Genomic DNA, 72,089 nt, shown 5'->3' on the forward strand with positions numbered 1-72,089 from the left:
GGATGCGCTGCATCCGAGGGTGCTAAAGGAGTTGGCGGATGAGATTGCAGAGCCATTAGCCATTATTTTTGAAAACTCATGGCGATCGGGGGAGGTCCCGGATGACTGGAAAAAGGCTAATGTAGTGCCCATCTTTAAAAAAGGGAAGGAGGAGGATCCGGGGAACTACAGGCCAGTCAGCCTCACCTCAGTCCCTGGAAAAATCATGGAGCAGGTCCTCAAGGAATCAATTATGAAACACTTAGAGGAGAGGAAAGTGATCAGGAACAGTCAGCATGGATTCACCAAGGGGAAGTCGTGCCTGACTAACCTGATTGCCTTCTATGGTGAGATAACTGGCTCTGTGGATGAGGGGAAAGCAGTGGATGTGTTATTCCTTGACTTTAGCAAAGCTTTTGATACGGTCTCCCACAGTATTCTTGCTGCCAAGTTAAAGAAGTATGGGCTGGATGAATGGACTGTAAGGTGGATAGAAAGCTGGTTAGATCGTCGGGCTCAACGGGTAGTGATCAATGGCTCCACATCTAGTTGGCAGCCAGTTTCAAGCGGAGTGCCCCAAGGTTCGGTCCTGGGGCCGGTTTTGTTTAATATCTTTATTAATGATCTGGAGGATGGTGTGGACTGCACTCTCAGCAAGTTTGCCGATGACACTAAACTAGGAGGAGTGGTAGATACACTAGAGGGTAGGGATCGGATACAGAGGGACCTAGACAAATTAGAGGATTGGGCCAAAAGAAACCTGATGAGGTTCAACAAGGAGAAGTGCAGAGTCCTGCACCTAGGACGGAAGAATCCCATGCACAGCTACAGACTAGGGACCGAATGGCTAGGTAGCAGTTCTGCAGAAAAGGACCTAGGGGTCACAGTGGACGAGAAGCTGGATATGAGTCAACAGTGTGCTCTTGTTGCCAAGAAGGCTAACGGCATTTTGGGCTGTTTAAGTAGGGGCATTGCCAGCAGATCGAGGGACGTGATCATTCCCCTTTATTCGACATTGGTGAGGCCTCATCTGGAGTACTGTGTCCAGTTTTGGGCCCCACACTACAAGAAGGATGTGGAAAAATTGGAAAGAGTCCAGCGGAGGGCAACAAAAATGATTAGGGGGCTGGAGTGCATGACTTATGAGGAGAGGCTGAGGGAACTGGGATTGTTTAGTCTCCAGAGGAGAAGAATGAGGGGGGATTTGATAGCAGCCTTCAACTACCTGAAGGGGGGTTACAAAGAGGATGGAACTCGGCTGTTCTCAATGGTGGCTGATGACAGAACAAGAAGCAATGGTCTCAAGTTGCAGTGGGGGAGGTCTAGGTTAGATATTAGGAAACACTATTTCACTAGGAGGGTGGTGAAGCACTGGAATGCGTTACCTAGGGAGGTGGTGGAGTCTCCTTCCTTGGAGGTTTTTAAGGCCCGGCTTGACAAAGCCCTGGCTGGGATGATTTAGTTGGGAATTGGTCCTGGTTTGAGCAGGGGGTTGGACTAGATGACCTCCTGAGGTCCCTTCCAACCCTGATATTCTATGATTCTATGATTCTAAGTGGTAAGCAGGGGCTTTCTCATAGCTGGCAGCCCCCTTTGTCCTGCTCCACCCCCTTTTACAGCTTTGGCACAAGGTGGGAGTCTTTTGTCTCTCTGGGTCCCCACCCCTCCTTCTAAATGGAAAAGTACCAGATTTAAAGTTGATTTCATTATCAGGTGACATGGTCACATGTCACTGTAAAACCCCTAATCTCTATTCCCCATGGGCTGGCCCACAAGTACACAGGAAGGTTTGCAGGTAAATAAACCATTTACAACCAATTGTCCTAGTCAATGGGAGCCATCAAGATTCTAAACCACCATTAATGGCCCACGCTTTGCATAATTACAATAGGACCTCAGAGTTATACTTCATATTTCTAGCTTCAGATACAAGAATGATACATGCATACAAATGGGAGGAATATATTCAGTAGGTTATAACCTTTGTTATGATACCTTACAAGAGACATTTTGCATAAAGCATGTTCCAGTTACATCATATTTCCACTCATAAGCATATTTCCATAAAACATATGGAGTGCAATGTCACAGGAACCCATAGGCAATGGAGAGTCTAAGGAATGAAGGAACCTTGCCAATAGAAGGATGTTGATAAATTGGAGAGGGTTACAGAAGAACCAAGAGAATGATTAAACGGTTAGAAAGCATGCCTTATAGTGACAGAGTCAAACAGCTCAATCAGAAATGGTAAGGGGAGACTTGACCACAGTTTATTAGTACCTTCATGGGGGAAAATATTTGATAGTAGGTTCTTCAGTCAAGCCAAGAAAGGTATAACATGATCCAATGGCTGGAAGTTGAAGCTAGATAGATTCAGACTGGAAATAAGGTGAACATTTTAAGCAGTGAAAGGAATTAACCATTGAATCAACTTACCAAAGGTTATGGTGGATTCTCAGTCATTGGCAATTTTAAAATAAAGACTGTTATTTTTTGTATAAAAAAAAGGTTTGCTTTAGGACAGGAGTGGGTAAACTACGGCCCGGGGGCCACATCCGGCCCTTCAGACATTTTAATCCGGCCCTAAAGCTCCCACTATGGAGCGGGGTCCGGGGCTAGCCCTGCTCCGTGCGTGCCGTGACTCTGCATGGCTCCCGGAAGCAGCGGCATGTCCCCCCTCCGGCTCCTATGCGTAGGGGCAACCAGGAGGCTCCACATGCTGTCCCTGCCCCAAGCCCCACCCCTGCAGCTCCCATAGGCCAGGAACCGTGGCCAATGGGAGCTGCAGAGGCAGCATCTGCGGAAGGGGCAGTGCGCAGAGCCACCTGGCCGTGCCTCCGCGTAGGAGCTGAAGGCGGAACATGCCACTGCTTCTGGGAGCTGCTTGAGGTAAGCACTGCCCAAAGCCTGCACCCCTGACCCCCTCCCACGCCCGAACCCTCTTCCCCAGCCCTGATCCCCCCCCCCCCCCCCCCGCCCTCCAAACCCCTCAGTCCCAATCCGGAGCACCCTCCTGCACCTCTAACCCCTCATCCCCAGCCCCACCCCAGAGCCCACATCCCCAGCCAGAGCCCACCCCCCACACACACACCCCAACCCCCTGCCCCAGTCCACAGCCCCGTCCCGCACCCTGAACTCCTCATTTCTGGCCCCACCCCAGAGCCCACAGCCAGAGCCCTCACCCCCTCCCACACCCCAATTTTGTGAGCATTCATGGCCCGCCATACAATTTCCATACATTGATGTGGCCCTTGGGCCAAAAAGTTTGCCCACCCTTGCTCTAGGAACTACCTGGGGAAGTTCTGTGGCCTATGTTCTACTGGAGTTCAGACAATGGTCTTGGAATCTATGAATCTTTAACGTCTTAAATTAGCTCGAGTCCCATTTTCTCAGAGACTTCTTCTCTCCTTTTACTCTGTGCTTAACTGGGACACTTAGGCTTGGTCTACACTTACCCCCCAATTCGAACTAAGGTACGCAACTTCAGCTACGTGAATAACGTAGCTGAAGTTCGAAGTACCTTAGTTCGAACTTACCTCGGTCCACACGCGGCAGGCAGGCTCCCCCGTCGACGCCGCGGTTCCCCCGTCGACGCCGCGGTACTCCTCTCGTCTAGCTGGAGTACCGCAGTCGACGGCGATCACTTCCTGGTTCGACTTATCGCGTCCAGACAAGACGCGATAAGTCGAACCCAGAACTTCGATTCCCAGCCGCCGAACTAGCGGCTGGGTGTAGACATACCCTTAGAATGTGGACACCTGAAGCACAAAGTGCAAAGCTAGGGCAAGGATGTGGCCCTGTATTTGTCAGGCTGACTTCACCCAGTTACAGCTCCTGCTTTAGAATAGACATGAATGGGAAAGAACACCCCTAAGAAAAGAGATGTCAAGCTTAGCATTTTCCTTCAGCGTCATTGGCAACTCAAGTTACCCATTAGGGTTAGGTGTCAAAGAACCTGAATAGAATAGAACATACCCAAATTAACACCTGATCATTGTTTTGTCTCTCTTTCCTAATGGGCAGAGAAAGATACAACAAGATTAAGTAGCTGGAAGTTAAACTAGATAAAGGCAGAGTGGATATAAGATGCAAAGGTTTAACAGTGATGGTAATTAACCATTGGAACAACCTACCAAGGGTTGTGGTAGATTCTCCAACACTGGCAATTTTTAAAATCGAGATTGGATGTTTTTCTAAAAGACCTGCTCTAGTTCAAATTAGTTCAGGGAAGTGCTCTGCTCTGTGTTATGCAGGAGGTCAAATTAGATGGGGCTGGATTCACAAAGAAACTCAGGCATGGCAAAAGAAATTTGGTCCGACTGTGAATAAAGAGTCATTAGAAAAAGAGAGAGGCTTTGTAGCCTGGTGCTTAGCGCATTCAACTAGGCAATGGGAGACCCAGTATCCACTCCCTCTGCTTCAAGGACTTTTTAAATGACTTATACCCAGTGGGATAGCTTCAACAGGGGAGACTGGGGAGGCCAGCATCAGAATATTCTATAGCCTGATGGTTAGAGCACTCGTGTGAGTGGTGGTAGAGCCCTGTTCAAATCCTTCTCCCCCTCAGGCAGAGCTGGGGACTGGGAGGGGTGAGTACTTTAGCCACTGGGCTAAAAGATGTGAGGGAGGTCCTTCTCCTTGTAAGCTTGCCTATAGGGGCCCAATCCAGTAGGTGAGCTCTGAGCACACTTACTGGATTGGGCCCCGCAGGCAATTAGGCAAAGGAACATCTATCTTTCCACTATTCTTGCATCGGTCTGATCCAGGCATCCAGACACCTGGCATGGTGTTGCAATAATGTGCACAGGCAGAAGTATAGCTGCTGAGGAAACTAACTGCAAAAATGTAGGTGCCAAGTGAGCTCAGTTGCCTATAGCATTCAGCAGCAGCTAAGTCTAGTGGGGGAGGCTGTGAATCCCAGCAGGGCCTGATTCAGGGATATGGGCACCTAGGCCCTTTTGTGAATCTAGCCCATGATATCAATGGTCTCTTCTGGCCTTATAATCTAGGACTCAATGGGGTCAGAAAATATTAGAACATGTCAAACCTGGGTTCATTTGAATCTATATAGAACTTCAGGCCCTGGATATGATCTGGACAAACTGGAGAAATGGCCTGAACTAGATAGGATGAAATTTAATGAGGACAAACGCAAAGTACTCCACTTAGGAAGGAACAATCAATTGCACACATACAAAATGGGAAATGACCGCCCAGGAAGGAGTTCTGCGGAAAGGGATCTGAGGGCCATAGTGGATCACAAGCGAGTCAACAGTGTAACATTTACAAAAAAACAAACTTCATTCTGGGATGTATTAGCAGGAGTGTTGTAAGCAAGACATAAGAAGTAATTCTTCCGTTCTACTCTGCGCTGATTAGGCCTCAGAGGGAGTATTCTGGGCACCACATTTCAGGAAAGATGTGGACAAAATTAGAGAAAGTCCAGAGAAAAGCAACAAAAATGATTAAAGGTCTAGAAAACATGACCTATGAGGGAAGATTGGAAAAAAATGGATTTGTTTAGTCAGGAGAAGAGAAGACTGAAAGGGGACATAACAATTTTCAAGTACCTAAAAGGTTGTTACAACGAAGAAGGAGAAAAAAATGTTGTCCTTATCCTCGGAGGATAGGACAAGAAGCAATTGATTTAAATTGCAGCAAGGGCAGTTTAGGTTGGACATTAGGAAAAATGTCCTGCCAGGGTGGTTAAGCACTGGAATAAATTGCTCAGGGAGGTTGTGGAATCTCCACCATTGGAGATGTTTAAGAGCAGGTTAGACAAACACTTATCAGGGATGGGTTAGATAATACTTAGTCCAGCCATGAGTCAGGGAACTGGACTAGACCTCTTGAGGCTTCTTCCAGTCCTACGATTCTATGATTCTACATTAGTTCCACAGAAAAAATGAATTAGCCTGTTTTGAGAAGGTCTTGGGCATGCTCACACAGCTCTATTCGCAGTACCCTTGTTACAGAGTGGCAAGATGAGACACAGGAAGGTTAAATAACGTGTCCAAGGTCACACACTGGGTCAGTGACAGACACGATGTCCCCAGATTTAATTTCCCTTCTCTAACTATTAGGTAACTCTGCCTCCAAGTGGGCTATTTTTGTATACCTGCAAACTCACGGGAACCTTCATTAACATAAATTTGTAAGGACTAAACTGAGAAAGAATTAACTAATTACACTGATAATGCTGCAACGTGGGATTGCTGCTGTTGTTATAATACAGGAACATTATGTCCTGGAGAGCCTCCAGGATATGATGCAGGTTGGGTAAAGCATCGAGGTTACAAGCGAGATGTGAATTTTCATTCTTTTCATCCCCTCCTCCATTTATTCCCACATTTTCATAATTTCTTTTTCCTCCCTTTTTTGTTTCTATCACCCATTAAGCTGAAATCATACTGCTCTCCCCTGCAGCGCTGAATGGGGACTTCATAATCAGCACTTTAGACATATGCTCAGTATAAAATTCCAGTGGATTTTAAAAACTGATATCAGTAATTCCAAAAAGTGCTTTTAATCAGTTTGACAATTATCTGGAATATAATTGAACCATAATCTTAAAGTCTTCTCTAGAAGAAGTGTCATATATGATCATTTCCCTGGGGTAGATAAACCTAATGCTCACAATCAGCATGCTTATACAATATTCTGAGCACTTGCTATCAACACAACGCCCCATATTCAGGAGTGATGGATAAGGTGATGTATAAACTAGACTCCCTTACCCTTGAGGAGGTGGAAGAGACTATTATAATTTATGTTATAGTAACAAATAACAGCCCCAACCAAGATCAGGACCCCCTGTGCTAGACACTGTACAAACACCTGGTAAGATAGAGTCTCTGCCCCCAAAGATCTTACATTCTAAAGAGCTAAGACAAAGAAAGAATGGGAGGAGAGAGAGGCACAAAGGTGAAGTGATTTGCCCAAGGTCCCAGAGCAAGCCAATAGCAGGGCCAGGATTAGAACCAAGGTATCCTGACTTCCAGTCCAGTGTCCTGTCCACTAGTTCACAAGAAGCACGTCCACTCCCTAGGGAGTCTCACAGAGGTGACATTAGTTGCCCTCTTGTTTTCAGACTTTGATGCTTAAAAGTCACCATACAACACTACAGCAATAGAGTTAGAGAAGCAAAGAGACATTTGGCATCTGGACAGCTCCTGAGCAGGGGCACAAGTAGGAGGGGAAGCACCTGAACACTGATCTGCAGTGCCCCCAACGTGTCAAGTGTTATACTATTCACTATGAAGAGAACTAGAATCTAACCATAGCTGGGCATAATTTTAAAAGCAGAGGGGCTTGGAAGAAAGTGGAGGTTGTCCCAATTTAGACATGGCTCTGAATTTGGCCCTGTCTATATTGATTATATTAACCACTCACTAGTTTCATTTGTGATTGTGCAATTTCCCTCCTCTATTTTGGGAGATGTCATCCCACCTAGCGTATATAATACACATGATATCTATATTCCGGTTTAACAAAAGGGTTTAATCGAGCCATTTTCGAGGCTACGCTGTTCAGGGGGGACTGTGTTGTACAGCATCTATCACCGTGCAAGCACCAACAGCAACAAATAATACAAGTAACAATGATGATAACATTAGCTGATGTTTGCCTTGAGTTTTTGGATAGAGCCGTGAGAAACTCAATTTCCATTCCATGGAAATTCTGACATTTTGAAAACGTTTTCATTCTGACTTGAAGTGAAAAGCAGAAATGTTGAAGTTTCCTGTGGAAAGGAAAATCCAAAATAATTTTCAAAAAAAAAGTTAAAAATTTCCTTCTCTTTAACTAATTATTAGACTGACAACACTTTATCAAGGTAGAATGATCAATATATTTAATATGTGACCCTTTTTCCAGGTATTGGAAGCTGCAACCAGAACCAGGCTCAAATGTCTAGGGGTTACTCTTGAAATTAACAAACACCATCAGCTCAAGCCCCCACTCAGAAACGAAATACCTTCCCTGGGTACATTTAACAGGCAATATTTCCCCGCTCACAAGCACTGAGGCCGCATATAAAACAAGGAAAGACTTTATTAGGGGGCAACTTGGGAAAACATAGCAACAATATATATAAATGAATAATGCGTAAAACACCCACTACAACAGTGACTTTAACTGTAGTCCTTTACCTCAGTTCCCCACCCATCGGTGTGAACATCCAATAGCCAAATGTCCTTTTAATATTTTACTTCCCTCCATATCTCTACTACCGCCCACTCCTGGTTTGGTTTCATGGGCAATGGATGCCCAGAATCAAGGAGTGCCCTTGGACAGGCCTGTATACAGCACCTAGGGGAAATGCTGCCTTGCCTGCTCCTGCGACTTCTCCACCTAAACCACTGTAATGATTTCAGCTGTATTGGTGCTGGACAGAGGGAGCCCTGACCAGAATTCACTCAGCTCAGTTGCTGCCTTCTGTAGCTTCACTGAAGCTCCGCCCCTTCCCCCCAAAGCTGCCTCTGCACCCCTCACCTCTTGCTAAAGAATGACCTCTGCATTGCCTCTTCGCAAAGACTCCAGTGTAGGGGAAATCAATGGCATATAAAATCCTTGATCACACTCCTTGCCACAAAATAGGAGCCCCTTTCCCACTGCCTTTCCTTTCTGCTCAGTCCCACTGCTCCACCAATATCCAGCGTATGTACAGTTCTGGTGAGTCTCAAGTGTGTCACTTGGAGGATTTCTGGGTAGAAAGCTTATGAAAATGAACTCCTTCTGTAGCTGTACTTTCCCCTGTTCACCAACGTATAGTAGTAGCAAGCTGCCTAGTAGCTAGAGCTTCAGACCACACTGCTTACAAATGGATGTGACGGACGATGTAGCTTGCACCGAAGGCACGTGGCAGGCTAGGTCTGTTGAGGTAGAATCTAAAAATTAGAGAAATGTAAATGTGTAGGCTAGAGTTTGGGTGTTGCTTTCACTAAGGCTGATAACCTGTGCACTTTGCAGTGAGGATCAGGCTAAATCACTCTAGGGCTGATAAGTATCAGAGGAGTAGCTGTGTTAGTCTGTATCCACAAAAACAACGAGGAGTCCGGTGGCACCTTAAAGACTAACAGATTTATTTGGGCATAAGCTTTCATGGGTAAAAAACCACTTCAGATGCAGAAGAAGTGTTTTTTTGCCCACGAAAGCTTATGCCCAAATAAATCGGTTAGTCTTTAAGGTGCCACCAGACTCCTTGTTGTTCTAGTGCTGATAGTCCTCCAATACCTTCCCACAATCCTCCCTACCCCCATGTGCCTAGAATCACAGACAAGTTCTCTCACAATTCACTGGGAATCAAACAGCAGCTCAGCTTACTGCAACACAAAGAACCACGGGATCTGAGGCCCAAAAGGCCTAGCGGGACATATGGGGGAGTGCAGGACCAGTGAGGACATAGTAAGTCAGATAGGGCTTTGCAGTGCAGTTGCCCGACCTTGGCTAGGCTAACCCAGATGCTTATCACCCAGATTAACTGCAGAGAAGACATCTAAGTGGGCAGCTGGGGATTCCCCACATTTAGGTATCTGATTTTCAAAAGGTACTGACCCCCCACAGAGGGTCCTGTGGCACCTTTAAGACTAACAGAAGTATTGGGAGCATAAGCTTTCATGGGTCAGAACCTCACTTCTTCTTGCATCTGAAGAAGTGAGGTTCTGACCCACGAAAGCTTATGCTCCCAATACTTCTGTTAGTCTTAAAGGTGCCACAGGACCCTCTGTTGCTTTTTACAGATTCAGACTAACACGGCTACCCCTCTGATACTTGACCCCCCACAGTTGCTACGGAAGTTAATGAGAGCTGAGTATGCTCCAGTACCTTTTGAAAACATCAAGTCAATTTTATTTCAATATCTAAATGTAACCCTTCTGCCAGGTAGAGTCAGCAGTAATAAGGACTGGGTTCAATATCTAGGGGTTCATCTTAACAATACAAAACAGAACCGGCTCAAGCCCCCTGGGAAAACTAACCACCACCCCTATCACAAGCACCTGAGTTGGCACCTATTGCAAGCACTGAGTTGGTGTATAGCAAAGAAAACTTTTAATAAAGGGAAAGGAATCGGGCGTTAATTTGGGAAAGTGCCACAAGCATGATTTGCAAGCAAATGACCATGAGCAAAACACCCACCCGAGAGTACATTGGGCAGTGTCCTTTGCCTCAAGTTCTCACTTTGCGGTGTCTGAAAAACAAATGTTCCTTTAATATGCCCATCCCCGCTCCCTCCACCCCACCCCACTCAGTTGTCCTTGATCAGTGAAGACCCAGAATTCAGAGGTGTGTTTGCGTGAGTTCACCTCCCACCCCAGCGTGGGAGAGGAGGGGAAGGCATCGAGCAATGCCTTGGCAGCTGTTGCTACACCATTCACTCTTTCTCTGCCTGCTGATGCCACCGCACCTTCATCCATGCAGGCGCAGTTGAGGAAATTAGAGCTATGCTGATTTGCAATAGCTCAGGATCCAACCCATTTTTAAAAAAATTAGCTTAGACACCAAAGTACAACTCCTAGAAGGTGGACTCTGGAACAATTGTGCAGGGCCCTGACTCTGAATTATTCTAGTAATATCTGGACGCTGCTGAATGAAAGCTTTATACAGGAATAAATCATAAGGTATATCCATTTTAAAAAAAATATTGCTACCATTCAATGTCAAAGTGCCCAACTACTTTTTCTTTAGTTCTGTAAGTCCTGTTACTTTCTCCTGTATGCCATGTATTTGGTCACTGTGGTCCCAGTCCTGTTACCACTGCAATCAGCAGGGCAGATTCTCCCCACCTAATCATAAATATGGTCCCATCCAAGCCAAACTGCAGAATTTGTTTATTTTGTCTCTGAACAGTTTATTTCCCTTTAGAAATACTCAGTGTCTGAATTTCCTGTGGGTTAAATATGTTTGAAACTAGACTCTTCCTTGACCTAACGCGGATATCAGCTGTGGTCTGTTTATGCTATGTTAAATATTCTATTCAAAAGCAATACATTATCTGAATTCAGATCCCACTTTTTGTGTAATAAAATTATCTTCAAAATTAGACATGGTACTAACCTAATTTGATTTAGCTAATCTAATTTGTATTTGTAATTTAGCACAGCATCTGCTGATGAATTTATATTATAGTGACCAAAGAATGCCTCATGTCTATTTGTTTATAAAGATATTAATAATCATTTTTTTCTCCTTTGCATTTCTTTTTACAGATGTATACTTTCAGATTCCCTGACTGAGGAAAGCATTCCTTATCTAGGAGAGTATGTAAGCACATGTGTAACTTTAGCTGTTGAAGTCATACGGACTCAACACATGCTTAAAGTTGAGCATGTATCTGCGTGCCATTCTGAATAGGGATAGATGTAAATAAGGGCTTATGTGTTTTCCTGAATCAGGGCCTATGTTTCTATACAGTAGCTCAGCAGGAGTACATCTAAATACAAGTCACAAATACCCATACAAATATTCATTCTGAACAGCTTGTGAACAATTCAGACCCTGTGCAGAAGATGCATAGAATAATCATGACTAGTAAATACATAAGTCAAAATCAAGACTTGTTTGCAGATCAACCACTAACTGAAAAACTTAGAGTGAAATGATGGTTATTCATTGCAAATTGTTTGCCCAGCTACAGCTGCATGCCCTAATCTAAACCACAGTCTAAACCCATTTAACAATTACTCCTTAATTGTTTCTGACCTCGAAAATAAAAGACAAGTGTCCTTAGGATCTATTCTGTACCTCATAAGGGACAGATTCGAGGACAGGACTGTGATTTCTAAGACAAAGAAATTTTGTACACAATATTTTTGTTTCCTTAGTGGGGACAACAGTTGCTAAGAGCTTAAAGGTTTGAGACAGAGTCAATATAAGCTTTTAGCATTTTATTGTATCTGTGTCTATTGTTTGATCTGCAATTATCTTTTGAAGCTGGCTAGCACAGTACCTAAGGGACTGTATCCTGCACAACAGAATTAAGTAAGGCCACAGAATATTTATGTCTACCATGAAGAATCCAGCATCACCAGTTACAGTTTAATTCAAAGTATGTATTGCTGGGGGATAAACATGACATTGAAATCTTTCCTTCACTGTTCTTCCAATATCTGCTGCAGTCAGATAAAATATAGTAGGAGGGGAAAACTTTCATTTTTAGTTTCTAAAGCATGTGAATGCTTTTCTTTGCCTTTATTTTATCTGCTTTTAATTGTCTGCTGGGGAATTATTATGATTCTTCAGTATTAAATCCTAAAGGATGTAAAATTGCCTCAGGGGGAGCTCTTCCTCATCTGTCATTTTAGAAAAGAGAAAGATTGGGAAGTGTGTGGGGGGAAAACACAGTATCCTTCTACTTTTAAACTATTATGAATATTTGTAAGGAATTGAAGCTATTTAAGTTTAAAATCCTTTCATCTAACATTTGGGTGAACTATTTATACTGAATCAATTCCATATTCCACGAGTTGAGCCTTTTTTTCCTGTTTGCAAATTACTCAAAATGGTTTGCAAACACTTCATGCAAATATATTTCAGCCTGTGGGCCATTCATGAATTATTGTCTTGGACCATTTGCTACTTAGTACTCATATTTGGTTGGTCACTTAAGTCACATGGCATTGTTTCTGCTTTCTGATTGGATAGTTTAAACGGTTATAAAGAAGATGAGGGAAATAGGATTTCAAGATGGCTGTGCAGACATTTCCAGTGCAAATGTTCATGGAAGTGCACTCATTGACTGCTCACCATATTCATGCTTTTGAAGGACATTTCTGGAAAAAAAAATCATCAGTGGCACTAACATTCTTGTGTTACTAATTCAGATTTGATCTTAGGCAATAGTTAAAGAGACCTCAAGCTCGATTGGTATTTATTAACTAATTTTTAGTACAGCACAGAACAGAAAAGCACACACATTACCAAGTCTGAGGAACTGAAGCTTGCAGTTGATGACAGGTACTACAGACTGATTTCAGTGCTGTCTGATTTGATTCATTGCCTACCATTGGACTTTATTATAGGTACCTTGTTTACAGTTTTGCTTTAGGATGGTTCTTCTTTTCATATACAAACTTATTCATATTTTTAGCACACTTCCAAACTTCCCGACATATTTCATTAACTTCCACCTGTAAGATCAGTGTCTGGTGCTTATTCATTGTTTGTGCCATTTATAAATAGATATAAACTTCCAATAAATATATTAAATTTTTCAGCTTAACATCGGTTAGTCTTCTGGTTAGTACATTCCTCGCAAAATCATTTACTAAGCCAGGGCACTATATTAAAGGTCATTTTATATCTTTTGCAAATTGGCGTTTTCCACATCACACAACAGCTTAACAGGATTCTCAAAGCATCTTGGGAGTTTGGTTCATCTAGTTGGCCTAGTATAATTTTGGCCCACCAGTCAACACTTGGAAAACAAAAGGTCAGCAACTCAAAGTGGACTCATGCACTGAGGTTTTATTATGTGAATTTGGAAAACACAAATTGGAGGAAGGGAAGGACACAAGGACAGCTCTAATTATATCATGGAACTTCAAGGAAGTTGAATGTCCCCAAAGATGTCCATGGAATAGAACTGGCAAATACTTTAGTACACTGGATTTTCTATCAGTAGTAGAGCAAAGTTTCCATCTTTTTTTCTAACTCAACAACAAGTTATTGGGATCAATGGGGTCCACTGATGTAGTGGGGAAGAATAATTCCCTACATTTCACTGGGTGTAATTCTGTAGCCTATATTATACCGGAGGTCAGACCAGGTGATCATAATGGTCCCTTATGAACTTAAAAAAAAAATCTATGAATCTATCACACTGTGTTGCTATAGTTCTGAAATTAGGCAAATTTGTCAGCAATTCCCAAGATAACATCAGCAAGAATACCTGCCCAAAGATCAATGAAGAGATCAACAGAGAACACCTTAAACTTCATAATCAGCCAGACAAACATCTCGTGGGTAAATCAGATATTCTAAAATGTACTATAATCCAACAGACACCTTATCAGCTACCTGCAAAAATGGTTAGTGAGACTGATCAAATGAAAGTCATTTAGCCCTTGAAGAACAAACTGTCAAGTGTTTATTGCTTCTAAGGCAAACGGCAGTCTCTGATTATTTATGTTCTAGCAGCCATCGTTTGTTTATTTGATGGTTCAAACACAGATCTACTAAGGTTTGCCAAAGTTTATCCATGCTGAAGCAGTAAAGAAATGTGCTGCAACTACAAAACTAAGTTGTATTGAACATTAATCTTCTATCTGTTTTCAGCTACATGGGCTGTCTGCTACATTTCAGCTACTAATGGGCATTTGGTACAATAGGCAAAAGGTAGAGTAACTTTGCTGCTGTCTATCCAGCTGACATAGTAGACAGTGAAGCCGCTTGGGAGTGGGGAGGTTGTCTTTTCATAAAACTGAAAGAAAGCCAGAGTCTGACAATGTTATTTCTCTATGTGAAAGACTTTTAAAACACATTTCTAGCTGGTTCAAGTTTGTTACTTGTTTCATCTACAGCACAAACTTTCCTGGACCATTTTTTCTTCCTGATACCATTAAAATACTTAATGTTTTACTGACTTCAACACAGAATCACAGAAATGTAGGGCTTGAAGGGATCTCTAGAGGTCACCTAGTCTATCCCCCCATGCTAAGGAAGTATTAAGTATACCTAGACCATCCCTGATACATTTTATTAAAACTACTTGGAGCCTGAGTCAGATTTGTATTTCATGTAACCCCATTAGCTTCAGTATGATTCAATGAATTCAACCGCAGGGATGAATTTGGATCATTGGTTTAGAATCTCTCTCCTGAAAACAAAATAATAATTGTTATTGAACATGTTCTGCCTTGATGTTCTTGACATCTGTGGGTGTGTCTTCTGTAGGAACAAGGGCATATTCTTAGCTAACACAAGGTAAAACCCTAGTGAAGGCAAGAGAGTCTGTAGTTTTCATACATGTTACATCGAGGTAAAGACTATGGGGGAGACCTAGAGGTTACCTTGACGTGATAACTCACGTTTAAACTACAACTGCCCTGTCTTCACCGTGGCTAGTTTGTGTTAGTTATCTCACATTAGCTAACATGAGGTTAGAAAACACATTTTTCCTAGTGAAGACAAAGCCTGTGCAATCACAGTGACTTCAGTAGAGGAGCGTAGAGTATAAGTCATAGCAGAATTTCGCCCTGTACCTCTAAATCTTAGTAGAGGCAAAATGAACGGTGCCTAGTACTCTCTGGGCCTGATGGAGTAATTAGTGGAAAACTGCATAAGACTGAAGAAACACCATCGTGAATCAGCCTTGTTACCTTCCACCTTGCTTCACAACAGAATTTCTGCTGATTTAATGATGGGAGGGAATCTAATTTTTTGTGTTCTCTTTTCTAAGAGTGAGACATTTTGATGGTAACTTGTGACAGCGAGGGCTGTTACGCTGAGTCGACTGAATATATTAACGTGAGAGAGGCAAGGTGAGTCAGGTTATCTCTTTTTTGGGGCCAGTTTCTGTTGGTAAAAGAGACAAGCTTTCAAGCTCCACAGAGCTGTTCTTCAGGTCACCTGAAGCTTTCTGCATTCATCAACAGAAACTGGTCCAATAAAAGATACCACTTCACCCACCTTGTGTCTCTAATATCCTGGGACCAACATGGCTACAACAACACTGCAAACATATTGACATGCTCAGGCTTAGAGGCAATAGAGTTTCAGATCTTAAGACATGAGAAGGTTTACTCTCCCAGTTTTTCTTACAATTGTTTGTTTAAATAGTTTTTTATAGCAATAAAGGAGTCATAATATCCAACTTTAGATAGTATTTGTTATATTCGCCTGTTGGCTCTCAACTTAGACTATAAGTTCCTTGGGGCCGGAACTTTTTGCTGTGTGTTATGCAGCACCAAGCACAATGGGCTCTGATCCCTGACTGGGGTAGCTAGCACAACCATAACATTGTGACCCTTGTTGACCAAAGCAGCCAGTCAAAGTTCGGAGCCTTTCAGGCATGCCAAGTAGGAGTAGAAATTGATGTGGAGTCTAGTATTTTCTTTGATGCAATCTTATTTATTTACAAGGAAGGCACAACAAGAGCCAGTTGTTTTGTTCAGTGTTTCCAACCAACACTCAACTTAAACAGGTTTTTCTCTTAGCTTTATCTCAGGGGCACATTACTGTGCTTCCAGGCTGTGTCTGCTTGACTTTCTCTTTCTGCTTTTGTCATGCTTCTTTCGCTCTGTCCCTGTGTCTCTCTGCTTGTTTACTCTCTGGGCTTGTCTACACTGCCCCAGAGTTCAGACTACAGGGGGGTGAATAGCACACCTGGGGGAGTTACAGCCCAGCACTTCGATGCATGCTGTGATTCACATCCCTGTAGTCTGAGCCGCCGGGCAGTGTAGACATAGCCTGACTCCCACCCTCACAGACCTACACAAAGACGATACATGGTGGAGCCCTCTGCCCACAAAGTCCAAATTACTGGGCAGGCTCACATACCCCATTTGACATAAGTGGGGCCATTTAGCCATCTCTCACAGCTATCATAAATGGGAGGTGGAGTCCGCAGAAGTTCACATGATGTTTAACCCAACAAACGTAATGTAACTCTCTAATGTAGATATTTATACTTAGATCATGCTCATCCCCATTGTACCTAAGTAATGTATAGAGAGTACACATTAATAGCAGATGTTGAGCACACAGTAAATCTGTGTCAGAATCAGGAAGATTGAAGATCTCCCAGTTACAGTTCACTAGATACAGAACTACACCAGGCAAGACGAATTTTTCAGAATCTGTAAAATGAGGCTAACAGCACATACTTGTGTCTGCAGGCATCTTAAATCTGTACATTTCCAGATTTTTGTATCAACCTTTCTGATTTGCAAATGAAGCCAGTCTCAACTGCTCTCCTCTCCCACAGTGATCTCCATGAAGCCCTTTATGCTTCAAATACTTTTTCTGAACTAATCCATCAAGCCACTACCCTCTAGTTCAAATCCCTCCTCAAGAGGTATTTTACCATAACTCCTACAAGTGTTAAGACAGCCAGGTAGAGGGGCAGCTGGGCATAGTTGATCATATATAAATATATATATATAACTTTTCTGCCTGGTGGTGTCAGCAACAACACAGGTCATGTTCAACTAACTTGGGATTCCTCTTAAAAGTAACAAATACCACCAGCTCGAGCCCCCTCCCAGAATTCCTGGGATCACTAAATACCTTCCCTGGGTACCCTTAATAGGAAATACTTCCCCAGTCACAAGTACCGAGTCTGTGTGTAAAACAAGAAAAACAACTATTAAGGGGAATGGGAACACTGCATCAGTATATCTAAATGAATTATAAACAAAACACTCCTTCATATTAACTTTGACAGTAATCAATTAACACTATTTGCCATCCACCAGTGTGAATATCCATTAAGCAAGAGTCTCTTTACCATATCACTTTGCCCAACCACTAAACCCCATTCACTGTTTGATGTCAGTGGTTATCATAGTCTCAAAGTAAGGTGCCCCTTTCCCTCCTTTTTTTCCCTTCCTCCCTCTCTCCATTAATTTCCACTACGCAACCGATTCAGAGTTTGTTTACCATTTTGGTGACTTACAAAGTGTCACCGTTGGCAGGGGTATGCACAAGGAGGGGCAGGCAGGGGCCCACTCCCCAATAATTGGTGGGGACATGTAACTCCTCCAGTCCTGGAGCCACGTCGGGACACAGAATGCCCCCTCACCCCCAAAGCAGTGAAATTTAAATTCCTGAGCATGCCCCTGACTTTAGGAATTCTGGGTAGAAAGTGAATGCAAATGAAGCTCTATGTAGCCATTCTTCCCCTATTCACCAGTAGATGGTGGCAGAGAGACCCTTCCACTCTGGAGCTTCTGTCCCACTGGATTTCTGGCTAAATAGCGTAGGCAGATGAAGCAGCTCTGAGGTCATTGTGCCCCCTGTTCAATAACAGATGGGAGCAGAGAGCTTCTTACCCTTTAGAGCAGGGATCGGCAACCTTTGGCACACAGCCCATCAGGGAAATCCACTGGCGGGCTGGGACGGTTTGTTTACCTACAGCGTCCGCAGGTTCAGCCAATTGCAGCTCCCACTGGCCACGGTTCGCCGCTCCAGGCCAATGGGGGCTGCAGAAAGCGGTGTGGGCCGAGGGATGTGCTGGCTGCTGCTTCCCGCAGACCCATTGGCCTGGAACGTCGAACCGTGGCCAGTGGGAGCTGCGATCGGCCAAACCTGTGGACGCTGCAGGTAAACAAACCATCCCGGCCCGGCAGTGGATTTCCCTGACAGGCCGCATGCCAAAGATTGCCGATCCCTGCTTTAGAGCTTCAGGATACAAGGTTTACACATATGCAAAATATATATTAGTTAAATGCCTCTCCCCTCTCTCTTCATTTGACACTTGCATCTCCAGATGACAAGCTCGTCAAGCAATATTGGTGTCATCTTGTGTGCACTGACAGTACCTAGCACGCCGTGGATACTACCAGAATATCTATTATCACACAGGAATAATACATGCAATTACCTCCATTGTAGGATGGGAAAGCTGAGACAAATAATAATAATACCTATCCCAGACATAGCACTTTTCTTCCATAAACCTCAAGGCCCTTTACAAAGGAGGCAAGTATCATTATCCCCATTTTACAGATAGGCAAAGTGACTTGTTCAAAGTCATCAAGTAGTCCAGCGGCAGAGCTATGAATATAACCCAGGTCTCCTAAGCCCAGTACAGTGCTCTACCCACCAGGCCAGAGGCACAATCCAACTCTCATTAGAATCAAGAGTTGCTAGATCGGGCCCCAAATTATTTGTCATGGGACTCTTTAAGAAAGAGAACCACAACACTGTGGATAAACGGACATGTCCCTTTCATTTTCTCCTCTGCACACTGCACAGTATTTTCTAGACCAAAATAAAACCAAAACCTATTTCAATCATTTGCCCCTAGGTCCAGTCTATTCACTGGCATTTGTTATTGTGAGCCTAATATGCTTTGAAAATAAAGCAATAATGTGAAGTTTCATTTCTTAAATGTCAATCACAAGAGAAGCAGATTCCAGATAAGCCAGTTTGAGCCTGTCCATTCCTGTGAGCAGGTTACATAAGATCATAAGAACATAAAAGACAGGGAACAAAGGGTAGGAATTAATGGTAAATTCTCAGAATGGAGAGGGGGTAACTAGTGGTGTTCCCCAAAGGTCAGTCCTCTGACCAATCCTATTCAACTTATTCATAAATGATCTGGAGAAAGGGGTAAACAGTGAGGTGGCAAAGTTTGCAGATGATACTAAACTGCTCAAGATAGTTAAGACCAAAACAGACTGTGAAGAACTTCAAAAAGATCTCACAAAACTAAGTGATTGGGCAACAAAATGGCAAATGAAATTTAATGTGGATAAATGTAAAGTAATGCACATTGGAAAAAATAACCCCAACTATACATACAATATGATGGGGGCTAATTTAGCTACAAGAAGTCAGGAAAAAGATCTTGGAGTCATCGTGGATAGTTCTCTGAAGATGTCCACGCAGTGTGCAGAGGCGGTCAAAAAAGCAAACAGTATGTTAGGAATCATTAAAAAGGGGATAGAGAATAAGACTGAGAATATATTATTGCCCTTATATAAATCGATGGTACGCCCACATCCGAATACTGCGTACAGATGTGGTCTCCTCATCTCAAAAAAGATATACTGGCACTAGAAAAGGTTCAGAAAAGGGCAACTAAAATGATTAAGGGTTTGGAACGGGTCCCATATGAGGAGAGATTAAAGAGGCTAGGACTCTTCAGCTTGGAAAAGAGAAGACTAAGGGGGGGTCTGATAGAGGTATATAACATCATGAGTGATGTGGAGAAAGTGGATAAGGAAAAGTTATTTACTTATTCCCATAATACAAGAACTAGGGGTCATCAAATGAAATTAATAGGCAGCAGGTTTAAAACAAATAAAAGGAAGTTCTTCTTCATGCAGCGCACAGTCAACTTGTGGAACTCCTTACCTGAGGAGGTTGTGAAGGCTAGGACTATAACAGAGTTTAAAAGAGAACTGGATAAATTCATGGTGGTTAAGTCCATTAATGGCTATTAGCCAGGACGGGTAAGGAATGGTGTCCCTAGCTTCTGTCTCTCAGAGGGTGGAGATGGATGGCAGGAGAGAGATCACTTGATCATTGCCTGTTAGGTTCACTCCCTCTGGGGCACCTGGCATTGGCCACTGTTGGTAGACAGGATACTGGGCTAGATGGACCTTTGGTCTGACCCGGTATGGCCTTTCTTATGTTCTTATGTTCTTATGAGGTGTCAAGTGTTCCCAGCTCTCAGGAGTTTACCACAAGTCTCACCATATTTGGTGTTTTAATGAAAGTGCCAGCTCCTGGAGACCTGCAATTATACAAGAATCTCAGCATTTCTTTTTTAAATGTAAGTTTCTAGTCCTCAGGTTGGTGAAGAAAAGCTTGAAAATGAACTCAACAGCCAGAAGGCAAAAAACAAAACAAAATTTTAATATGGTTTTGTGGGGCCTGATTCATGATTTTTGTATGCTTGGGATTGGCACCACTGTAGACAGTCTTCAAATATTTTAATAATAGCACATGATAACTAATCATAATGAATTGCAGCTATGCAAACTGTTGGGTTTTGGTTCCTGCAATTCTCGTGGGAAGCGACCCAGAAACTTTTGGTCCACAGAGATCATAAAGCATTTATAAGAGGCTTGTAACAAAAATAAAGGTTAAAATATAGAGCCAGATCTACTTTCATTTACACTAGTGTCAATCCCTTGCAACTCCATTAATGTCAATGGAGTTATTCCAATTTTACCCTTATGTAAGTGGAAACAGAATTTTACCCACACTCCAGTCTAATGAGGGGGGAACAAATACTGCCTTAAAATAACAGACAGACAAACACAGCAAGTGCCTTCGCAGCTCAATTGCTACTTCTTTCTCTGTGGAAGCTAATCGTCAGACTACCCAAAGTTAACACTATAGGCCAAACTGGAGCTGTTTACTCACACAGGTAGTCACTTGGCAGTCAATGGGGCTGCTGGCATGAATGAGGCATTCACAGTTTGGCATCTATGTTTTCAGAACTTCCTGCTTGTCGCACTGTTCCCACTTAGTACACAGCCTGGCAGGGGTTATACCTGCTACCTCCACATACCCCCAAATCAAGTGGAGAGGGAGCATGGTGCTATGGTTAGGGCATTAGCTGGAGGGATTTCAATTCCCTGTTCTGCTACAGAGATCCTGTGTAGCCTTGTGCAAGTCACTTAGCCTCCGTGTGCCTCATTTCCCATAACATGAGATTATAACAGTACCTCACAAGGCTATTGTGAGGATAAATATATTAAAGATTGTGGGGTGCTCAGATGCTATGGTAATGGGAGCCATAAAAATGCATTAAATAGGTAGAACTCTCAGTGTTTTTGTTCTGACTGCTTCGCATCTGCTACATTGTAGAACTGAATGACTGCAAAGACAAATGCCACATTTCTGGTTGCAAAACATTTTGAAATATAGTGTGTAAAGTGTTTTTTTTCCCCCTCACATGCACACACTTGCTTTAAAAAGAAAGGAAGACACAGTGGGGAACCCCACAATCCAGAAACTGACTGAAACAAAGCACAGGGGAATGGGGATTTAGGTTTTACAGTCTGTTCTATTGGTAATGCCAATCCTGCTAAATAGTCTGACTAGCTCTTCACCTACCTTTTTGACAGGAGCATTCCTTAAAGGGCTAGCCTCTGAATATCAGATCACGCACTCATCCCCATAGACCACGTTTCTAGTAGAGCCACAATACGTATGTCCATCCTTTTGAAAGGGGTGCACACTAAAATAATGGGCATCTGTTTGCACCTCACACTCTTACAGAAGGACAGTCTATTGATCGTGGACAAGTCTTAATTATCCTCATCACCGTATTGATGCCAGAGTATTCTCTCTTCCCAGGCAGTCTGTAAGGGGGATCTGATAGGCTAGGCTGTAGATGTGTGTCTGCTACAGCCAGCCGCTACAGAAATTAATCCTTAACTCAAGCTGTAGCTCTAAAGGTCTTGGGTTTGATCTCTGTGATGACCAAGATCACTACATTTGTATATATGCAGCGTGAGTTCATGCCAGCTTCCCTTTATAAAAAGCATTTAGCTGGCCAGTTATGCTCGGTGGCCTCTATGGATTAAGGACATGGCATATGAAATGGGAAGTTGTTCTAAGCATAGGCTGCAGTATGGGAGAAAAATAGAGGGAGTATTAAGATCAAAGGACTCAGAGGAGAGGGGGTTTCAGCCTGTAACATGAAAGCTCTAAATTCCTGCTCTAAAAGGACCCATAACTTAGTTGGAGATTCATAACAGTATTGCTCACCTTCACTGGCGCATGAGCAACAGTTCTTCTAAGTGTCCGCTCTCTTTTCAAGGTGTTTAAGAGCCCTTTTGAAAAGTGTCTTGGAAGGCAGCCACTACGCACAGGATACGCAGCAGCATACAAATGGGGTTTGCTGTAGAATACCTGGAGATTTTTTCTATGCTACTAATGCACAGTGAGAAGAGAAGAAAACTCAGGACTCAGCTTTGAGAAATTCATTTCAATGGAGCAGACGTTATGGAACAGGAGACTTTGACAAGCTAATACGAGCTACCTTCCTTCTGAAGCCAGGGTGGCAGGGTGTAGATGTCCTGCCCGGGTTCTAGTGGACTGGATGCTAACTCCCCGCTAAGGACTTTTATGGACCACACCCACATGGGTTAGAAAAGTGAGGTGTTAAGGTAGGAATCCTATGTGTGTATTCAACCCCCCATTGCCTACATTTTACGTTATGCTTATGGGAGACCAGGGCTGCTACCAAGATGGTCCCCCTGGGGGGCAGAGAGGGGAGTAGGTGTAATCATGAATCTGACTTAAATGCAGTTTTAGCATTTCCCTATACAATAGGGATCTCTGGGAGGCAACTGAGGACAGTGCTTTACAGGCCCAATCTAGCCGTTTGACCCTTCCATGCCTCAGCTCAACCATCCAAAAAAGCGAGTAGGATAATATTTCCCTGAAGGGTGCTGTAATCCTTGTGAAGCTGTCTGGGCTGCACAGATGAAGCGTGCTATGCAGTGCAGTGCTCAGTATTGTTGTTTTTGTTAGGGCTCAAACAGGTAGAATGTCGCTGAGAAGTTTGTATGAGGACAGCTATTGGATCACATAATTTGTTTCCATTAGTGTCCTCCAGTACTCCCATCACTAGTACAGTATATATATATCCTCACCCCTGATTTGTTGACAGTCCCAGTTGCATTTACGCCACAGTCACTGACAGACTTGATACAATATTATTGATCGAGTCTGGTGCGCTCTCTCGCTTACCTGCAATTATTGATGAGTCAGCAATCGCTGCTCTGTATTTTTATGTCAGTTGGGTATTTGGACATCGATATATCTTCCACTTTGATGCATATGTTCCTTTTAAATCAATAGCTAACCACCTCGACTAATGTTACCTTTGTCAATTTTTTCCTATAATAATCTCAGCGATTGTGTAACATGAATCATAATATTTGTCATGAACAAAAAAAGAATGAGTAGATTACACGCAGAGCCCTGGGAGAGTGTCCTTTGGCTGGATGCTCATCCAGCTGCTGTGTTTGGGACCCCCTGTGCTTTAAGTCTCCTGAGTCTGAACAGACTCCAGGCATTATCCCAGGCTCAGGTTTCTAGGAACACTCAGAGTGAAGATCCTCTCTCTAACGCCCCCTCCTGACAACTGGGAACCCATAATTCCACTATCTAGCCCCTGGGACTAACCCCTCAGACTCCCTCGTAACATAAGCACAGCCTCTCCCAGAGCTCCAGTCACATGGTCGTTCTGTCTCTATAGCCCACCTCTTCAAGGGGACATGACAGTGAAAGCCAGACACACGGACAGACATTGCACAGGATTCCAAACAAAACTACTCTTGACTTAGATAGCACAAGAGATACACAACTCTAGACAAAATAATAAAAACACCTGTATGTATTTTCCTGCCTCAGTTTCCTCACCACTTTGGAGACTTCTCTGAGCTTAGAGCAGAGCCCACTGAGGGGTCCAGGATCCCCCTCCTGCACATGGCTTCTTTTCAGAACCATGAAGTGTCTCTCTGGCTCTTATTTCTGCAGCCAGTGCCTTTCTGCTCTCTTCTCAAAATAGCTGCTGCAATGCTCTCTTTTATAACCTCCCATCCCCTTTGGCAGGTGACCCTCTGTTAGGGTCATCAAGTGATCCAAGTCCTTCACCAGGTGATCATTGATTTGTTACCAGCCCACCTGGGCAGACTGGTTCTTCTGAGCATCAGCTAACTCTTTGTCCAAGGGGGCTTCTATCTGAATAGAGGACCATCAAGGTTTAACAAACATCCCTTGTTAACTTTATGCCATCACTCCTTGGAATTTCAGTCCAGATGGGAGGTAAAAGGACAACAGAGAAGGCAGCAAGCCCACATTCAAAATGGAGTCTTCAGTCTGCCACAGGTACCCTTGAAGATCCCCCAATATCAAACAGATTTCATAAGCTGTGCATAGACCGATGTGAACAAATGACCAGGAAGGAGTATAAAAATATTGCTCAGGCATGCAGGAGTGAAATCAGGAAGGCCAAATCACACTTGGAATTGCAGCTAGCAAGAGATGTTAAAAGTAACAAGAAGAGTTTCTTCAGGTATGTTAGCAACAAGAAGAAAGTCAAGGAAAGTGTGGGCCCCTTACTGAATGAGGGAGGCAACCTAGTGACAGAGGATGTGGAAAAAGCTAATGTACTCAATGCTTTTTTTGCCTCTGTTTTCACGAACAAGGTCAGCTCCCAGACTACTGCACTGGGCAGCACAGCATGGGGAGGAGGTGACCAGCCCTCTGTGGATAAAGAAGTGGTTCAGGACTGTTGAGAAAAGCTGGACGAGCACAAGTCCCTGGGGCTGGATGCACTACATCCGAGGGTGCTAAAGGAGTTAGCGGATGTGATTGCACAGCCATTGGCCATTATCTTTGAAAACTCATGGTGATCGGGGGAGGTCCCGGATGACTGGAAAAAGGCTAATGTAGTGCCCATCTTTAAAAAAGGGAAGAAGGAGGATCCGGGGAACTACAGACCAGTCAGCCTTACCTCAGTCCCTGGAAAAATCATGGAGCAGGTCCTCAAGGAATCAATTCTGAAGCACTTAGAGGAGAGGAAAGTAATCAGGAACAGTCAGCATGGATTCACCAAGGGCAAGTCATGCCTGACTAACCTAATTGCCTTCTATGACGAGATAACTGGCTCTGTGGATGAGGGGAAAGCAGTGGACATTCCTTGACTTTAGCAAAGCTTTTGACACAGTCTCCCACAGTATTCTTGCCAGCAAGTTAAAGTAGTATGGGCTGGATGAATGGACTATAAGGTGGATAGAAAACTGGCTAGATCGTCGGGCTCAACGGGTAGTGATCAATGGCTCCATATCTAGTTGGCAGCCAGTATCAAGCGAGTGTCCCAAGGGTCGGTCCTGGGGCTGGTTTTGTTCAATATCTTCATTAATGATCTGGAGGATGCGTGGACTGCACCCTCAGCAAGTTTGCATATGACACTAAACTGGGAGGAGTGGTGGATACGCTGGAGGGTAAGGATAGGATACAGAGGGATCTAGACAAATTAGAGGATTGGGCCAAAATAAATCTGATGAGGTTCAGCAAGGACAAGTGCAGAGTCCTGCACTTAGGACGGAAGAATCCCATGCACTGCTACAGACTAGGGACCGACTGGCTAAGCAGCAGTTCTGCAGAATAGAAACGGGGGATTACAGTGGATGAGAAGCTGGATATGAGTCAGTAGTGTGCCCTTGTTGCCAAGAAGGCTAATGGCATATTGGGCTGCATTAGTAGGAGCATTGCCAGCAGATCAAGGGAAGTGATTATTCCCCTCTATTCGGCACTGGTGAGACCACATATGGAGTATTTCGTCCAGTTTTGGGGCCCCCACTACAGAAAGGATTTGCACAAATTGGAGAGAGTCCAGTGGAGGGCAACAAAAATGATCAGGGGGCTGGAGCACATGACTTACGAGGAGAGGCTGAGGGAACTGGGATTGTTTAGTCTGCAGAAGAGAAGAATGAGGGGGGATTTGATAGTTGCTTTCAACTACCTGAAAGGGGGTTCCAAAGAGGATGGATCTAGGCTGTTCTCAGTGGTACCAGATGACAGACCAAGGAGTAATGGTCTCAAGTTGCAGTGGGGGAGATTTAGGTTGGATATTAGGAAAAACTTTTTCACTAGGAGGGTGGTGAAGCACTAGAATGGGTTACCTAGGGAGGTGGTGGAATCTCCTTCCTTAGAGGTTTTTAAGGCCCGGCTTGACAAAGGCTTGGCTGGGATGATTTAGTTGGGGATTGCTCCTGCTTTGAGCAGAGGGTTGTACTAGATGACCTCCTGAGGTCCTTCCAACCCTGATATTCTATGATTCTATGTCAGATCCCCAAATTGTCACACACATGAATTGTATTTTTACGAAGAATTAGTAGTTGTGTTAGTGCCCTATCAGTCAGCTCAAAAGATAAAAGCAAGTGAAACATGGGCTGAGAAATAGAAGCGAAGAACTGATGCTCCAGTAATGGTTTGTCAGAAACATTGATCACTGATGAATGTATGAGACACATGCTGAGTAGCATGAAGTATAACAGAACAAATAGCATTAGGGGTCTGATCCACGTCCCATTGAAGTCAGTAGAAAGACTCCCATTGACTTCTGTTGGACTGGGTCACAAGGGATGGAAAAACTACAGTTAACGAAGCATATAGTTAATATTAGATGGGGCTTCCTTTTTTGGTAAGAACTGGTTTTAATGAAAGGGTAAAATACAACAAACAGATATCACTGGTCTACAATTTTTGAGAAGTCGTCTGCTTCAGAGATAAAATGTGCTATTTATTATGTATTTTGATGTGCTGAATTCAAATATGACAATTAAAACAACTGATTGGCTACTGTTTCTAAGATATTTAAGTTTTTACATTTTATGTATATTGTGTAGATAGTAGAGTTTTAATCATAAATTGTAAACCTAGGTCTTTTCATGTGTTTATGGTTGCTTTACATGATAATATTTCACCTGTCCTGTTTATGTAACACTTTAAAAATCAGCAAAAGGGTTATATAAATAAAATTTATTATAAAACAAAAGGCAAAAAACTATTCTGTACATAGTTTAGTCCTATTCAGTGTCTACTCGGCGCTTCTTGGCTTGTCTCTTGTATTCATTAAATGGAGCATCTCTTGTCACTGTCCAGCAATAGTCTGCAAGCATTGATGGGCTCCATTTGCCCTGATAGCGTTTCTCCATTGTTGCAATGTCCTGGTGAAATCGCTCGCCGTGCTCGTCGCTCACTGCTCCGCAGTTCGGTGGAAAAAAATCTAGATGAGAGAGCAAAAAATGTATCTTTAGTGACATGTTGCAACCAAGGCTTTTGTATGCTTTGAGGAGGTTTTCCACCAACAACCTGTAGTTGTCTGCCTTGTTGTTTCCGAGAAAATTTATTGCCACTAACTGGAAGGCTTTCCGTGCCGTCTTTTCCTTGCCACGCAGTGCATGGTCAAATGCATCATCTCGAAGAAGTTCACGAATCTGAGGACCAACAAAGACACCTTCCTTTATTTTAGCTTCACTTAACCTTGGAAATTTTCCACGGAGGTACTTGAAAGCTGCTTGTGTTTTGTCAATGGCCTTGACAAAGTTCTTCATCAGACCCAGCTTGATGTGTAAGGGTGGTAACAAAATCTTCCTTGATTCAACAAGTGGTGGATGCTGAACACTTCCTCCCAGGTTCCAATGACTGTCGGAGTGGCCAATCTTTCTTGATGCAGTGGGAATCTCTTGCACGACTATCCCATTCACAGAGAAAACAGCAGTACTTTGTGTATCCAGTCTGCAGACCAAGCAAGAGAGCAACAACCTTCAAATCGCCACAAAGCTGCCACTGATGTTGGTCATAGTTTATGCACCTCAAAAGTTGTTTCATGTTGTCATAGGTTTCCTTCCTATGGACTGCATGACCAACTGGAATTGATGGCAAAACATTGCCATTATGCAGTAAAACAGCTTTAAGACTCGTCTTCGATGAATCAATGAACAGTCTCCACTCATCTGGATCGTGAACGATGTTGAGGGCTGCCATCACACCATCGATGTTGTTGCAGGCTACAAGATCACCTTCCATGAAGAAGAATGGGACAAGATCCTTTTGACGGTCACGGAACATGGAAACCCTAACATCACCTGCCAGGAGATTCCTCTGCTGTAGTCTGGAGCCCAACAGCTCTGCCTTACTCTTGGGTAGTTCCAAATCCCTGACAAGTTCACCTTGTGTTATGAGGTGTGGTTCAGAGGAGGAGGATGGGAGAAAATGTGGGTCCTGTGACATTGATGGTTCAGGACCAGAAGTTTCATCCTCTTCCTCTTCCTCGTCTGACTCAAGTGAGAATGATTCTGGTGCATCAGGAACCGGCAGTCCTTCTCCGTGGGGTACTGGGCGTATAGCTGATGGAATGTTTGGATAATGCACAGTCCACTTTTTCTTCTTTGACACACCTTTCCCAACTGGAGGTACCATGCAGAAGTAACAATTGCTGGTATGATCTGTTGGCTCTCTCCAAATCATTGGCACTGCAAAAGGCATAGATTTCCTTTTCCTGTTCAACCACTGGTGAAGATTTGTTGCACAAGTGTTGCAGCATATGTGTGGGGCCCACCTCTTGTCCTGATCTCCAATTTTGCAGCCAAAATAAAAGTGATAGGCTTTCTTAATCATAGTGGTTATACTGCGCTTTTGTGATGCAAAAGTCACTTCACCACAAACATAGCAGAAGTTATCTGCACCGTTCACAGAAGTACGAGGCATCTCTGCTCACTTTGGCTAAACAGAAATGTGTCCCTTTGCAAAATCAAACACTGACAAATAAGAGAGCACGACACTGTATGATTTCTAGAGCTGATATAGGGCAATTTGTTCAGCAGAGTGATGTAAGCTTCGTTATGATTGCATCATCCATGACTTCTAGGAATAACATGATGCAATTCATATCATGTATGACGCAATACCAGCTTCAGATTGCATCATTCATTGTTTTGCCTAAAAAGCAAGTACTGTCCAAACCCAGTCATAGATTTATTCATAGATCCAGTCAAAGATGTATTTTAGTCATTTCTGGTTTAAATTGAGATCCCTTCCCTTTATAACTCACTTATCCTCCGCCATTCCCAAGTCAAGGGTCGTATATACTGACCCAATAGCATATCTTGAAAACTAGAGCCAATCAACAATTTGAAGCATCATTTTCGTTCTCAGTGACCCAGAATTAGTAAAGTTTGACTACATTTATTTCAGAAGCATTTTGGCTGTAGAGCAGTGTATTTAGTGAAGAAATCCAGGGGGAAATTGTGACATTAATATAATGGATGATTATTATTAATATCACTACAATTGTGTAAAGAAACCTTGCTCAAGATTGAGGCCACATGGTGCTAAACACTTCATAAAAATATGTGAAGGTGTGTTCCTGGCCCTAAAAATCTCCCAATCTATATAAAATATTTAAGGGGGGCTGGGGAGAGGAGAAAGGAAGGATGGTCCAGTGGCTGGGGCCTTATCCTTGACTGTAGAAGACCAAGGTGCAATTCTCTGCTTGGCAACAGATTTCCTGTGTGACCTTGGGTAAGTCACAGAGGCTATTAGGAATGTAGCCTTTTATTTAAAGTGAATTTTATAATGTGGTGGTACACCCCCATGGGTTCGGCTCTGCTGGCTACAGTTTCAAGCTTAATAGAGTGAAAGTCACCTCTGCTACTTGCTTCAGATTTAGAATCTCTTGGAACACATAAAGACCAAGGAGAGTGACCACACAGACATTTACAAGTATAAGGTCTGGTCTCCTTTTTACAAGTTTTATTAAAGTTACAATTAAGGTTATGATTACCCAAGCATATAGAAATCCTATAAAGACCTATGCATAAGTTACAAATGTAGTCATACTCACATCCTTAATGATATTCTTAGGGTCTGATGGATGCCTTGCCAATTAATCATTGGTAGAGGGATGGTTCCTGATGGAGTTTTCCTGTAGGGAACTCATTTTATCCAATCTAGGAGTCCTCTTTTTTCTTGTGATTCTGACTACACCTACACACTGCGCATGTACGTGAAGCTGTCCACCCTCTTTTTCCTTATTTGTATTGTGTCCCCCAAGAATATTGGGGTACCCTGTTTTTCAAAGGTTGGTTATAGTTCCTTTTGTTAGCATTTACGTAAGATGTATACCCTGTGGTTAGGGCACATGTTAGAACAATGTGACTACTGGGTATCTTGTAGTCAAAATTACTCTTATGGTTAATTTTTCTCAATACCACCCATTGGCACATCTTTTCCTGTAATTTTATGGCATTGGGTAAATCTTTGTCACTTACCTATGGCCTAATAGGGCTAAACTAAAATCTTTCAGGCCTCAGCCTGCAGGCCTTGCATTTCAGCCCTACTTACTTAGATACCTAATACATACTTTTCACTTCTCAGTATTTATCAATCTTGTACTTCTCTAATCCTACAACTTAAATCTATTTAGCATACAATGACATGACATGACATAGCCATGACATGGTAGCTAATCATAGCATCACACCATAAATGAATGATAAAATGAAGTAATTGGCTATAGCTAGAATAATGTATTTATCCTCACAGCACCCTTGTAAGGCAGGTAGGGTGACCAGATGTCCCGATTTATAGGGACAGTCCCGATTTTGGGGTCTTTTTCTTATATAGGCTCCTATTACCCCCCACCCCCGTCCCGATTTTTCACATTTGCTATCTGGTCACCCTAAAGGCAGGGAAGCATTGAAGATTGTGAAGCCCCTTGAGATCTACTGATGAAAAGTGCTCATTAAAGCATCATCACCAAATGTGCATAGTTACTAAGATCTGTTGCCCAAGCCAGAGTGACCACATTCAGTGGCATCATAGAGTGAAGTTCCCAGTTCTTGCTGAATCCACAAATCTGGTGCAGCAACAGCATATAGGGTCAGTCCTGGAGATGTGCCCAGAAAGTGTGCAATGCCACTTCTGAACATAGTGAGCAATTAGAGGACAGCCAGATTTCTGCAAGATTAGCGCATTTTGCACAAAGTCAAACCACTTTATACTCACGATTTGGCGCTGAGAGTGCATATTGTGACAGTGCCCCCCATAAGGCTTTATGGAATATGCTTATGAATGTATATATGACAAAACTAGAATATGTTTTATGCTACATATGCCATGTAACATATCTCTGTAAAGGTTATGATCTACTGAATCTATTAATCCTATTTGTATGCATGTATCATTTTTGTACTTGAAGTTAGGAATATTGGCTGTATACTTGCTTGATTTTAACTAGCCTAGTAGAGCATTTGGTCAGATTCTTGAGAAAAGTGCAAATTAAGTGCCCAATCAAAGACCACTTAAGCCAACAAGAACTTGAAGATGCCAATCCACATCTGAGTTTTCACAGGGATGTGGCTTGGCTGGTAAAAACTGAGTCATGCATGGACATGTGGCTTGCCCATGTGACTCCAAAGCTCCATCTTGGAGCTGGACTTTGCATAGGAGAGAGGAGGGGGTCTCCACCCACAAGAGAAAGTCTATTTAAACCCCTGGGAGACCCCTCCATTTTGTCTTCAGCTGGCTAAAGGGATAGCCTCTCCACCCCCAAGGACACCTGAAAGAGACTGGAACAAAGGACAGTAACTACAGGGAGTGTGAGTGATTGCTGGACCCAGATTAGAAGGAGACTAGTCTGTAAAAGGAAGCTTACTGGAACTGGTGAGGTTTTTATCTGTACTCAGTTGTCTTACTGTATTAGACTCAGACTTACATGTTTCATTTTATTTTACTTGGTAATTCACTTTGTTCTGTCTGTTACTACTTAGAACCACTTAAATCCTGCTTTCTGTATTTAATAAAATCACTTTTTACTTATTAATTAACCCAAAGTATATATTAATACCTGGGGGAGGGGGAGCAAACAGCTGTGCATATCTCTCTATCAGTGTTATAGAGGGCGAACAATTTATGAGTTTATCCTGTATAAGCTTTATACAGGGTAAAACGGATTTATTTGGGGTTTGGACCCCATTGGGAGTTGGGCATCTGAGTGTTAAAGACAGGAACACTTCTGTAAGCTGCTTTCAGTTAAGTCTGCAGCCTTGGGGCACGTGGTTCAGACCCTGGATCTGTGCTGGAGCAGACAGGCATGTTTGGCTCAACAAGACAGGGTGCTGGAGTCTTGAGCTGGCAGGGAAAGCAGGGACAGAAGTAGTCTTGGCACATCAGTTGGCAGTTCCCAAGGGGGTTTCTGTGATCCAACCCGTCACACATATGAATGCCTCTATCCACTCCAACTCTGCCTGAAAGAGGGTCCCAGGTTTCTGACCTATATAGCAATACAGGCAGCACACAGGTCTGACAGATCCTGAATGTTTTTCCATCCAGAGGCAAGACATGGATTTCATGCAGGAGGCAGTGAGATGTAATCATTGGAGGATGTCTGGTTTGCTGCAACTGATTGAACTCTGCTTACAGCTTAGGTAGATGAACTTGTAAATGCTCTCCACAGTGCTTTGCCCCACCCGCACATGGGTTCGGTTTGACCAGCTCCAAGATTCTGGATCTTGGTCTTCTGCCATGAGACGTTGAACCTCACAGTCTGAGCAGTGTCTTGGAAACCTTGAAGAGCAGGACTGAAATACTCTGGCTTGTGCGCAAACAAGGCAGCAGCATTGGCATAGTCTTGGTCAGTGAATACTTCTTGACCAACCTTGATTCTGATGTGTGGAGCAGCAAGTCCTAATTTTGACATCTTGACAGAATAGTGCCAAGGTGACAATGCATCCCTGCTGCACACTTGAGGTAGTGCAGAAACATGGTTGAAGCAACGAAACAATGTGTACTCTTGCACCCGTACCAGTGTGACGATCATGCACTAGATTTAACAGAACAATCTGTGATGCCAGCTCCTTTCAGTGCAAGCCAAAGTGCTGACTTGCCAACCAAATCAAAAGCTGCTCTGATGTTGATACATGCCATGTGAAGCTATATAAGAGCTAGCTATTATTCTTAAAAAGAGAGATGACCAAATATATCCAATTGTTATGAACATACATACAATTGCAAAATGATGTGTGTAATAAATTATGAGCCAGCTATCCCCACATGCCCCTCCATCTAGCATAACTGGCTGATTTCTTATAGGTAACATGGCAGGGGTGAGTCTTCAGGAACAATCTGAAGGAGGAAAGGGTAGTGACGTTATAGATCAGTTGGAAAGATATTCCAGCGTGTCATGGAAGTAGGCACAGAGATGTTTGTGTGAGACGCTGATAAGTGAGGCTGAGGGGCAGAGTTAAGTGCAAGTTGACAGTGAGATATCCCGGAGGATATAAGGGTGACAAGGTGAGATGTGGGTTTGGATGGACAGGAGTGTGTATCCCAGCTGTGTTAATTAAGCACTGCTGTTTGTGACTGCCTTTACCTGCCATCTGCATCAATACACACAGTAAACAAGACGCAGCAATGGAGGCAGAAAGCGTCCATTAAAAACAACATACCTGGGACGGATAAAAAAATTCTGAATAAACCATTTTCCTGTTGACAAATGAAGTACTGTCAAAATGGAAATTTGCTGTGGGAGAAGATTAATTTCAGTGCAATTTTCTGTTGGGGAAAATCTAAATGAAAGGTTTAATTTCAGCAGGCTGGAAGGAGAAAGCACACACCTTCCTCCTAAATAACTTTCCATGCAGTGGCACCTCTTCTACTTTTTAATCCCACCCCATCGTGTGATGATGAGCAGGAAACCTGGGGTCTACTTGTAACTCCTTACAGGCTGAAATGTAACAAGTGTTTTTATACCATGTCACAGCATCATTTCATGCAGCTATGAAAACTGAGTCACTGAAATAGCAAGTGACTTGTTCAGGGTCACTCAGTGAGTCAGTAGCACAACTATGAAGAAGACCCAAAACACCTGGCCCACGGTCTCTTCTTTTAACTACTACAAACATGAATTGGCAAAGTTCATCCATAGCAATATTTTCCAAGCCCATAAATAAATAGAAGACATAAGTCATTCACAAGCTCATGACTCATATTTGTACAGCTCCATAAATTTTCCTGAAGGGCCTTCAAGAAATTAAAACATGATGGTGGCTATCTTGAAGTCAAGGTAAACCCCAGGTTGGGGAGATAGGGCTGACCTCAACTAGCAACATTGAGATGTAAACTGCCTGTGCCTTTCCTCTACTAGCATTTTATATCAAGATAGCTATTTCAATGTAAACACACACACACCCCTATTTTTTTCAGTGAAGACAAAGCCTGTTTGGGTAAGTCTTTGCTGCAGAATTAGCTTGATATCTACAATAGAGCTGACTCCTCTTAAGTTAGCCTTACTCCCGTGAGAGCGGCCACACTGCAAAATAACACTCAAGAGGCATTGAGCGTTTGGATTAGCAACACAAAGTAGTCATGTGTCCCCTGCATTACTAGAGGTTGAGTGTCTGCAGCAATGAAGCTTCCACCCATAGCCCTAGAAGGCCCAGCTAACTCAAGTTTAAAGCACTACTTAACTAGAGTTAGAGATTTGTGCCGTGTGGACGTGAATTTGGGTGAGGGCAACACTCAAGTTATCCCTCAAGCCACCACTGCATTGAAGACAAGCACTATGGCTTTAACAAAGGTTTCCCATTAATTGCCTTAGATCTAGGAAAATACTGTGTCTGAGTCATTTAAAATTTGACAGGGCAAAAAAATCAAGAGCACACAGTAAATATTTCTGCCAGTGAAATATTCTGCCATTTCTGCCAGTGAAATGGAGATGACTTAATAGTTTTTTTCCACCTTTCATGTCCTCTGCCAAATCAAATCTCCTCTATGATTCTTTGCAGAGCAATTTGCAAATACATGCATTTTCAGTGTCTCTAAAAGTTATAAATCAAGTGGAAAGATCTTTGCGTATTATGAATCCCACTGTATTTGAATTATTTTCACAACGTAGCAATTGCTTCTGTTTTGAGAGTCTGCATCATATTTCTGAGCAGATGATAGTTGTAGATTTTAACCTCTCTGAGCATCTAGAAACTGCAGTCCTCTCTCAAGAGAGTGGGGGTATTTTGGGGCAGGGGGAGGATGGAAACAAGAAAGATTTTACCTAATTTACAGGTGATACTAAATTAATCCTAACTACTGTTACCCATTAATTAACGTGATAGTGACACTGGCAGACCAGGTGCCAGCTCATGCCAAGGTACCCATGTCTCAGTTGAACACAGACAAATACAGAGCTGGAATCAGTCTGGATCACCTGTGTGTTAGTGTTGATAAAATAGCTTTTAGAATTATAAAAATGTGTTTTCGTGTCTAGACTTTATGGAATGCTGGTAAGTGGCTGCCTGCATTAATCTCATTTACAACATCTGTATCCCAGATTGTAAGGCAATATTTGAGCGTGTGCGCTGGGAACTCCTATAACTGTGAATCAGGACAGAGACATTAACTAGAATGAAGGTGATTCTGTGACTTCCTATCCACCAGGAAAGTCAGGGTCTTGTGACCAGACAGGGTATTGTGGGACATTAAAATGGATAAAAGTCTTTGTTGTTCTGCGACCCCTAACCCCACATGAAGCTGAGCCATGCAAGTGTATTCCTCACATCAGCTGAATTTGGAGTGTCCGTTCACTCATCGTACCACCATGACCAGGCTCCCATGGCAGAGAAGAGAGTGAGCTGCTGACGGGGGGAGGGGTGGTCGCACTTCTCTGCTGCTGAGCAGAAGCTGGCACAATCCAGGGTGCAAAAGTACCAGTACTCCATTCCGGCACAAAACCAGTGCTGGACTAGTCTTCCAGAGCATTCCAGCTCGACTCGAGCTCTCGGCTGTGACTCACCCTCCACTTCCCAGGAGGTTTCTGCCACTCTGACAACTTCCATTTGCTTGTAATTTAAGAAACAAATGTTACCACCTTCAGCCCCCAACCTCACCGCTTTGGCATCTGAAGAGGCATGAGACTAGGCTATTCAAACTTGCCCAGAACTGGCCCTGGACATGGAAGGCTACATTGAAAAGCAGTGCTCAAGCATAATCCCCCGCTTCAAGAGTCCAGCTCCATATCGGACTCCAGATTTGTGGCCCCTCTTCTGCCACAAGAGGTCCAGGGATTGGCTCCCAGCTCAGTGCAGATTCCACTGGCCTAAGACTGGGGCACTTCATTGGGCCAGATCCTCTGCTGATGTAGATTGGAAGAATGTAAATTTGCACCATCTGAGGATCTGGGCCACTGAAGTGCAAACTGGGTTCAGATTCACATCAATATCTGCTGAACTTCCTGATTAGAAACCCCAGGCAAACTCTTCAAGATCAAGTATCAGAGGGGTAGCCGTGTTAGTCTGAATCTGTAAAAAGCAACAGAGGGTCCTGTGGCACCTTTAAGACTAACAAGTATTGGGAGCATAAGCTTTCGTGGGTAAGAACCTCACTTCTTCAGATACTTGTTAGTCTTAAAGGTGCCACAGGACCCTCTGTTGCTTTCTTCAAGATCAATTACTCCTAGACTATACCCTGGGATAACTCTTCAATTGAATATCTAATCACCACCAAATTACATCCACAACTAGTTAAAATGTAGCCTTTGATAAATGTTAGATCTCAAGTCTCAGAGAGATTGTACATTTTTGGATAAACACATGCTTTGGAATGATTGAGCACTAAAGAAGTAGGGCTGATTGTGCTGATCCAGCACGTTTTTGTTAGAGCAAGCACAACACAAGCTGGAAACCAAGACGTTTTCAGTTTTCAGCAACAAGAAAGAATTTTCTTTTTCATTTTTCGGCAACCAAAAATCAAAATGTTTTGATTGGAAAGGTGAACATTTTCACTAAAACCAAAATAATTTTGCCTGACTGGCTAAGATTTTTTAGTTGTCATAAAACACAAAAAATTCAGTTTGGGGTGGTTTTTTGACAAAAATAACATAAGAACATAAGAATGGCCATATTGGTAAGACCAGTGGTCCATCTAGCCAAGTACCCCATTTTCCCACAGTGGCCAATGCCAGGTGCTTCAGAGGGAATGAACAGAACAGGCAATCATCGACTGATCATCCTCCACCCCCAGCTTCTGGCAATCAGAGGCTAGGGACACCAAGAACATGGGAGTCGCATCCCTGGCCACCTTGGCTAATAGCCATTGATGGACCTATCCTTCATGAACTCATCCAATTCCTTTTTGAACCAATATTTTGGCCTTTACAACATCCCCTGGCAATGAGTTCCACAGGTTGCCTGTGCATTGTGTGAAGACATTTTCCTTTTATTTGTTTTAAACCTGCTGCCTAATACTTTCATTCTGATTCTTGTGTTATGCGAAGGAGTAAATAACATTTCCTTATTCACTTTCTCCACGCCATTCATGATTTTATAGACCTCTGTCATATCCCCTCTTGGTCGTGTTTTTTCCAAGTTGAAAAGTCCCAATCTTTAGAAGCTCTCCTATACAGAAGCTGTGCCATACCCTTAAGCATTTTTGTTGCCCTACTCTTTACCTTTTCCAATTCTAATATTTTTTTTTTGAGATGGGTGACCAGAACTGCATGAAGTATTCCAGGTGTGGACATACTATGGATTTATATAGTGGCATTATGATATTTTGTGTCTTATTATCTACCCCTTTCCTAATGGTTCTTAACATTTTGTTAGCTTTTTTGACTGCCGCTGCACGTTGGACAAATGTTTTTAGAGAACATAATGACTCCAAGAGCTCTTTCTTGAGTGGCAATAGCTAATTTAGACCTCATCATTTTGCATGTATACTTGGGATTATGTTTTCCAATGTGCATTACTTTGCATGTATCAACATTGAATTTCATCTGCCATTTTGTTGCCCAGTAACTCAGTTTTTTGAGATCCCTTTATAACTCTTCATAGTGTGCTTTGGACTTAACTATCTTGAGTAATTTTATATCATCTGCAAATTTTGCCATCTCACTGTTTACCCCTTTGTCCAGATCATTTATGAATATGTTGAATAGCACTGGTCCCAGTACAGATCTCTGGGGCACCCCACTATTTACCTCTTTCCATTCTAAAAACTGACCATTTATTCCTATTCTTTGTTTTCTGTCTTTTAACCAGGTGAAGGATCTTATCAAAGGCTTTCTGAAAATCTAAGTACACTATATCTACTGGGTCACCCTTGTCCACATGTTTGTTGACCCCCTCAAAGAATTCTAATAGATTGGTTAGGCGTGATTTCCCTTTGCAAAAGCTGTGTTGACCCTTCCCCAAAAAATCATGTTCATCTATGTGTCTGATAATTCAGTTCTTTCCTATAGTTTCAACCAATTTGTCCGGCACTGAAGATAGGTTTACAGGTCTGTAATTGCCAGGATCATTTCTGAAGCCATTTTTAAAAATTGGTGTCACATTAGTCATCTGGTACAGAGAGGGATTTAAGCAATAGGTTACATACATACCGCAGTTAGTAGTTCTGCATTCCATATTTGAGTTCCTTCAGAACTCTTGGGTGAATACCATCTCTTCCTGGTGACTTATTACTGTTTAATTTATCAATTTGTTCCAAAATCTCCTCTACTGACACCTCAATCTGGGACAGTTCCCACATTTGTCACCTAAAAAGAATAAATCAGGTGTGGGAATCTCCTTCACATCCTCTTCCGTGAAGACCAATGCAAAGAATTCATTTAGCTTCTCCACAATGGCCTTGTCTTCCTTGAGTGCTCCTTTAGCATCTCCATTGTCCAATGGCCTCACTGACTGTCTGGTAGGCTTCCTGATACTGACATACTTAACAAAAAAATTGCTGTTAGTTTTTGAGTCTTTGGCTAGTTGCTCTTTAAATTCTTTTTTGGCCTGCCTAATTATACTTTTACACTTGTCAGAGTTTATGCTCTTTTCTATTTTCCTCAGTAGGATTTAACTTCCAATTTTTAAAGGATGCCTTTTTTGCCTTTTACTGCTTCTTTTACTTTGTTGTTTGGCCATGGTGGCACTTTTTTGGCTGTCTTACTATGTTTTTTAATTTAGGGTATACATTTAATTAGAGCATCTATTATGGTGTTTTTTAAAAAGTTTCCATGCAGCTTGCAGGCATTTTACTTTTGTGATTGTACCTTTTAATTTCCATTTAACGAGCGTCCTCATTTTTGTGTAGTTCCCCCTTCTGAAGTTAAATGCTACTGTGGTGGGCTTCTTTGGTATTCCTCCCCACCTCCAACAAGGAGGTTAAATGTAATTATATTATGGTCTCTATTACCAAGCAGTCCAGCTATATTCATCTCTTGGACCAGATCCTGTGCTCCACTTAGGACTAAATCAAGAATTGCCTCTCCTCTTGTGAGTTCGAGGACTATCTGCTCCAAGAAGCAGTTATTTATGATGTGAATAAACTTTATTTCTGCATCCCGTCCTCAGGTGTCATGTACCCCTTCAAGATGGGGATATAGTTAAATCCCCCATTATAATTGAGTTTTCTATTTCTAAATTTTCTGTTTATGATTAAATTTTTCACAAGGAAGAAAACACTTTCCCCCTCCCCCTATAGTCCTGATGAAGATCTGGATGCTCAAAAGTGTTGTATTCCTACAGCCTACATTACACTTGTTACTTCTCAGGTCACCCACAAGTAGGATTCTGTGACCACACATTTGTCCTCTAACTGCTGATGTAAAGTTGAACAGTTAGGACCAGCTCTTCCAAGGTGCATAAGATGATATTTTAGGACAGAAGTTGTACATCCTCATATATTCCAAGGGCAGAAGGGACCATTGTGATCATCTAGTCTGACCACCTATATAATACAGGCCATAGAACTTCCCCACAATAATTCCTAGAGCATTTCTTTTAGAAAAACATCCAATCTTTATTTAAAAGGTTGTCAATGATGGAGAATCCACCATGATCCTTGGTAAATTGTTACAATGGTTAATTATCCTCACTGTCAAAAATGTACACCTTATTTCAAGTCTGAAATTGTCTAACTTCAATTTCCAGCCATTGGATCTTGGAATACCTTTATCCACTAGATTGAAGAGCCTTTTAGAAAATATTTGTTTGCCAAGTTGATATGTATAGGCTGTAATCAAGTCACCCCTTAACCTTCTCTTTGTTAAGCTAAGTAGATTGAGCTCTCTGAGTATCACTATAAAGCATGTTCCCTAATTCTTTAATCATTCTTATGGCTCTTCTCTGAACCCTCTTCAATTTATCAACATCCTTCTTGAATTGTTGGCACCATGCCTGGATACAGTATTCCAGCCATGGTTGCACCAGTGCCAGATACAAAGGTAAAATGACCTCTCTACTCCTACTCAAGATTGCCCTGTTTATACAGCCCAGGATCACATTAGCTCTTTTGGCTACAGCATCACAGTGGAAGCTCATGTTCAGCTGATTATCTTATGTATCTCCAAGCTTCTGTTCTACATATTCCTAAACAAATGAGTTCTTGGACCAGGGAAGGTAGACGATGGAGAGAGAGATGAAATATCAAATAGAGTTGCAGAAAGCTACAAATGACTCACACCCTCATGTTGCATTTTGACATGAAGTTGCATTAATATGTGATGACTTTGAGTCACAATAACGCAATCCCGTAAAGCAAACATTGAGATGCAATGCTGAGACATAAAATTGTGCATCTCGGCACCTCTGTTCTATGACAAAGTGACTCTTCAAGGCTGAATAGATGTATTCTGAATAGCAGGAGCCATCACCTTGGGGGAGAGCATTACAGCGTACAGCCTGCTTTTGTGCAGAAGCAATAATAAAAGTAGCATTTAGGTAAGCAGACCCATGAAAATAAATTGGTAGCCTGCCTGTGTCAAATAAGTATCTAATGCAATCAGCAGTCTCCTTAAATTCTTTGCTGCAGTCATAAGGCTAAAATGTATGTGAATTTCAAATGAAAGTGTGAGTGAAATAAAGAGATTGAGAGCCTACTGGCTAATATACAAACTTCTGGAGGAGATCCTAGTGAGAACATTAGAACATAAATGTGATCATTCCCCTCTATTTGGCATTGGTGAGGCCTCATCTGGAGTACTGTGTCCAGTTTTGGGCCCCACACTACAAGAAGGATGTGGAAAAATTGGAAAGAGTCCAGCGGAGGGCAACAAAAATGATTAAGCACATAAGAACATAAGAACGGCCATACTGGGTCAGACCAAGGTCCATCTAGCCCAGTATCCTGTCTACCGACAGTGGACAATGCCAGATGCCCCAGAGGGAGTGAACCTAACAGGTAATAATCAAGTGATCTCTCTCCTGCCATCCATCTCCACCCTCTGACAAACAGAGGCTAGGAACACCATTCCTTACCCATCCTGGCTAATAGCCATTAATGGACTTAACCTCCATGAATTTATCTAGTTCTCTTTTAAACCCTGTTATAGTCCTAGCCTTCACAACCTCCTCAGGCAAGGAGTTCCACAGGTTGACTGTGTGCTGTGTGAAGGTACTGATTCAAATGTACTATAGGTGAGATTAGAAATGAAGTCCCAGGACATATTTTTATCAAAACCTCACAACTTCTCCAGGTAAAAACATATTTCTCCCTCTAAATAAATCCATCTTATTCAGGGCCAGAATTATCTTGAAAGATCCTGGTTTCAAGTGCAAGGGAAGGAGTTGCGACTGCAAAATAAACTGAATACAGTGTATCCTTTTTTGTAACAGTTGAAGGAGAGCGGACAATTTCAGCCCACAAAGGGACAGTGGTAAGGGTTGTGTAGAGAAGTTGACCTATTTCTCCCTGGCCCCAGCCCACTCTTTATGCAGCCAGTGCACTCCTGCAGTGCACCAGTGAGTTTGGGAACAGATACAGATTGTGCATCACCTGAATTAGGGCAACCCCTGCACTCAGGGTAGTGCTTAAGTTTTATGTCTTCACTGCAGAGTTATCCATACGCGAGTTAACTCCTCTCAAGCGAGAGCAGCTGTACTGCGAAATAAAACTCAAGCTGCCCAGAACGATTGCATTAGTAGCACAGAGCGACTTGTTTTAGCAGCTGGGAAACTGTAGCCAATCCCCGCTGGCCAGCCAACTCAAGTTAAAAGTATACACAGAGAGAGATTAAGGGTTTGTGTGTGTGGACAGAGGCAAAATTCAAGTTATAATTCAAGTTAACCTTGCGATGAACGACCCAGCACAGTCTAGTCTAGCTGGGACTCCAGAAATCTGAGTTCCATTTTTGGCTCTGCTACTGTCCTGCTCTATTAAGGCAAGACACATATGCCTTTTCGAAAATTTTACCCTATCACATTTTCAAAAGCACCTAAATGACTGAGGACCTTAAGTCCGACTGACTTTCAATGAGACTTAAGTGCTTAAGTCTCTTTTGAAAATGGGACTTAGGCTTGGTCTACACCAGGGGTTCTCAACCTTTTTCTTTCTGAGGCACCCCCAAAATGCTATAAAAATTCCATGGCCTACTTGTCCCACAACTGTTTTTCTGCATATCCAGTAGATTAAAAGCCAGGGCAGGTGTTAGGGGGTAGCAAGCAGGGCAAATATCCAGGGCCCCATGCCACAGGGGGGCCCCACGAAGTTAAGTTGCTTGGGCTTTGGCTTCTGCCCTGGGTGATGGAGCTTGAGCTTCAGCTTTCTGCCCCAGGCCCCAGTTAGTCTAACCCCGGCACCTCTCTGGTTTATTTTGGTGGACCCCCTGAAACCTGCTCGCAGCCTCCCCCCACCCTAGGGGGACCCAGACCTCTAGTTGAGAATTGCTGGTCTACACTACAAAGTTAGATTCATATAAGCCTCCTTACATCAACCTATTTATGTAAATATCTATGCTCAAATTTGTCTCCCACTGCAATAAACGCCCTGTTACAATGACACAGTAACACCACCTCAATGAACGGCAGTGAGCCATGGTCAACGTACTGTGGTCAACACAGTGCAAGTGTAGACACTAGGTCACCTATGTTGACCCTAACAGTCCTCCAGCAGCTGTCCCACAATGCCCGACACTGATCACTCTGGAGTTCACAATTGTACGAATGAAGTCTGCTCCTTCCTGAAGTAGACAGAAGATATTGGGTCTCCTGGGTCTGTAGGGAGAAGAGGCTGTGCTGGCACAGTTATTGGAGCTGTTCATTCCCCTATGGGGTTAGGCAGAGGGGGCCATGCTAAGCGTATTGTTCATGTGCACAGGGATGTCCCTTGAATCCTCCTCAGAGATCTCGATTTAACTTTCAAGGAGGTACTCTGCAATCCTCTCCCGAAGGTTTCTAGGGATAGCAGCCTTATTTCTTCTTCTGCAGTAGGATGCTTTCCCACACCAGTCTGCGATGACTTTGGCAGGCACCCTTGCAGAAAACAGAGTAGCGACACAGGGACCTGGGCAGCTTTGGGATGCCAGCAGCAGCTGTGGTCTCTGTGCCTTTGTTACCCTCAGGAGTGAGATAGCTAAAATCACCACTACCTGGGAAAAATTGCACCAGAGCTCCGTGCCATTGCCCTACACCCATTCCCATGGACACAGGGCCCGAAATGTTATTGTTTCATACAACCAAACAATTCCTTCCACATTTCCCCCACCCTGCCCCTGGTGGCCATAAACACCATTACTGAGACTGGAGGGTGGTGCCTTGAGTTCCACAGCTGAAGTGTCAATCAGCATAGCTTGTTTAAAACTTTAGGAGAACAAGAGAAGGTTGTAACTTTCACTTTCTGTTCTGACTATAAATACATGCCTAGCCGGAGACAATTAATGGCCTGGCACACATGTATGACAACAGCCCCCACTGCAGATTTTCCAACTCCAAAATGATTTCCCATTGGCTGGGAGCAATCCACTTTTGCAGGCTTCCCCCATGCAATCACCACTCACTTCTGAACTGTCAATGCAGCACTCATTCTGGTGTCCCTGTGTGGAGGGCTGGGATGAGTTTGGCACACAGATCCAGTGAGGGATAGGTTGGGTCCCGCAGGACCACTCCACACCAGCGGACAGTCAGAAGAACTACAGCTTCACATACACTGACCTGTGAGAGCCATGGTTGCTGTATGTATAGCCAAAATACACTCAAGAGACATGAATGCTTTTCCCTTCTTAAGTTCTGTTCCATTAATTTATTTCAGAAGTTTTTACTGTATTTGCTTTTTAATTGCACATTGGTTTTTGCACTGGTTTTGGTATGCAATAAAATCTATTTTTGGTAAATAATTCATCTTTCTTACTTCACAACATATGCTGCAGAATGCCTAGCACTACTGAAAGAACCCGCTACTTGTTATTGTACAAGGCGACAGAACTCACAGGATCAGTGACAAACACAGCATAATAATTATAAATATACAGCAAGCACTGCAAAATTAATAGGTGCATTAACAAACGGTGTTACATTCATAAAGGTACACCGACACCCCCCAAAACACCAGGGCCAGGTAGAGCACAGTCTACCCCAACTCAGAACTGTGACTGTTAAAGTCCTCTTTCAAGACCTCCCTCAGCCGCACAGCTCCGTGTTGGGCTCTTCTAATAGCCCTCATGTCTGGCTGTTCAAACTCAGTAGACAGCCACTCCACCTCCGCCCCGGTGGCAACTTTCCCCCTTTGCCTCACAGATATTATGCAGGACACAGCAGACAGCTATAACCATTGGGATATTTTTCTCACTGAGTTCCAATCTGGTGAGGAAACAATGCCAACGTCCCTTCAATCTACCAAAAGCACATTCAATTGTCATTCTGCACCTGCTGAGCCAGTAAACGAATCTTTCCTTGGTGCTGTTGAGGTGGCTGGTGTACAGCTTCATGAGCCAGGGGAGCAAGGGACAGGCTGGGTCTCCCAGGGTCACTATTGGCATTTCAACATCACCAATGGTAATCCTCTGGTAAGGAAAGAAAGAATGTGCCTGCTTGTAGCTTTCTGAACAGTCCTATGTTCTTAAAGGTGTGGGTGCCATGCACCTTTCCTGACCAGCCCACACTGATTTTGATGAAGTGTCCCTGGTGATCCACCAGTGCTTGCATAACCATAAAAGAGTAGCCCTTTCCATTGAGGTACTCTAAGGCAAGGTGGGATGATGCCAAAATAGGGATATGTGTGCCCTCTATTGCTCCACTGCAGTTTGGGAATCCCGTGGCTGTAAATCCATCCACTATGTCCTGCACATTATGTTACTGATAGTAACAGTCCTGCATGGCAAGAGATGATTAATGGCCCTGCACCCTTGAATGACAGTGGCTCCCGCTGTGGATTTTCCAACTCCAAACTGATTTCCCACTGACTGGTAAAATTTGGTGTTACAAACCTCCACAGAGCTACCACCACTCACTTCTCAGCTGTCAATGTAGCTCTCGTTCTGGTGTCCCTGTGCTGGAGGGCTGAGGTAAGTTTGGCACACAGATCCAGGAATGTGACCTTTTGCATCTGAAAGTTCTACAGCCACTGCTCATCATCCCAACCTGCATTATGATGCAATCCCACCAGTCATTGCTCCTTTCCCAGGCCCAGATTCAGTGCTCCACTGTCTATAGCTGCTCCGTGAATGCCACCAACAACTTTGAACTGGTTTTCGCTATGTCCCACAGCAATCCATCCTCCACAAAATCACCATGTCCCCCATGGTTGCGTTTCTTCCTGTGGCTCTGCAAATATCAGAGGATCATTCATTCTGTGTTTGCAACGTTTGCGACAAGAGTGCAAAGCTGGCTCCATGCTTCTGTCAGAGATGGAGGCCAGCAGAAGTGCTGCACTGGTTCATGGGATTTTTTTTTAAATACAAAAATTATGGGATATGGATGACATTATGGGATGGAGAAAGATGCATGACAGGAACTTGACTCCTTGCTGCCAGCACCCCTGCACAACTTGTTTCTGCCCTATCATAGAATCATAGAATCATAGAATATCAGGGTTGGAAGGGACCTCAGGAGGTCATCTAGTCCAACCCCCTGCTCAAAGCAGGACCAATTCCCAACTAAATCATCCCAGCCAGGGCTTTGTCAAGTCTGACCTTAAAAACCTCTAAGGAAGGAGATTCCACCACCTCCCTAGGTAACCCATTCCAGTGCTTCACCACCCTCCTAGTGAAAAAGTTTTTCCTAATATCCAACCTAAACCTCCCCAACTGCAACTTGAGACCATTGCTCCTTGTTCTGTCATTAGGTACCACTGAGAACAGTCTAGATCCATCCTCTTTGGAACCCCCTTTCAGGTAGTTGAAAGCAGCTATCAAATCCCCCCTCATTCTTCTCTTCTGCAGACTAAACAATCCCAGTTCCCTCAGCCTCTCCTCATAAGTCATGTGCTTCAGCCCCCTAATCATTTTTGTTGCCCTCCGCTGGACTCTTTCCAATTTTTCCACATCCTTCTTGTAGTGTGGGGCCCAAAACTCGACACAGTACTCCAGATGAGGTCTCACCAATGTTGAATAGAGGGGAACGATCACGTCCCTCGATCTGCTGGCAATGCCCCTACTTATACAGCCCAGAATGCCGTTAGCCTTCTTGGCAAGAAGGGCACACTGTTGACTCCTATCCAGCTTCTCGTCCACTGTAACCCCTAGGTCCTTTTCTGCAGAACTGCTTCCTAGCCATTCGGTCTCTAGTCTGTAAGAGTGCATGGGATTCTTCCGTCCTAAGTGCAGGACTCTGCACTTGTCCTTGTTGAACCTCATCAGGTTTCTTTTGGCCCAATCCTCTAATTTGTCTAGGTCCCTCTGTATCCTGTCCCTACCCTCCAGTGTATCTACCACTCCTCCCAGTTTAGTGTCATCTGCAAACTTGCTGAGAGTGCAGTCCACACCATCCTCCAGATCATTAATGAAGATATTGAACAAAACCGGCCCCAGGACCGTCCCCTGGGGCACTCCACTTGAAACCGGCTGCCAAATAGACGTGGAGCCGTTGATCACTACCCATTGAGCCCGACGATCTAGCCAGCTTTCTATCCACCTCATAGTCCATTCATCCAGCCCATACTTCTTTAACTTGCTGGCAAGAATACTGTGGGAGACTGTATCAAAAGCTTTGCTAAAGTCAAGGAATAACACATCCACTGCTTTCCCCTCATCCACAGACCCAGTTATCTCCTCATAGAAGGCAATTAGGTTAGTTAGGCATGACTTCCCCTTGGTGAATCCATGCTGACTGTTCCTGATCACTTTCCTCTCCTCTAAGTGCTTCAGAATTGATTCCTTGAGGACCTGCTCCATGATTTTTCAAGGGACTGAGGTGAGGCTGACTGGCCTGTAGTTCCCCGGATCCTCCTCCTTCCCTTTTTTAAAGATGGGCACTACATTAGCCTTTTTCCAGTCATCCAGGACCTCCCCCGATCGCCATGAGTTTTCAAAGATAATGGCCAATGGCTGTGCAATCACATCCGCCAACTCCTTTAGCACCCTCGGATGCAGCGCATCCGGCCCCATGGACTTGTGCTTGTCCAGTTTTTCTAAATAGTCCCGAACCACTTCTTTCTCCACAGAGGGCTGGTCACCTTCTCCCCATACTGTGCTGCCCAGTGCAACAGTCTGGGAGCTGACCTTGTTCGTGCATGGCCAATATTTCCCAAAAGACAGTGCATCTTATGATGGCCAGTTGCATGCACTGTGCATTGACACAAGCACTTCTAGTGAGTATGTGCAGTACAGACACAGGGAATCAAGGATGCATGCACACAAGCCTTATACTAACTGCAGCAGCTTACGCCAGCACAACTTGTGTTGACCAAAGTTTGTAGTGTAGACTTGACTTTAGGCACTTTTGAAAATTTTTCCCTCCAAATAAATGAAAAGTTAATAATATTATTGGTAGCTGTCCACAATTTCAGATTCCTAAATTTGAAGTTCAAAAGAAAACTGGGACTATTCACAACTAAACTCATTCCTGTTGTTCAACCGGCTATAAAAGTCCAGGGTCAGAATTTGGGTGAAGAAGGTTCAGGCCAGTTCTTATTTTTTATTCCAGACCAGTTAGCCTCGTCAGAAGATCTCCTCCTACAAGTATTATTCAAGCAAAACTCCCATTGATTTGTAGCATCTAAAGTCCAGGGTCAGAATTTGGGTGAAGAAGGTTCAGGCCAGTTCTTATTTTTTATTCCAGACCAGTTAGCCTCGTCAGAAGATCTCCTCCTACAAGTATTATTCAAGCAAAACTCCCATTGATTTGTAGCATGAAAATGCAATGGGCCCAATTATCCACTCCCTCTCCACTGTGTAAACCAGGAGTGGCTGCTAACACTACTGGAGTCACCCTGGTGCAAAACCTGTGTAAGTAAGAAGAGTATTGGGCCCAATGTATCTAACATATTATTTCTTTGCACACTTCCTTGCATTTTAGTACTTCTGCTATAAAATATATTTTATTTTCTCCAGCTCTCAGGTATTCTGTGTATTGTGTTTTGACTTCTTATATAGATGCATCCAGATTTATATCACTGCAAGGAGCTTTTTAGCTGTTACAAGGCCCAGCAGACAAATTGCTCATTATTTTGGAGAAGTTTAAGGCTGGGTTATGTTTCAAGGGCAAAAATGTAGCGATATGATAAATGGTATACCTGATTCTTTTTTTTTGTTAATGCATTTTAAACTGTAGGTAGGAGAAGCCTGGGCTGAAACACATTGGTGACAAATGTATATGCACAGTAAGTGCCATTTTTATTGATGGGATTTTTATTTTAGCTTAAAAACTATATCTGGTTTATACTCTTTTTTTTTTTGTTTCAAAGAGACTGTGACAGGGTGCGTAACATTTTTTACTCAATGCTAGGGAACCCCTCATGGCTGAATCTGGAGATTAGCTCTTCTGGGTCTGATGCTCCCTTCCATCACGTATTCGCACCACAGCTCCTCTTGGTCTCCAGGAGTCGGAGTGCTTGCTCTTCATGGCTTTCCCTCTGGATGGCCACTATGCAGTTTTCCTCTTCCGGGGTAGACAAGTTCCTCCAGACAATCTGCCCATGTGTTGTCTTGGGCACTCTTCTGTGCCACTTTCTCAGTGGCTGACAGGGGAACCTGGGGCCACCCACAACTCTAGATTCCAGCCCAGGGACTCTACAACAGTGGTGGGCAACCTGCGGCCCACAGGCCACATGCATCCCATTAGGGTAATCTGATTGCGAACCGTGAGACATTTTGCTGACGTTGACCATCTGCAGGCACGGCCCCCAGCAGATCCCAGTGGCTGCGTGTGATGGGTTTGGTCACAGAGACCCCCTTAGGACTGTCACCAGATATGATGAATTTACCTCTGAGCCCATTTTCCCTGCCAGCTTGGGACTCCAGAACCCTGCCTTGTTAGGCCAGACATGCTAGCCTGCTGCAACACAGACCCAGGGTCTGGGCCACACCCCTAAACTGCAGACTTTAACCAAAAACTGCTCAGCAGGTCACCTATCTCCAGCGCCCAGACACCCAGTTCCCAATGGGATCCAAACCCCAAAGAAATCCGTTTTACTCTGTATAAAGCTTATACAGGGTAAACTCATAAATTGTCCGCCCTCTATAACACTGATAGAGAGATATGCACAGCTGTTTGCCCCCCAGGTATTAATCACTTACTCTGGGTTTATCAATAAACAAAAGTGATTTTATTAAGTATAAAAAGAAGGATTTAAGTGGTTCCAAGTAATAACAGACAGAACAAAGTAAGTTACCAAGCAAAATAAAGCAAAAACACGCAAGTCTAAGCTTAATACATTAAGAAACTGATTACAGGTAAAACCTCACCCTCAGAGATGTTCCAATAAGCTTCTTTCACAGACTAGACTCCTTCCTAGTCTGGGCCCAATCCTTTCCCCTGGTACAATCTTTGTTAGTTTCAGCAGGCATCTTAGATGGAAAGCAGGGGTGTTTTCATGATTGGCCACCTCCTTTGTTCTGTTCCACACCCTTTTATATCTTTGGCACACGGTAGGAATCTTTTGTCTCTCTGGGTCCCCACCCCTCCTTCTAAATGGGAAAGTACCAGGTTTAAGATGGATTCCAGTATCATGTGACATGGTCACATGTCCTGTGAGACCCCAACTTCCATTCTTCCAGGGCTGGCCCGCATGCACCCAGGAAGGTTTGCAAGTAAACAGACCATTTACAACCAATTGTCCTAGTCAATGGGCGCCATCAAGATTCCAAACCACCATTAATGGCCCACACTTTGCATAATTACAATAGGACCTCAGAGTTATACTTCATATTCCTAGTTTCAGATACAAGAATGATACATTCATACAAATAGGATGAACACACTCAGTAGATGATAAGCTTTGTAATGATACCTTACAAGAGACCTTTTGCATAAAGCATATTCCAGTTATATTATATTGATACTCATAAGCATATTTCCATAAAACATTATGGAGTGCAACATCACACTGTGGTTTGCCATTCCTGTTGCCCATCACTGCCCTACAATCAGCAGCCAACATCTACAACATCTCAACCCTTGCTGCCATTTCCCTGGGCTTCTCCCTGCTCTGCCCTCCAAGGCTTTCTTCTCCATCAGCCCTCTGGGTAAACCCTTCCTTCAGGGTCAGGATCCCAGGGCTTCTGCTCCCCTCTGTGTTTCCTCCCCCTCTCCTCACTAGGTCCAGAGAGCAACTGTAGAATTCCTCACTCAAGCCCATCTGCTCTCACTGCCTGGCTCTATACAAATCCCACCTACTCCTGCCCACATGGGTTCCATCTTCAATCAGTGCTTGTCAGTCAAGCCTAAGTCTCCCCCAGGTGCAGCCCAGTAGGTTAATTAACCCCTTTTGAGCCAAGGTGACCACCCATCACAGGGTGGCTTGCCTCTTCAAGGGCCAGAGGCCTGGAGCCAGCCAACCCTAGTTAATAAGTAGGCACACCTGAGTAGGGAATCAGGTTATTCCCTATAAGTGCAGCAGGAAACAACAGAGAGGGGAAAGTTCAAGCAACAAAAGACAGTGAGAAATGCCCCTGAAGGGAAGACATTGAGACCAAGGGAATTGCCTGGGTAGTCTGCTAAAGCAGGGAAGATCCTGAGACATCGGGGAATCTGGGGCTTGGAGGGCAGTCTTTTATATTTCTTTTTGGATTTTAAGTTAATAAACTAGACCATAAGGAGGACTGGTGTTATTGGACTTGTAAAAGCCTCTTTTTGAGTTTATTGAGGAACCAAGAGGTGAAACTGAGGGAGAGGGGTCACTTGCAGGGCTGCCCTGAGGGGGTGTCCTGGGTGAGGCCACTCATTGACAGAGACAAACAAGTCTGCAGAACTTCTTTGTTTCCATCTTTACACGGTTAGTATTTTTTCATGCTGACAAATTACACTAAACTGATACTTCAGACAGTTACAGAAGTAAAAACTCCTAGTGCTGCTTGATGTAGCAATGGCTTTCCTTCTCTCTAGGCAAAGGTGGCCATTGCCTGGATTTCCCTCACTGCTAGCTAATTTAACTTTCTAACTAAAAGCTCCACCTTGACCAGGATATAACATCCCTTTGCTCTCTCTCTCTCAGGGTTACGGCACTCCCTCAAGGCTCTATCCGCCTTCACCCCAATCTGGGGTATAATAGCAATACCTTCAGTTGGTCCCTCAAGTCAAAGGGGAGCTCCCAGTTCTAAGAGTCCAGCCTTGGGCCCAAGACAACAAAGCAGGCATCAGGTCTGACCACAAATTCTTCCTGTTCCTCTTTATCCCTCCATGGCTACCGTCATGCTTACAGGGTGAGCTGTGCTTTAGCCCATTTTTAGTCCCTCTCTAGTGCACCCTTCTGGTGACAGGTTTCGCTATCTTCTCCCCTCTCTGCCTGGACCCATATGGTCCTACCACTCAGACTGGACCCCTGGGTTGCAGTACCTTTGTTTCCCCACCATGATAACATGACAAGCCCAACTGTATTTGGCACCTTTCTTTCAGGAACCTGTGACCATCAGTAGATTAAAGTGACTCCAAAACAGCTGCTTCACAACAAACTTGTTGTTTATTCACCCAGAGGAGCATAGCAAGCTGAGAACCTTTAAAAGGTTAAAATAACAAGTGTCTGTCTGTATCTGGTCTCACCTAAACTTCCTTTCCACTCAACCCAGGACCCTTACTTATGATCTGGAGAAACAGACAGCTGTCCACTCCCCCTCTTCCTTTTTAGGCAATTTTTTGTGTGTGGTTTATTGTCCCTTTGATCCTAAGCTCTAACCCTGGGAAAATAGCCTGTTAACCTGGCTAGAGACATCCAGGTAGGTATTTCCCAATAAATAGCTCTCCCACTGTTCTCTTAAACCCTTTGTATTTTCCCTGGTGCTACCTTATCTCTGTAATTGTTTCATTTCCTGTTAGTGGGAAACAAACAGCCTTCTTTGATTTAACACTGCGCAGTAATGCATAATATCATCAGGGACAAAAGCTAAAGTGCATATCATATTTATACAAAATAATACTCATTCTCCACAGCTACTTACTTTGCTTTGCCACAGTCTCTTCATTTCCCTCATTTAGCCTAAAACAGCATCTCGTCCACAGCCGTCTCACTATCTTGTGTCTACACCGTTTGTTCAAAAGCCTTTCACAGGCCTTTAGACTGAAGAGACCTGGAGCACTTACCCCTTTACGAGAGAAAGAGAAATATTATTTTTATTATATATTAGAGCTGGTTGGAAAATGTCCCCAACCCTCTGGAAAATTGTAATTTTTCATTTTTTTTAAAATGAAAACCCAAAACAATGCCTTGTGTTAGATCTTCAGAGGTACTACATATTCATCATTCCCACTGATGTTAATTAGAGCTGTTGGTGCCCAGCACCTCTGCAAATCAAGCCCACAGTGTCTCAAGTTGGAAACCCAAAACAGGCGCAGACAAAAATCTATGAACACTTCAAACTGTTTGGTTTCATATTTCTGTGCTTCAGTTTCCCCATCAGTAAAATGGGGATAATGATGCATTACCACCTTTTGTAAAGCACTTTGACAAGTACAGAAGAAAAACAAGTGCTAAGTACCATTATTAATTTATTATTACCATTGAATACTGCAGTAGACTTTAACAAGCTAAAATACTAGAACCACCTTCCACAGTGAGATTCCAAAAGATTATGCTGCAGCTTATATGATAGTGCTTTGAGCCTTTACAGTGGACCGCTTTATTTTTAAGCATATATATGGGAGTATCTGTAATTGTGTTGACCTCCTGCACTTGCATGTTTTCTTTGATACATTGACCTCTCCAGACAATATTCAGTCACTAGAGGTAGGACCCACAAAAGTACTTAGGTGCCTAAACCCCAGACTTCAGCATCTCAGTCCCTGTTTTGGCTCCACTGTGATCCACAAATCTCCCGCTGACTGCTGTAGGCACCTAAACTCACTTGGTGCCCAAGTTTTCAGGGTAAAAGCTCCTTTGGCACTTCTGTTTCAGCTCCTTCTAAGCATCCAGACACCGCTCTCCTCTTTAAGTCCCAGAGCAATTCACAAACTAGGGAAAGACAGCCACTTAGTCTCCTAACTCACATGTGGGGCCTGAACTGATTGGTGGCCTCTGAGCATGCCTACCAGATCAGGTCACATTCAAAATCTGTCTGGAGGAGGAGATGGTGCTGCTGCCCGCCTTATAACTTTTAGCCCAGTGGTTAGAGCAGTCACATGGGATATGGGAGACCCAACTTCAGTTTCCCGTACCCTTCCCTACCCCACCTGAAGGGGCAAAAGGAGACCCCTGTTCAAATCCTACATTGTAGGAGAGTGCTCTAACCATTGAGCTATGTGGGATTCTCTCAGTCTCTCCTGTTGAAGGTGTTCCACTGTGGATAAATTATGAAAGAGTGGTTGAAGCAGGGGGACTGGCCTCAGGGTCTCCCAGGTGTGTGCCGAACCATAGGAGTACAGAGGCATTTTCTCGCTTGCTCTACCTGTTCTACTGTGGATGAATACTAAAATGGTATTGGCTGGGCGGGAAGCAGGGAATTGAATCTGGGTCTCCCACATCCCAGGTCAGTGCTCTAATCACTGGGCTAAAAAAAGTTATAAGGTGGGTTCTTCCTCCGTGCAGAGCAAGACAGATGGCAAACCCATCCTCACAAGAAACACATTGCCACCTGACTGCAGGAAGCTGGGTCCCATTCCTAAATCACTAAATGGAGATAGGCACTTAATTCCAGGCTTCAAGGAGGCACCTATCTCTGAAAGAGGGGCAGGGGTTAGGACACACCCCTCTTGTCAGCTTCTCTTGTGGGTTAGCTTAGGCAGCTCCCCATCTAGAATGCTAGCTTCTGTGGATCACATTCTTGGGCACCTATCTCTCCGCATTCATAGTGTAAGGTGCCTAACTTGGCTTTGTGGATCACAGTATTGTTCCTTTGATTTTCTAGGCACTTGTAAGTTAGGTGCCATGATGCTCAGCATTGCAACACCTAAGTCCATTTGTAGATCCCACCCTAAGTTAATGATAAACAGGTCTAAAGTGTCCTTGTCCCTGGATCTAAAATAAATCCTCCATTCATGACCATATTCCCTTTGTCTGGCCTATAGGCAAAGAGTGCCAATGAGCCTCAGACTTCATTTGATCAAAATATGGCCTATTATGGTAGGACAGACCTGACCCAAAGACCCAAAATCTTGACAGGAATATGTGGAAGAGTCAATGCCCCAATTATTCCAATGTAGCCAAGAATAAAATTAAATACATTTAGAATATAGAGGTGAAATATAAGTATTAATTAATGTTGTAACACAGGCCTCAGACCTGTAACAGACATGTCAAGTCTCACTCATTGGACTTGAGACTCACCTATTAGCATGCTATCTCACTCTCACACACATTCCTAACCTTATCTCATGCATTTTGATTAAATATATAAAGATTTAAAATATTTTTGCTCAGGCGCAACAAGAGACAACACTACATCCGGGGCTTCAGGCCCGGGGCTTAGAGTTTGGAAAGCCGCTTTCCAAGCTTGTGTACTGTGGTGACCATGGAGACTACAGGCCTGCATTCTATATGCACACAAGAGGAGAGAGGAGGCTATGCAAGGGTTTTTTTGTGTGTGTGAGTATTTGGTCAAAAAAATATGAGTTCGCCCAAAAACCGAGCAGGACTTGATCAAAAGTTTGCGGGTTCTGCAAAATACAGTTCAAAATTTAAACCGCACTAGGCAAATGTATGGCCTTGTCCCAGTAACAGGCAAGACTTCTTTTTTTAAATGTATGCTGTGTCGGCAGGAGGTGTCCTGTGGCCATCAAGGAGAAAAAGACGTAACTCGTCATTTGGAAAGTGAAATACACTGTACAAATAGAAGAGCAGTGTCTTCACAGCACTAATTCCTTTTGTACCTGTGGCAAATCCCCTCACTGATAAAGTAAGTCACATACGTTTAATAATTATGATGACTGTTATTGTTATTTATTTATTTATTTATTTTTAGTCCCCTTCATGGCACTTGGGTTCCCAAGCAGTAATTTGTTTGCTGGCATATTTTTCTTTGGTAGTGAGGTAATTTATTCTGAGTGCTTTGTCAGAAACTCTGTTTGCAATGTTCTTTCAGAGTGTTCAGTCTTGTTTGAAAGAATAAGACACATTTAGACTAATCCTTGGACTAGATGGGACACTGTCCTCTATTATCCAAGAGAAGCTGGAAAATCCTGACCCATGTTTCAAGTTTGAAGAATTTAAAAAGAATTTATAAAAACAGCAAAGGGGGCCAGATGGTAATATAACAAAGCATGTGAATAAAACATGAAACTAGATATTAGATATTAAAAGAAATGTGGAATCTCAATCCTTTATCTATAGTTCGTTAGCTTCAAATTAATTAAATTCAATTAAATGATTTTATTTTTAACATTCATTTCATGTGCTGTTTGGTTGTGTTTTATTTTAATGATTTAATTTTAATTAATTTATTTTGCATTTATTTATTTTGGAATCTGATTACTTTCTTTTAGTTTTCTGTAATTGTAATATGATCAATAATATACAAACCAAATAATATTTGTACTGTAAAGTGTTTTTCAAATGGATGATTACTATGACAAGGTGATATGCAAAATAAACATATTGTTGTCTTGATAAAACAGTTTTCTTTTTTGTTAGGTTTATATAAAATATTTCTCTTGTTCTGTCCACTGACTGTGTGCCTAAACCAGGGGTTATTAACTTTGGCCCTCAGAGATCTCCAACCATCCAGATTTTTGTTCCAACCAGCAAATAGTTGTTTTTATTAAAATCCACTGATTTGCACTGCATATACGATTTTCACATGCCCATGACTTTAGTATGAATTAGGACATTTAAGTGTTTCATATGCAATATTAAGCAGTGTACATTTTAAAATAAACTATTTTATTTTATTACTCTATATTGGATTAAAAACCCTAGACTATTGGATGTTGTTAAGGACCAAAAATGAGAGTCCCAGACTTAAGCAATGACCTAACAAATCACCTGGAAAGTCTCACTCTTTGGCCTTGAATCTCACTCTCTGGGGCCACACATCTCAATCTTAAGGACAGCTAACCCTTGACATCTCTGCTTTAAAATATTCAGCTTAGCCATACAAGGCCTTAAGCCTGAAAAAGGTGGCATGACTAGTTGACCGAAAGATAACCTGTACTAGTAATGTGTAAGATTGCAGTGAAAGATGTGTCAAGTGCTGATGTTCTGGAAACTATGCAACAATAGACTGGAAAATATGCTGCAGTGTGCCAGTTACTACCACAAGATGCTTGATAGTAACATTTTGGAGGATTCCGTAATAACCTCAAGTTGCTATGGTAACTCAAGAGAATAGATGTTAATGAGAATAAGGGGAACTAGGGAGATAGCCAATGAGAGATGGGGCACCCCTACATTGGGGTGTGGAAGTAGGAATAAGGAAAAAGGGGTTGGAACTCTTATGCATATGTATGAGCCTGAGTAGGCATAAGTGTAACCCATGATAAAAAGTGTTGCCCAGCCTGTGTGCTGGTGAAGTGGGGGGAGGAAACACATGGGGAGACACCAGGGTGACAACCATGGGTGACTATGATAACAATGATGATAAGGAAGCTAATGACTGACACTCCAGGGTCCCCCAGCAGGAGATGTGAGAGATGTGAGTCATAGGGTTGTACTTCAGTGTTTGTGAGATTGTTTATCTGCTTAGTGGATTTATTAATGAAGAGACTTGTGATAAATTTCAATTGCTTCTCGTGTGCTTCTAGAGTCTATGATTCTAAAGATTCTAATAATAATATTCTTGATGCTGTAGCCCTCAGGAGACCAAACCTTTATTGACCAGTGCATTCCAAGTGACTGATTGATTGATTAATCAGTATTAATTAATCACCAATCCATCAATAAGGCTACACCAAAAAGAGAAGATGATAAACTGAAAAAGAGGAAGGAAACAGTAAAAAGCAGAATAAGCAATAGCAACAAGAAAAGAAGAGAAAAAAATGGATTGGTTAACATTTCTCCCATAATACCTTTTTATTTACAACCAAAACCTGAAAAAATGACAAAGTTTGCCACACTAAAGCATTAGTTATTTCAACACTCAGGGTATGTCTACACTACGGGATTATTCTGATTTTACAGAAACCGATTTTTGGAAACAGATTGTATAAAGTCGAGTGCACGTGGCGACACTAAGCACATTAATTCGGTGGTGTGCGTCCATGTACCGAGGCTAGCGTCGACTTCCGGAGCGTTGCACTGTGGGTAGCTATCCCATAGCTATCCCATAGTTCCCGCAGCCTCCCCCGCCCATTGGAATTCTGGGTTGAGATCCCAATGCCTGATGGGGCAAAAAACATTGTCACCGGTGGTTCTGGGTACAGCCTCACCCCTCCCTCCATGAAAGCAACGGCAGACAACCATTTCGCGCGTTTTTTCCTGGGTGAACACTGCACTGCGGACGCCATACCACGTCTAGCATGGAGCCCGCTCAGCTCAAGACAGCAGTCATGAACATTGTAAACACCTCGCGCATTCTCATGCAGTTTATGCTGAACCAGGCCCAGAAAAACCAGGCGAGGAGGAGGCAGCGACTGCAGCACAGCGACGAGAGTGATGAGGACATGGACATGGACACAGAATTCTCTCAAACCGTGGGCCCCGGTGCTTTGGAGATCATGTTGTTAATGGGGCAGGTTCTAGCCATGGAACGCCGATTCTGGGCCCGGGAAACAAGCACAGACTGGTGGGACCGCATAGTGTTGCAGGTCTGGGATGATTCCCAGTGGTTGCGAAACTTTCGCATGCGTAAGGGCACTTTCATGGAACTTTGTGACTTGCTTTCCCCTGCCCTGACGTGCCAGAATACCAAGATGAGAGCAGCCCTCACAGTTGAGAAGCGAGTGGCGATAGCCCTGTGGAAGCTTGCAACGCCAGACAGCTACCGGTCAGTCGGGAATCAATTTGGAGTGGGCAAATCTACTGTGGGGGCTGCTGTGATGCAAGTAGCCAAAGCAATCACTGAGCTGCTGCTCTGGGAAATGTGCAGGTAGTGACTCTGGGAAATGTGCAGGTCATAATGGATGGCTTTGCTGCAATGGGATTCCCTAAGTGTGGTGGGGCGATAGATGGAACCCATATCCCTATCTTGGCACCGGAGCACCAGGGCAGCCAGTATGTAAACCACAAGGGGTACTTTTCAATGGTGCTGCAAGCACTGGTGGATCACAAGGGACATTTCACCAACATCAACGTGGGCTGGCCGGGAAGGGTTCATGACGCTCGCGTCTTCAGGAACACTACTCTGTTTAAACAGCTGCAGCAAGGGACTTACTTCCCAGACCAGAAAATAACCATTGGGGATGTTGAAATGCCTATAGTTATCCTTGGGGACCCAGCCTACCCCTTAATGCCATGGCTCATGAAGCCATACACAGGCAGCCTGGACAGTAGTCAGGAGCTTTTCAACTACAGGCTGAGCAAGTGCAGAATGGTGGTAGAATGTGCATTTGGACGTTTAAAGGGACGCTGGCACACGTTACTGACTCGCTCAGACCTCAGCCAAACCAATATTCCCATTGTTATTGCTGCTTGCTGTGTGTTCCACAATCTCTGTGAGAGTAAGGGGGAGACCTTTATGGCGGGGTGGGAGGCTGAAGCAAATCGCCTGGCCGCTGATTACACGCAGCCAGACACCAGGGCGATTAGAAGAGCACACCAGGAAGCGCTGCGCATCAGAGAAACTTTGAAAACCAGTTTCATGACTGGCCAGGCTACGGTGTGAAAGTTCTGTTTGTTTCTCCTTGATGAAAACCCGCCCCCTTGACTCATTCTCTGTAAGCAACCCACCCTCCCCCTTCGATCACAGCTTGCTTTCAAAGGAAATAAAGTCACTTTTATCGTTTAAAAATCATTTATTCTTTATTAATTGATTATAAAAAGAGGGAGAGAACTGACAAGGTAGTCCGGGTGGGGTTTGGGAGGAGGATAGGAGGGAAGGAAAAGGCCACTAAAAAGTTCAAAGTAATGACAGCCTTTTGGTTGGGCTGTCCACTGGGGTGGAGTGGGAGGGTGCACGAAGCCTCCCCCCCCCCCCCCCCCGCGTTCTTACACGTCTGGGTGAGGAGGCTATGGAACATGGTGAGGGGGGAGGGTGGTTATACAGGGGCTGCAGTGGCAGTCTGTGATCCTGCTGTCGTTCCTGAAGCTCCACCAGACGCCGGAGCATGTCCATTTGCTCACGCAGCAGCCCCAGCGTTGCATCCTGCCTCCTCTGATCTTCCTGCCACCACCTCTCATCTCGAGCGTCTCTCCTCTCCTCACGTTGGTCCCTTCTTTCCTCACGTTGGTCCCTCATGTCCTCACGTTGGTCTCTCCTGTCCTCACGTTCACTGGCCTCTTTCCTGTACTTTGAAACTGCATCCTTCCACTCATTCAGAGGAGCTCTTTCATTGCGGGTCGATTCCATGATTTCAGAGAACATTTTGTCTCTCATCCTTTTTTTTCGCCTCCTTATCTGAGATAGTCTTCGGTCGGAGGAGGGAGGCTTGAAAAATTTGCAGCCGCGGGAGGGAGGGAAAAAAGGGAGAGAAGTATTTAAAAAGATACATTTTACAGAACAATGCTTATACTCTTTCACGGTGAACAACACTATTCACATTACATAGCACATGTGATTTCGGTACAAGGTCGCATTTTGCATCTTAATATTGAGTGCTTGCGGCTTTGGTGTTAGAGAGCACAGACGCAGGTCCGGGCAACAGAATTCGGCTTGCATGCGGCCATGGTAAGCCATTGTCTTTCGGCTTCTGTAGCCTTCAGAAAAGCAGCGCCCTGCTTTCCCACATACCAAGCAAAGCCCGTTGAGTGCTGCGGTTTTCCTGTTAACGTGCAGCAGCAGAAACCAAACTAGCCCCCCCATCCAATTCTCTGGGATGATCGCTTTATCCCTCCCCCCCACCGCATGGCTGGTATCAGGGAAGATCCCTGCAGAAACCAAACTAACCCCCCCCCCCCATCGCTTTACCCCTCCCCCCACTGTGTGGCTGGTATCAGGGAAGATCCCTGCCAGCCAAACGTGAAAAGCTCAGCGCCAATGATCCCCCTCCCCCCCCCCCCCCCCCCCGGCTAACTGCAGGGAAGAATTTCTTTTCAGCCACAGGCAAACAGCCCAGTAGGAACGGCCACCTCTGTCCCCTTAATTAAATTCCCGTATTTCAACCAGGTTACCATGAATGATATCCCTCTCCTGAGGATAACACAGCGAGATAAAGAACGGATGTTGCTTGAATGCCAGCAAACACCGGGACCGTACGCTGCCAGGCTTTGTCATGCAATGATACCAGATTACTTGCTACTAGCATGGCGTGGTCAAGTGTCCTACCATGGAGGACGGAATAAGGCTGCACTGCCCAGAAACCTTCTGCAAAGGCTTTTGGAGTACCTCCAGGAGAGCTTCATGGAGATGTCCCTGGAGGATTTCCGCTCCACCCCCAGACACGTTAACAGACTTTTCCAGTAGCTGTACTGGCCGCGAATGCATCCCAAGTCCTCAGGGCAAATTAATCATTAAAAAACGCTTGCTTTTAAACCATGTTTTATGTTTACAAAGGTACACTCACCGGAGGTCCCTTCCATGGCCTCATTGTCTGGGGGTTGGGAGGGTACTTCTGTCAGGCTGAGAAAAAGATCCTGGCTGTTGGGGAGAATGGAGTGCTGTGTGCTCTCCGCGAGCTCGTCCTCCTCCTCATCATCATCCCCGTCCGCAGAATCCTAAGGCATGGCTGAGATTACCCCTGCCTTGGAATCCACGGTCAGAGGTGGGGTAGTGGTGGCGGCCCCCCCCCCCCCCCCGAGAATTGCATGCAGCTCAGCGTAGAAGCGGCATGTCTGCAGCTCTGCCCCGGACCTTCTGTTTGCTTCTTTGGTTTTTTGGTAGGCTTGTCTGAGCTCCTTAACTTTCACGCGGCAATGTAGTAAGTCCCTATTGTGGCCTCTCTCCATCATGCCCTTGGAGATTTTTTCAAAAGTTTTGGTATTTCGTCTTTTGGAACATAGTTCTGCTAGCACTGAATCCTCTCCCCATATAGCGATCAGATCCAGTACCTCCCGTACGGTCCATGCTGGTGCTCTTTTTCAATTCTCGGACTGCATGGTTACCTGTGCTGATGAGCTCTGCGTGGTCACCTGTGCTCTCCACGCTGGGCAAACAGGAAATGAAATTTAAAAGTTCGCGGGGCTTTTCCTGTCTACCTGGCCAGTGCATCCGAGTTCAGATTGCTGTCCAGAGCGGTCACAATGGTGCACTGTGGGATAGCTCCCGGAGGCCAATACCTTCGAATTGCGGCCACACTAACCCTAATTCGAAATGGCAATACCGATTTCAGCGCTACTCCCCTCGTTGGGGAGGAGTACAGATATCGATATTTAGAGCCCTTTATATCGAAGTAAAGGGCTTGGTTGTGTGGACGGGTGCAGGGTTAATTCGGTTTAACGCTGCTAAATTCGAGATAAACTCCTAGTGTAGACCATGCCTCACTCTCCTCTCTGATGTCTTATTTATCTTGTGTGTTTCACGTACCACATACTGGGTATCACCAGGAGAGAATTCCATGTTTCTAAAACTAAACAGGCTCTTTATTAAGATCATTATATTATGCTGACATGTACTGGTAACTACTTAGATCACAAACGTCTTTGAGATTGGGTGTGAATGCAGCCTTCAGTTCACATAACTGGCCATATGAGTTAGTCAGAAGCCCCTAATTTACAACAAAAGGCAGTTGTGAACTTTTGCTGAGTGTTGTGTGTTGCTTTTGGGTATGTTGGCTAAAGGGATTTGGGGTTGTAAACTAAGAAACTGCTTCCTTTGTTCTTGGTTCCTCCTCAGTTAAAAGAAACAGGATGTTCTACATTCCTTGTAAATAAGATTCCATCAAAGAAAATATCAGACGCCATCAATTTCTGTTTTCAACTGGAATGTCACCAGGACCCCAAACTTTGACTAGCCATTCCGGTTGAAAAGGAACAACAACTATTTACAGAGATACTGCAGCTAGCATTGCAGTCAGGTGCACATAGAACTGGCTTCCCAGGGCCATTTCCTAATTCTTCCCTCCTGAAACCCGTTCTCCTCCCTTCAAGTTCCATCAGGCTGCTACATTACAGTCCTGTCTCTTACTCTTGCTTTTCTTGTATTTATGGGGGTGGGGGGTCATCTTCCCCAATGACGAACAATTCTTCCTCCTTCACTTGCCTAAAAATCACCCCTGTACCCCAATTAGGACTTACTCCTTTTCCTCCCCTCCCCTCAGCAACATCTAGCAGTCTTTCTGATTTCCCCTTCTCTTTCTAGTCTCTGCTCAGAGTCCTTCTTTCTCTTCTTAATACCCTCTGCTCTACCCAGGTTAGCGTGACCCTCCTTGTCTCCTACTTCCCCTTTTCACATTCATGTCAAAATACCCTTCGCACCTATTCCAGTTCTGCCACCAACTTGAGGCATGACCTTGTGCAAATTCCTTCATCTCCCTCTGATTCTGTTTCCCCTCCCTTTGTCTGTTTAGATTGCAGACTCTTTAAGGCAGGGATTGTCTCTTATTATGCATTTGTACAGTGCCTAGCACAATGGGGCCCTGATCTCAGTTGTAACCTCTAGATGCTGCTGTAATCAGGGTGGACTTTTCTCCCTCCCACTTAATAAAGTTTGAATACTGGTCTGTAAAGCATAAACAGATATAGAGACACGGGAACATGCTGCTTTGTCCATCTCGCCATGGACAAACATTTCCTTTACACCAGTGCAGGGGACAGCTACAATCAAGTCCTTGGTCTTAGGCAAACATCAGTGGAAGCTTACCTGAAGAAGGAGTAACATTAAAACAAGAAAAACAGATCAAGACTACTTGCAGTTAATACTTGCAGTATTTGTGCAGCATTGTGAATGAAATCCTGGCTGGTATGTACACCTGACTATTCCTTCATATTTTCTTGGTGCTCTACAAGAAAGCGTAAATCGCTGCATTCATTTTTTTATCTTCTCTGAATACAAAGATTTTTAGTTTTAAAAATTCATGAGTTCTGCCAAAACTATTGGGCCAGATCTTCAGCTGAAGTAAACTAACATAGCCCCTTTGTCATCAATAGAGCTATGCTAAAATGCACCACCCGAGGAACTGGTCTCTGTTGTGTCTTGTTATGTTTAGGGGGAAAGCTTAAAAATGCAGATTACCTTCACTGTCATCCTGCAAATGAAACTTAGCTCTTATAGACTAGACTCATAGACTATCAGGGTTGGAAGGGACCTCAGGAGGTCATCTAGTCCAACCCCCTGCTCAAAGCAGGACCAATCCCCAGAAAGATTTTTGCCCCAGATCCCTAAATGGCCCCCTCAAGGATTGAACTCACAACCCTGGGTTTAGCAGGCCAATGCTCAAACCACTGAGCTATCCCTCCCCCCTATATATATAGCCTTGGTATTATTATTAGTTGAAAGGTGACCTCAAATCACACTAAGTATTATACATGAATATGTAAGGTACCTAAGGCAAACTCAGATTTTTCCTCACTCCTTCTTCAGGTAAGCTTCCACTGATGTTTGCCTAAGACCAAGGACTTGATTGTAGCTGTCCCCTGCACTGGTGTAAAGGAAAGTGTACAAGGAAATATTCCCAACCTCACCCTATTTATGGTCTGTGTAAGAATCAGTTGCAATGTGGCTAGGGAGCACCAACCATGGGAGCACTGAAAGAGACCAGAGAGGGACTGGGCGAGGTCATTGACTCCCTGTTCAGGAGAAATAGGTAGGCATGGTGGAGAACACATGATGTCCCTTCTCCACAGGTAGCAGAACTACTGCCCCAGGAGCCTCAACAAGCAATTCTAGCTGAGCTGGCCCGAATTCCTCTTGGGGAATAAGGTTGCAGTATAGCCCCTCTACAGCCCCTCCAGCTTGCGAAAGGCAGACACTGTCCATGTTTTCCAGCACAGTAGGATTTCACATGCTAAATAACCTCTCTCTTTATTTAAGAGGCAGATACAAAGAAGAGATGACTCCTAAAGTGGTAATAAATGTAAGACAGGATTTTTTACATATGTGCTTAAGTAAATGAACAGAATGAGAAAATTACTGCTGCTGCTGTTTACATTTCTGAAATGTATAGGATGAAGAGTTGTTTAAAAACAACTTCCTTGCGATCAGGTATGGTCTTAAGAGTTATCTTAGCGTTCAGTTACAGAGACAGTTAATAAACCATGCCAGTATGAACACTCTCCTCCACTCTGCTTTCAGGAAGCCAGTACAAGAGGCTGCCTCTTACTCATTATGACTTAACCAGTCAAGAAGAGAGTTATTTCTGTCATGCAGGAGAGTACTGAGGCCGATAATGCCATACGTTTGGAAAGAAAATATATGTTTATGGCTCCTAAACACTGTGTGGATTCCCCAGACCTGTAGGCAAAAAGCTTATGGCTTTACAGTCTAAACAGACTCTTCAATAAAGTATATAGGCCAAACTAAGATGCCTTCATTTTTCTTTCTTCCCAGTTTCCTGGCAGCAGTATATTAAAAAGGACTGTTTCCTTCTTGTACAGCTGGTTCCATTCCTGATGGATTTACCTTATTGCAATTACACCAGGCTTTCCAGCAGCTCCTAGTGACTTGGGGCCTCGTCGACCAAGGTGTTGCACAACGTCAACGCCTACTGACTCTACTGGGAGTTGGCGAGGTAATATTTTCAGTATTATACCCAGCCTATCCTTAATACAGTCTAATGCTTGGCTTGCTTTTTAGACAACAGCAGCATATCGATGACAAGTTTTCATTGACTTGTTCCACAATAACACTTCACTAAAGGCCCTAACTGGAGCCTTTATTAACAGCTTCTGTGGAGATGCCACATTGAAGGAGCACAGAACCTGTCATGTCCAGGGAGGCAGAATGGTGTAGTCAGTGGCTAAGGAATTGGACTGTCAGGCAGGCACCCTGGGTTCTATTTCTCATTCTGCCACTAAACCTGTGGTATGACTTTGGAAAGTTATTTTAGTTCTGTGCTTCTGTTTCACCTTTCATCCCTTGTCTGTTTAGCTTATGAGCTTTTCAGGGTAGTGACTATCTCTTAGTAGGTGTTTGTACAGCCCTAGTACAATGGGATCCCAATCTCAGTTGGGACCTCCTAGGTACTGGTGCACTCCAAACAATTAATAATAACAATGCAAATATATGATCTCTCCAAATTGCTATTGACACATATTGGTGGAGTGGTTTTGGGAAGCTTGCACCACTTCCTATACTGTGCTTTTTTAGGGGACAGAAAACTCATCGTAGCTTAACTAAGGATGAGCTCCACAAAGTTATCTTCATAAATTAATAGTTCAAAGTAAAGAAGTAGCTCAGTCGTGTATACCTGTGCTTTGCAAATACTGTAAGATCAGCCCAAAAAACAGATCGACCCCAATCCACAAAGGTGTTTAAACTCCAAACTTCCACTGAAATAAATGGTCAATTAGTGTCTAAATACCTTTGTGAAACTGGGCCATCATTCCCATCTTCCAGCCCATTTCTTTTTAGTACTGTATGCTTTTAATTAAGCCACCTGGGATCACTAGAAATCCAAGAAATACATTTCCTTTGTACTCAGATATCTTCATATTTATATTACAATCCTATTTTGTATCCCCAAGTACATCTCATCCCAATATTGTTTTTATAGGAAAACGTATAAAAGTCACTTGCATTTTTACAATCAGAAAAATGCAAAAGAAAAGAGTCAGAGGAACATGAAAACTGACAAAAGCAAGAAGCACAGAAACACCTTGCAAGATCTCCCAGAATCAACTAACCATCTCTCCTTCTGGCTGTTTACAAAGGCAAACAAGATCAAAATCTTGCAGGCACACGCACAGTGAAATCACACATGTTTCCTGGTTCTTTAGGAAAGAAAGACAAAACATAAGAACATAAGAACATAAGAAAGGCCGTACTGGGTCAGACCAAAGGTCCATCTAGCCCAGTATCTGTCTACCGAAGTGAGGTTCTTACCCACGAAAGCTTATGCTCCCAATACTTCTGTTAGTCTTAAAGGTGCCACAGGACCCTCTGTTGCTTTTTACAGATTCAGACTAACACGGCTACCCCTCTGATACTGTCTACCGACAGTGGCCAATGCCAGGTGCCCCAGAGGGAGTGAACCTAACAGGCAATGATCAAGTGATCTCTCTCCTGCCATCCATCTCCATCCTCTGACGAACAGAGGCTAGGGACACCATTCTTACCCATCCTGGCTAATAGCCATTTATGGACTTAGCCACCATGAATTTATCCAGTCCCCTTTTAAACATTGTTATAGTCCTAGCCTTCACAACCTCCTCAGGTAAGGAGTTCCACAAGTTGACTGTGCGCTGCGTGAAGAAGAACTTCCTTTTATTTGTTTTAAACCTGCTGCCTATTAAAAAGGCAAAGGTTTAAACAATGGCCAATAGTTAGTTTGGATATGTTCTATTCTATTCAGGTTCTTTAATACATATCCCTAACAAGTAACTTCAGTTGCTAATGACGCCGAAGAAAATGCTAGACCTGACCCTATTTACTTTTAAAGGGGTGCTCTTGACAGTCCAGGCTATTCTGAAACAGCAGGTGTAACTTGGTGAAGCTAGACTCCCAATGCAGGGCCGGAGCCTCTCCCAAGCTTTTCACTTTGTGCTTGAAGTGTCAACATTCTAAGTGTCCCAGTTAAGCACAGATGACATGATGGAGTAAAGAGAGATAAGCTCTGAGAAAATGGGACTTGAGCCAAATAAACTTCTTCCAAGATGTTATGGCAGGTGTCACCAGGTAGCAATTTTTCATTTAGTCTTCCAAATTCTTATTCTTAGAATGCAAGCAAATGTTCCGTCTTGGCAAGACATGCTGTGTTGTTCTTAGTTTAGGCTATTCAAAGTTCTCTGGACAGGTAGGATCTGATTAGAGAGAGCTGTGCAAGCAGCAGGCGAGTTTGCTGTCTGCTATGGTGTGTGATTAGACCCAGTTCTTGAGGCTGAGTTGCTTCCTGGGAATTGTGTAATGGTATAAGGCTGAGATTCCCAAAAGAAGGGATTGTTCTGCATGCTCTTTGCAGCCATCTCTCTTCCTAGAGCAGTGTATATATGTCCATTTAAAATTTGCCCTTGGAATATACCCAGACTCCACATTACTCCTTTCTCCTCCACTGCTGACCTGCAAGGCCCCAGACATCTGCTATCACTTGGCAGAGGGACAATAATAAGAACCAGTATCTTGAACCCAGAATTCATTTGTCAGCTAGAAAAAGTACTGGTATGATGTGTTCTTGCAGTTTGCCATATTTACAAGACAATCTGCTGTGAACTGCTGCAGTAGCTACAGTCGCTGGGCCGTAGGAACAGCGTGTATTTAGCAAACAGATAAAACCCTGTGGATACCAGAGAGGAGTGGGTGCAGCTGTCCGGCCTGCCAGTAAAAGGTGTGGGCAGTGCTGCTATGTGGGTATCTAGCAGGAGTTGTGCAAATGGCTAAAATAGAAGAACCTTGAGAGTTAAGACCACATACATATATATGTGTGTCTGTGTGTGTCTTATTGTAACTGAGTACTCAACCCAGCAAAACACTTAAGCGTGTGCTTAATTTTAAGCAAAGGAGTAATCCCACTGATTTCAATGGGACTGCTCCCGTGCTTAACTTTAAGTGCATGCTTAAGTGCGTTGCTGGATCAAGACCTTTATGAGAAATAACAAGTTCACAGCCACAAGGAGTACAGTTACCAGGGTTTGCCATTTAAGTCTTTTGTATATCACGTTTTTCCTGCTCATCTTGATAATGAATAATACATTATATTCTTAAAAGATGTAGTTTTTACCAGACTTAATCAATTGTTTACTACCCATATCAGTTGCACCTGACGGGTTTCATTTCCTGTAAAGAAATTGCTGTTGAAAATGAATTGAGTTCTATGAAATCCCTTAAAGATTCAGACGATTGCTCAAAACCAGCTGGCCAGTCCAGGTGGTGTAATATATATCAATCAGCCATGTGGAGTAGTCCTCTTATGCATTACTAGTTATCAGCCCACTTTAGATTCATTACATATTGCCATCTTTAGATACACTTTCCATAAATTTACCATAGTAATTGTATGTCTTTCTGCTAATGCTTCAAAGCTACCCAGTATATATAATTACATACACACATCTACATTAAAGCAATGTTGAGGTTGCAAGATAAACACTCAAAAGTTAGGAAATACCCCAGGATTAAAGTTGCCCATGCAACCTTGATTTGCCACCCCATGTGTATGCCTTATGATTCATTCTTTAATGATCACATGTTATTCCCCCTCTTCTCCCCTGGAGCCCCTGCCTCAATCACTGTACGGTATAGAGAGTGCTTAGTCAGTGAGCAGCTATTCAATATTTTCTTTTCTTCTCTTCTCGTTGTTTCATGTACAGTTCCAGCCCTTATTTACTGCACACTGTTCAAAATCTGTTCTGAAGATGGAGCTATTCATTTCCTGATGGGCTTTTCCATGATGCCCATCACTGTAATATCTGAGTGCTTCACACATGTTAATGGGTTTATTTTTACAATACCCCTATGAGGTGGGAGGCTATTATTATCCATTTTTTACAGATGGGGATCTGAGGAAGAGAAATTAAGGTAAAAAATTTCCACTAATTTTGTGTGACCAATTTGAGATGCCTAGCAGTACATAATACTTCATATGTTCAAAGCACAGCTCCCACTGGCTTCATAAGAACAGCCATACTGGGTCAGACCAAAGGTACATCGAGGGCAGTATCCTGTCTTCCTGTCACAGTGACCAATGCCAGGTGCCCCAGAGGGAATGAACAGAACAGGTAATCATCAAGGATCCATCCCGTCGCCCATTCCCAGCTTATAGCAAACAGAGGCTAGGGACACCATCCCTGTCCGTCCTGGCTAATAGCCATTGATGGACCTATCCTCCATGAACTTATCTAGTTCTTTTTTAAATCCTGTTATAGTCTTGGCCTTCGCAACATCCTCTGGCAAGGAGTTCCACAGGTTCACTGTGCATTGTGTGAAAAAAATACTTCCTTTTGTTTGTTTTAAATCTGCTTTCTATTAATTTCATTTGGTGACCCCTAGTTCTTGTGTTATGAGGAGTAAATAACACTTCCTTATTTCCTTTCTTCACACCAGTCATGATTTTATAGACCTCTATCATATCCCTCCCATTAGCCATCTCTTTTCCAAGATGAAAAGTCCCAGTCTTATTAATCTCTCCTCATACGGCAGCCATTCCATACCCCTAATCATTTTTGTTGCCCTTTTCTGAACCTTTTCCAATTCCATATATCTTTTTTGAGATGTGTGACCACATCTGCATACAGTATTCAAGATGTGAGTATACCATGGATTTATATAGAGGCAATATGATATTTTCTATCTTATTATCTATCCCTTTCTTAATGATTCCCAAAATTCTGTTTGCTTTTTTGACTGCCGCTGCACATTGAGTGGATGTTTTCAGAAAACTATCCACAATGAAACCAAGATCTTTTTCTTGAGTGTTAACAGCTAATTTAGACCCCATCATTTTATATGTATAATTGGGTTTATGTTTTCCAATGTGCATTACTTTTTATTTATCAACATTGAACTTCATCTGCCATTTTGTTGCCCAGTCACCAAGTTTTGTAAGATCCTTTTGTAGCTCTTTGCAGTCTGCTTGGGACTTAACTATCTTGAGTAGTTTTGTATCATCTGCAAATTTTGCAACCTCACAGTTTACCCCTTTTCCCAGATCATTTATGAATATGTTGAATAGGACTGGGCCCAGTACAGACCCCTGGGAGACACCACTATTTACCGCTCTCCTTTTATTCCTACCCTTTGTTTCCTATCTTTTATCTTTTCCAGTTACTGATCCATAAGAGGACCTTCCCTGTTATCCCATGACAGCTTACCTTGCTTAAGAGCCTTTGGTGAGGAACCTTGTCAAAGGCTTTCTGAAAATCTAAGTACACTATATCCACTGGATCCCCCTTGTCCACATGCTTATTGCCCCCGTCAAAGAATTCTGAGGCATGATTTCCCTTTACAAAAACCATGTTGACTCTTCCCCAACAAATTATGCTTATCTATATTTCTGACTCAGTTGGAGTTGTGAGTGCTCAAACCTCCTGAAAATCAGACTGCAGGATCTTGAGTGAAACATTCAGAAAATGAGGAACACACAATTAGTGACCACCTGTGAAAAGTCTGGTGACTTGCCCAGTGTCACATAGGAACACTGTGACAGAGGGCAGGAATAGACTCCGATTCCTCCCTCTGGCTCTGAAGCATAAGTATCCAGCTGCTTTTACAGTATTTACCCTTTTGCTTTATTTGCAGGTGGAGAGTAGAAAACCAACAATTAGATGCAACATGCATCATTCGGACATTTACAGTTATCGATTTTCATTTAGCATCAATTCCTGCCTAATGAGATTCCCATTAATATTTTAGTGAATTGAGCTGATGTTTAATTTAACCCTTTGAGGTTCATCTGATAATGGATATACCTATACTCACTGCTATACATTGCCATTTATTCTCAGTGGGAGCTGATGTGTGACGAACGCTTTAGGAAATCAGACCATTTATTCAGGTGCATAAGTATGAAAGTAGAAGCATAATTTGAGACACCCTTTTTTGAAGGTTTTGCCTCTAGTATAAGCTAAAAGGAATGAAAAAAGACATATGAATGTACATTGGGCAGCAAATCTGCCCATTGTGTTGGTGGAAAAGCTGAAGAACAAATGACTTAGACCGAGATCACAGTATTTCAAACAGGATCAAGCATGCAATAGACCAAGGTCTGCATGTAATATTTTTAAGCAATATTATTGCAGGAAGGCTGTAGGAGGTAAAATTTAAAAAGTTAAGTCCTGTTAATGTAAAATCATAATATATCTGCCTACTTGTCCAGCAGTCTATGAAAGCTCTGTCTATGCATCTTTGGTACTATATGGAAATGATATATAAAATTAACTATTATTTGTAAAAGCTTTGAATTTCTCTCTCTCTTGTAAATTTATTTATTTATTACTTCTCTCCCATTATGTGTGTTTTCAGATACGATTCCCCAGTTACCCTCTTCCACCGGTAAAAACCTCTTAAATTGGAAATTAATTATGCATATCATGAACAATAGTTTTGATGGAACAAGAAGAAACAGCAAGCCACTCATGGAGTACAACACTACACAAGAAGGCTACAGAATTGAAAGGCATCCCAAGAGCCAACAGCCTTCTTTGACATGTATACACTAAGGGAGAGATGAGAGCAAAGCACTCAGACTGCTTATGAAGTTGATGTTTTTAAGGGTCTTTTGCACTATACAATTAAGAGAAGGTTAAGGGGGTCATATTGCAAACATTAATGCCATTTTTATGCCAGTTCATAGTGGGGGTTTTTTAACACTGAACGTTTAGATTTTTTGTGAAGTTTTGGGAAATCAATTTTTTCCCCCGGCAAGGTAGAGGGAAGAGACATAAAAATTGTGTGTGAAAATTTCAACCAGGAAGAGTACTGTCTAGCATATTGAAAATGGGGCGGAACCAGTAGGGTCTGGTTTTGCATTTACCTCCACATGCAGGGTGAAATTCACATAGCAGAAGGCCTATGCACAATGCCA

Source organism: Emys orbicularis, chromosome 1, assembly GCF_028017835.1.
Source record: "Emys orbicularis isolate rEmyOrb1 chromosome 1, rEmyOrb1.hap1, whole genome shotgun sequence".
Classification (NCBI taxonomy): Eukaryota; Metazoa; Chordata; order Testudines; family Emydidae; genus Emys; species Emys orbicularis.